Source organism: Aristolochia californica, unplaced genomic scaffold (assembly GCF_029961685.1).
Source record: "Aristolochia californica isolate CCGP_79_NKW_82.1479 unplaced genomic scaffold, dmAriCali1.0.hap1 SCAF_4, whole genome shotgun sequence".
NCBI lineage: Eukaryota > Viridiplantae > Streptophyta > Magnoliopsida > Piperales > Aristolochiaceae > Aristolochia > Aristolochia californica.
In genome coordinates, this window is record NW_027182103.1 from 5,145,074 (window position 1) to 5,216,790 (window position 71,717).

The window sequence follows — 71,717 nt, forward strand, 5'->3', positions numbered from 1 at the left end:
AGGGTTGAGCAAGTTTCGACTCTTGAATGACACCTCTAAACCTTGCAAGATAGATGCACATTATCTCCTTGCTTGGTATTATACATATTTTGGAAAATAATGTATAATTTTTGCAAGTTGTTGGCACTAGAGTATAACTTTGCACAAGTATCCCACACTTGTTTAGTAGTCTCAAAACGCATCACATCATTTGCAACATTCTCTTCAATGCTATTAATCAACCAGCTAAGGACAAGTGTATCCACCTTAAGCCACTTGGTATATACACTATCTTCCTCATCTAGAAGAGGGGGTGGCTTATTCTAGTGACTCAACAAGTCACAAGTGATGAAAATTCTTTTACGGATTGTGACCAACTCAAATAATTTGATAACCCCTTAAGAGGAATTGTGGTAATTTTGAGTAGGTCACTTTTCCCAGCCATATTAATTCCAATATCTTCAACCATAAAATTTTAACCACTAAACAAATAATCCCTCTCAAAGAATTTGTGACCTAAAGTTGAAACTTCAAGAATCAATTACACTTGCTGAAATTTCGACACCCCTTTTTTCCTTTAATCGTTGGACAACAATCTCATAACCATATGTCCTTTTGGTTCTAAAGCCAAAGATGAAGTAAAAACAAGAGAAAATCAACCTAGATTCATGTATAGGATGCTATAATCGAGAATTAAGCTAAGAGACCAACAAGTGAATCAAGGAGAGCACATACCTAGTATTGTTTTTCTTAAATCCAAATCTCAAGTCATGCATGCATTCAAACAAGAATAAACCTTCCATATGCTAGCACATGCAATCTAGAAGGATTCTCATATCATTCTAAATCAAGAAAGAATCTCCAAATCCAAAAGAAGTTAATTTCAAAGATGAAATTTATCCTCTTTAACTGCATTCCCCATATGTAAAGAAATCTCAGCCTTTGGACTTCTTTGGTTCTTGAGTATTTAAATAAATAAATATCATAATATATTCCCAATTAAAAGGACCTACACGTTTATGAATTCAGCAACCTTCTTGCCAAAAAAAACCTCTTTGCCTTGTATCAACCAAGAATTCAATGGTGGAGAAAAACACGCAATAAACAGCCAAATATAGTAGTCTTTTAGGGGTTATTCAATGAATTTTTACTATGGTACTAAGCATACTACACTGATTTCAGTAAAGAATCAACTATGCTTGATTCCAATAATTTTCCAAATATCAAAAAACAGCATTAAGGTATAGAAAACTGTTCAATTGAAACTTGTATGAATGAGAGAAACCGAATAAAAAAACCCTTAAATTGATTCATACAAAGTAGCATCACTTAATCTTCATGAAAATAAGAGGAGAATACTCATTCTCCAACTTTCTTCATGAGGTTAATCATCAATCATCTCAGCAAAAGAGGGAAGAACACTGATCCCCTACGGCAAGACTCTCTTCTCAAGCTCCTAACGTGGCAACCTACATGGGCGATAATGTGTTACTTGATGTGTCGTTCGACTCACCAAGTATTGATGTGGCATGATGACGTTGTGACACGTAATCGATCAAAGCCTACGTATCACCTTTAACTATACAAATGTGTAAGACAGGTCAAAGTTGGGTATTTTTCTAAATAAGTTCAAATGATCGTTATTTATCTAATTATATTTAAAATTTGGGTAAAAACCTAAATTTCCCTTATAACTATGATGTCGACACTAGTGCACGCGGGACTCTCAGGTGGTTTGTTCCAGCTCCGTGCAACTGGGTTGTGCTCGTGTTCAGTGCAACAATGGAATCGTCTTCATCACCTGCAACTGCTACCCTGAAGGCATCCGTCATGGCCAAAGCCCATACTAAAGAACCACAATTTCCAGTAGTCTTTTTTGTTATCTTTTAAGTAAAGGATGATGAATATGGTTGCCGCATTTACAGCTTCAACAAAAAGACTATCTGTTCGTTCCGTCGTCAAGAAAGAAATAGTTCAGAAGCCAAAAAGAACAGTAAAAAAAGACCTCGCTCAAATCGTGGCGAATCAATTATGAAATCAGTTGAACACCATCTTAATAAGATGATTCCAGCGAAAGAAACACATCAAAGCAAATCGTGACAAATAACTTGATGTGTCAACTCTTCTCAAGAAGAAATCTTAGGCTCGTAGTTACAGATCATGAAAGTGTTGCCATCTCCACAGGTGACTCGAGCACAGCCAACACGCTTGGTTTCGCTCGATGCGAGTTGCTTATAGTTGGTGCAAAGCTTTCCGTCGGCGCATTTGTTGGTTTCAGAAACGAGGTGGTTCTTCTCCTTGAGCCACCATCTTATCGCTGCATTTGGACTAGTGAATCCGTCACCGTAGCCCCAGTAAATGTTCTCTCCGTAAGGGCCATTGGAGTGCAGCTGCTGGCAATCCGAAGCTCTCTTGTTGGCATAATCCCTCGCGTAGGCCGCTAGCTTGTCGTCCCATTCAAGGGGTGCGACGCCAGCTTCCTCTCTGAATTTGTTGTGAAGATCCAGAAACTCATCCTTCAGATCTGCTGCAACAAAAATGGGGACAATAGCTAAGCCGAAAAGGCAGACGATGGCTGTGGCGTTTTTCATTTTTCTATCTTGATGCTCTATATTCCCATCAATCTGTGGAGTTATATATTCGTAAAATTAGCCAAAGATAGCTAATCTGTTGGTTTTAACTAACAGAGGAAGTAGCGATGAGATTTAACAGTTGAAAGTTTCTCTTCCAAAAATTTCTATTAAGCAGTTAGAACATAGGAAGTTGGAATTACAAAATTTACCCTCATTGACCTTCTATCTTGTAAAAAAATGGGGGATACACCTTTTCTTAAGGGGGAGTTAGTATACACCAAACAGGAGTACATTAAAACAACGACCTTGCATGCATAATTCTTTGGCAATAACATATCATTTCCATAATTATTAACATGTGCGTTTAATGTATATGATCTTCAAGCTAGGGATTTGTCATCATAAAAAATGGAGGGATTGTTACACCAGTAGTACAATCATATTGATCTCCATTATTTTGATGATAACAAAATGTATAGCTTAAAAGTATATTATTAATAGTGTTATTTGTGTTTTGAGACATAAGCCTTTTAACACAAAAAATTTGTGGTCTATGGGGCAAACTCAAGATAAAAGAATGATCAATCAAATTGCCAAGTAAAAAATCGAAGAAAAAACATAATGAAGATTTTTGTTAAGAAGAAGAACGAAAATTGAAGACTATAGTCAAAGTCAAATAGAACATCTAAAGAACTCTAGCATGGAATTGGATAGCTAACCGAGATTCAATTTTTAAGCACATTTATGTTATGAAGGTTTTGGGTATAAATGTTTTTCAAAATCTTATTTAGTTGATGCATACTAATAGTTAAAAATTGCTGGAATACTTTAGGGCAATTTTTATCGTGCTTAGAAGTTGTTTAAGAGTATTGACAATTGGCATGATCGATCATCCCAAATGCATTCTAGAGAGCAATGTAAAGCATTATCGATCAATTTGTTTAGCTTGATTGATGATACAATATCCCACCAGAATGAACTGTAAAGTATGATCGATCATATTAGGTCCAAGCATAATGAACTATAAAGCATGACTGATCATATCAACTGGCTTGATTGATTGAACATAAGTATGTCATAAAAGGACATAGAGCATGATCGAACATACCCTTTTACATGATGGATCATACTGACTTCTGCACAGGAAAGCTATAAAACATGATTGATCAATCAGGTAGGATTAATTAGTCAATCTTTTTCTCTTAAAGGCATGAAAACCCATTGATCGATGTTGTGATCAATCAACAAGCCTAAGGAGTCATAAAAATTATTTTTGTTACACATTATTGATCAATTATAGCTTTCCATGATCAATCAATGTGTTTGACAATTCTTTGGTATTGGGGGAAATGGCTAATTTGGATGAAAAATTATAAATAAGCTCCCAAACTCATTGAGGATCAAGAGTAAAGCATATATTAGCGTACCTAACCTCTAAAGATTCTTTTGAGCTCAAAATTCCTCTTTTTCCCTTTTTGAGAGAAAAAGGTTGCATTTTCTCAAATCCCTCTTCTTCTTTCAATTTTCTTTCACACATAATTCCATTAAACTCCAAACAATTTGTATCACGTGCTTAAAGATGTGGATGTTTGGATCTCACTTGGAGAATCCCTCCACAAGAAAGGTTATAATTTTTTTTTTTATACTTTCTTTAGAGGTTCTCTAAGTACCTCAAAGCTAGATCAATTTGCATTCTGGTGCCTAAAATCTAGAAAAGGAGTGCCCATTAGAGCTGGAATCTAGTTGTATTGTAACCAAAAGGTTTTGTCATCCGCATAATTGCACTAAATTTGTGAAGTTCGACATTATTAGGAATGTTTAAGTTCTAATGTAATTGTGATATGTGATTCATAGTCCTAGCAAAAGTAATCTCAATGTTATATAGAAGAAGATAGAGTAAATTAAATATTAAAAAAATTACAAATCATAAAATAAAATTTTAATTAGATAACATGAATTTAAATTTGGATATAACTGAGAATTAAATTCATAATTATTTCACTTACATAATATAACTAAATAATACAGCTCAAAAGCTTTTCTTTCTTGTTTTTAACAAGATATTGGAGAAAGGCTCCTTGAAAGCTTGAAAATTATGAAAACAACTGGATTGGGCTAGTGCAACTCTTTCTCTGGCAGATCAAGTTTACAACTTTGAGGGCATTTTTTGGTATTGGACAAACAATGAACAATTTGTTTTAAGTACAAATTCCTATTTTCCATCCTGAGAGATGTTAAAGACCTGTCCTGGACCTAAAACCTGTCAAAACCTCCATTTCGGTATACTCTTTGGCATTGAAGAACCAATGAAAAACTTGTCAAATAAGAATTTTTCATCCTGAAAGATGTTAAAGATCCGTCCTGAAAAGCGTAATGTCTGTATATCCCTTAAGAGAGCTGAGACTAGTTCATGACTCATCCTTTGCAAAACAAGAATCCATTAAAGCAAATTTGATGAATCAAAGTGGTCAATCTACTTGATTCAATGTAGCTCCACTAATGACTAAACATTACATCTATGCTACCTATGAACTCTGATTACAACACTGAAAGGTCATTTCTTTACCTCTTTTTTTCCAAATATGGAGGCAAAAGTTCAGATCCCTCAGAATCATAGATTTTACAAAGTGGGTATACATACTCATTACGATTCAGAACATGTGGCAAATCAGAGAAAGATGAAAAAATGTTAGAAATATTCTCAAGAAATAGAATGTATGGATCTACCACATGAAGATCATCATCATGCTCATCGAAATACTAAAGTAAAGCAGTGTGCCATTACAAAAAACCTGCATTGCAATATTGATTTCCAACGAGAAAAGGAACTCCAGAAGATGCAAAACCTTCACAACAAGAAGAAAGAAACATGGCAGAAACAGCTGAACCCACCAGACAAAAAGGACTTGTCTTCTAATCAGCCTTTGGTTCTCATAATCGTAATGCTTCCCCTTCCACCTTCAGTTCGTATTTTAGTTTTAACCACCACCGGCTTCCCTGAGAAAGCCGAAGTTGGATATGATGTTGAAGGATCTTCTTTCTTTGCTGGTCTTGGGGGTGGAGTACGGATACGCTGATTTATATCCTTCAAAGTAACATCTCCTTGTACCCCACAGGGTTTTATGAGTGCAAAAGGATAAGCAACAGAAGCGGTCAACTTTGTTGGAGTTCGGATGAGAGACTTCTTACCTAGAAGCATAATGTAAAGGCAAGGCCAAAATAAAAGAAAAATCAATTTCACTTCAAAAAAGAGTCTGGAATTTTGTTTTTATCAAATATACATATCAGAAATCTCTGCAGACTGAACTTACTAGAAATAAGCAAAAGAAGCAAGAGAACAACCAAAAACGACTCTGGTTTACCTCTAAAAATACAACGTGATAGTGGTGGATTAGGAGATTCTTGCATTTTATCAGTTTCCACTTCTGGTGGAATATTGCAAAAATCTGGGGGAAAGAGTCAAACATAATTAATACTTAATTAAGTTCCCTTAAAGAAAACCTTATAAGGAGAATATATAAATGGAAAAACACATAGTTCCACAGAGTAGCAACATAGCCTTCTGCTTTGTTTTTTCTTTGAATAATTGCAACATATGTTACAAAACCTGAAACGTCAACTTGGTCCTCAGCTACCCCAGAAACAGCCCTGTGAGCCAATAGTTCATCAGGATAATCCAAAAACAGTCCAATGAAATAAGTAAATATAAGTACTCAGGGAGCGCACATTTCATCAGAACTGATGTGCATCTCATTGTCATTAAAGCAGTCAGCCAGCCACCCCTCAGATGATTGATCAAGGTCCTCATTACCATAAGTGCATCTCTCTGTGGAAGACTTGGGGTTAAAATGTTTCAATAATAACTATATTTCAAGAAAAAGTAAGCCAAAGGGGAAGCTCACCGGAAAAGCTTGGAGCCCACTGAATATCATCGGGTAGTGTGTCCTCCTCCATCAATGAGTTCTCCCCAAACTATATAGCAAACACGATGCAATAGACTACATAAAAAGAAACCTAGTTTTGAAACCTCTTGAAGGAATATCACCAACCTTGGATTTTGTGAAAGCAGATGAGGTTTGTCCATCAGTATTGAACTGCAGCATGCGCCGCCTTTTTGATAGAGATGACTCTCTATATGCTTCTGGTTCCTTGATGGTGCCTTCTCAATTTTTTTCAAGTAAGAGATCAATTGATCATATCTAGTTGTGCTCACAAAGTACATATTAGTGCAAGGAAACCATACCTCCAGAATCAGCAACATGAAAATCCATAGTACTACAAGCTTTAACAGGAGTTGTTTCCTCGAACATATATACAAAGTCATCTTCTTTATTGTTTACTTCATCCCAAATAGAGGAAGAGATGTCTGTTGCAAGGGTTTATATCTCAGGGAAGTAGAAAACATGAATGCAATTCCACAATAGAAAAAAAAAAAAAAAAAAGTTCCATACCAGGCTGAGAATCTCTTTGCAGGTAGTAATCATCTCCTTGCCATTCCCATGGATCACTATTTAACAATTCAAATCAATTAAGCAATGTAGATCTTCAACTCAAATAAAAATTCAGAGTTATGCGTTAGAATGTAGCGTACAATAAGATACAAAGAAGAACCGTGAAACTGGATAGACAGATACTGTGATAGGGTTTTTTTTTCTTTTTATGATGAAAGTTGGAGATAAAACTCCTGTCCACTATCCCGCTATATTTCAATTTATTGATTTGTCTTTTTCTTTTAATGATACCCAACAGCAGAACATCTTACTTTCCTCCGCCAAGTTCACCAATTAAATCTTTCCTGGACTTATCGCTTGGTTCATTACATCCACATCCTCTAGCTATGAACGAGATAGAAATGGTCTCCTTCCCATTTGCATGGATCAAATAAATCAAAACTTCTAGGACTTCAACTCCAGTAACAGTTCAAATTATAGACTAGAATGGATGAAACATACAAGAATTGTGCAATTGAATAGATGGACAATACGAGTGTGTCATTTCTCCATTCACAACCAGGGTTGGAGATAAGATTCGTGTTTCACTATTCCACTATACTTATAGTTCTTTTATTTTATGTGGTACTCAACAACGGTACGTTTTGCTTTCCTAAGCCTACTTCACCAACTTTCTTTAGTCTTATTGCTTGGTTCAAATCAACATCCTCATCCTATAGCTATAGAATAGATAAAAGTAGAATGAAAACAACGAAACAGAATAAGATGCTATGGGACAGTGAAAGCAATTTTTAACCAATTTAACATAGAAGAAAATGATTTTGAGACAGACATATAGTCAAATAGCTCAGAAATTATTAAAAGATGAAAAAGGTTCTTCACCGCTCTTTTAGAAGTCGGAAAACTTACATGATTAGTTTAAAATCTACAATCATATACTCAGTTACAGAGAAAAAAGAACAAGAGCAATATAGTCTAAAACATATTCGTGTGTAGCAAGATGTCAATCCAAAGCACAACATTAATCCTAAACCCTAAGCACTCGGAGTGATACTTGAGTTCAATAGAAACAAAGCGGAAGGGGGAGGTAATGTGACAACAAGCATGGCTGCAACTTGAACAGAAAAAACAAGACGAGCTATGTGCAAGCACCAAAATCAACTTAGCTCAGAACATAATACATCAAATAGAAAAATTCTAAGTAAAGATTATGAACTGCACTTTATGGCAGATTGGAAAGACCAATGAGCAATACCAGAAGGGGAAAAGGATGCTAAGCCTCCCCTTTAAAAAATATATAAAAAAAAAATAAGATCGAGCAGCAGATCCAGGTGGAAGACAAGTGAAATTTTACTGTCAAGGACCTAAAATAAATAGCCCCTAAAAACTAAGAAAACTGGTAGCAACAGGAAGAGCAGGTCTTGCATTTCAACCCAAATAAATAAATAAATGAGAATAGACCATTACTCCGTTCCGAACCATTAACAAGAAAATTCTACTCGAAACAGAAGCAATCCACCACCAAAAGAGATCCCATTAATGTTTCTTCCGGACAAAGTGAATACAAAACAGGCAGAACACCTTCGTCACTCATTTCTGCCCACAATGCAACAACAAGTACCCAAACAGCATGAGAAAGAAACAAAAGATAAAAGTAAATATAGATAATAAGAGAGCAGCATTTGATCCCAAAACCAAAATCTCACATTTCCATGGAGGAGGGATAACCCAGGAAAGCCCAAAAGCGCAATTTATTAACAATGAAGTCGAAACAGTTGAGTCACTTGTTACTCACCTTTCCTTGCTAAAATCCATTGAATCTGTAATAGCAGTGGATGAAAGTGGTAGTCAAAGAGCTCTTTCAACACATAAAATTAGCCGTTGCAGTGGAAGAGAGAATTATTTGCAGTGCCAACTCGAGAAACGAGGCGGGGAGCAATTTATTACATTGTGTATGTGTTGGCTACAAATATCAGTGAGAGAGTACGGCGAAGAAGAGAATGGAGCAGATTCCGTTGCTTGGAGGATTATAAATAATCAAACACACATTAACAATTTATTAGTCAAACTATAATTGTCCATCTAATCACACTAAATTGGTAATGGTCACATTTCTGTGAGTTGCCTTCCATAATTTTTTTGCTTCATTTTCTGCTCGTAAAATCCCTAACACAAAGACATCCTCTGCAATAAATTTACATACATGCCATATAATGCTTTTCGGTCTGCTCGGCCACATCTCCACGGTCATAAACAACTCCACTCCAGCGTGCACATTCATGCACATTGCTCAGTAGTTCTTCCTCTAGAATTAACTATTTCTAGAGAACACGAAGTGGGGATGGGGACAAGGTTGTCTTTGTGTGGAGTCCAAAAATCTCACGTGGGTATGAAGTGGGAAGGGTTTTGGTATCCTTACTCAATGGAGTTTTTGAATGTATATATTTTTAAGTTTGTTTACTTTTAAAAAAATTGTGTGATTTTTTTGTAAATTGCTTTATGAGACGAAATATTGATGAAGTAGGTTCCAATATAAGATAGAATTAAAAGCTACTATTGTTTGGAAGAGGGACATAGACCTTACCAGATGAGGTTGCAAGGTAGAGATAGGACAGAGAGAATTGTTTATGGAGTGTGGTTGCGTAGCGAGGTTGAATTTCTTAAAACTATCACACATTGATCGATCAATATAAAGTGATTGATTGATCAATCGTATGTAACGATTATATTTTTGCCAAAAAATTATTTATTAGTCGATGGTATGATCGATCAATATCTTTTTGTTGGGTTTGATATTTTAAGTTGATCGATCAATGTGTATGGTATAATCTATCCATCAAAATTCCTGTTGGAAGTGCATAACAAATATGATCGATCAATGACTTTGTTATGACAGACTGTGCGTTGTGTCCCTGGTTGGCAAAGTTTGTATGTTTAATCAGTCCACTTAGGTTGGTCTATCATGCTTTATAGCATAGATTGGTCATGTTCTGGATGATCAATCAATCGACATTGGTTGATCGACCATGCTTTATATTTTGGCATGTGTACTTCTAGTTGGTCGATCATTGACAAATATTGATTGATCAAACCAATGCTAGTTCACTATGTGAATTTTCAAATCATAAATGTTTGTCATCCTAAATGATTCTAACATGTATGAAATGTATGTGTGCTTTGGTAAAATCATGAAATCTCAACAAACCTATTTTTGGTGATCTTTCTTTTTCACCACCACCAATTTTTTTCCCAAAACAACCTCCCCCATTTTTTCCCCCACCATAATTTTTCTTCAAAACGCTACCCTACTCACCCTCCTCAAGTTACCTCTCCACCAAGCAAAAATTAACACCCAATACCCCATTGTTCTTTTTGTTCCTCCATTCTAACCACCACATCCATACTTTCACACCCTATCCATCTACCATTTCACCACACCAACTTAACAATACTAAACACCACCCATATACCCCACCTGTATCCACCTTAATGCCACAATAGCCCAAACTTTTTCTACACATCAGAACACTTACTCTTACTTTCACTCTCAATTTGGCCCTCCTATAACAAACCTCACATTGCATCTCAAGAAAAGAACCATCACTATTTTCCTCCTCACCCCAACCCATACGAATCACCAATGTCCTATCTGCATACAACTCACCCAACTCCCTCATATTCTCCATCCATCTCAATCAATCTTTATCCTCCCCAAACAAATCCTCTCCACCAAACTACTCATTCATTGTACTTGAGCGCAAGATTGATCTTCCAAGAGGAGTAGAATGATAAAACCCAAATTTATGTCAAATCACACATGTACCAAGCTAGGGGAGGTGTACAAAATATAATTTGGAGGGTATTTATTTTTAAAAAGTCTAATGGTTACTCCTTAAGGTTAAAAGTGGCAATTTGATTTTGTATTAGACACGCGAAGATGAACTCCTTCTACATTTCCTCGTGTTGAAGAGAAGATATGAAAGACTTCTTACATGACTCTCACAATATGAAGTCTTACAAAGCCAAAATTATTATGGAAGGGGTCTCATATAAGAGTTTTAGTTATGTTAGTCTTCTATTTATGTTGGGTTATTTAAGCTAGGACTTATCATTAAGTGTTAGAGTTTGGGTGTAATTGGGACAAGGGTAGTTTAATTGTAATTGGACTCTACTGCTTTCCTCTATTATAAATAGGGGTTCATGTACTCTTATTATGACAAGTCAATGAAGAATTTCTCTTGTCCATAAATTCAACATGGTATCAGAGCAGGTTCTGTGAGTTGACTTGGTCAACCCATAGAGACAATGTGATCCTTTCCGATCTATTATCTCTAGCAATTTTGGTTCGTATCTATCTTTTTTTTCTTTTTTCAGTCCCTATACCCATTGTTTGCTTTACATTTTCACATCTATACTGAGCTTTTAATATCACATATTATATATTGATGGAGTTTTATTATGAGAATTTTCTTCTTCCCTATATTATTATTCATTCCTATATTCTCCATGTTGCTGTTTCTAAAGAATAATGATTCGGTGATGGCGCAAGAGGAGAAAGGTGCTCCTCCTCTTCCAAGAAATCTTTTGTAGCTATTCTATTTTCGAGAAGACTCTCATTACTGTTGTCGAAGAAGATGACTTTGCTATTTAATCTTGGCAATCTTTGGTATGTCATCACATTCATTGCTTGAATTTGTTTGCTGACTATCTTCGGAAATATTAAAACTATTAATTACAAAAAGTTCCAATTCCAATATGGAATAGCATCAAGTTTATTTCTAGAACCAACATTCCCTAGTTGGCCCATTAATCTCGTATCTTCGCCAAACTAGAAATTTTCCATTATCATCATATCATGATGACAACAAGTTGCAGCAAGAACAACTGATCATTCGCTAGCATTTTTTCCTTATCTGGCTCGTATCTTTGTTGGAAATAGATCAAACAAATTTTCATGGTGTTTCGCTACTACATTGTTGTCTATTCTGAGTTTTGACCAACTGATTTACTGAGTTGGTTCTGATTCGGAAGAAGAAGTCTCTATTTCTGTTTTTCCGTTGAGCCTTCGGGAGTATCTTTCCTTTTTTGTTCTCTAGTTTGCCGGGTTGGCTATCATATCTGTTCAAAAGGTTTCGCGTTGTTGTTTTTAGGAAGTTATTGTTCTTCTGTGGCTCTTCCATACCGAGCTGGGCAGAATTATCTCTCCACCATCTTGTAACCATTTCTGGAAGGCGACTCAGTTCTTCGATGTGCTCAGCAATCACCTGCAACACTGAGTTGTCATTTCTAGACGAAGGTTGTTTTTGCTGAGTCCATTACAGTTTCAGCGTCGGGGAAGAAGATCATTGTAGCTGAATTATATTTTCCTAAGTTAAGAAAATTTTGATCCAGTGTCAATTCAGCCCAACCCGGACCGGGCCGAGTTAACCCAACGAACCTGCTGAACCGAGGTTGCTTCTGTTCTACCGAGTTAACTAGGTCCAGGTCAACCTGACTCGGCCCACTTATTTCCTGCCTCGGCTGTAGGTGTTCGGGTTCCGAGTTCGATACATATTTCTTCTGCGACTCGGTTATATTAGTCTACTATTTGACTCGGTTTGACTTGGTTATCTATCTCCAAATGAATTATTATCTTGGATTATTACTCGGTTCCAACATACTATTTTGTGCAACTTCCTTATTTACTGATGGACTTACTGCGGATTATTTCATGTGTCCTTATTACTCTTAAGGATTTTCATTATTTATCGGTTATCTACTACTATACAACTACAAATTTGGTACATGTTATTTGGACATTGGCTCATTTTCGTTGTTGCTATTGTGTCTCTTTGGTTGAGACATTATTTCTGAAGAATAACTCCTTGATTGCTTGCCTTGCGTTCATTATTTGTTAATTGTTGTTAGCATTGGTTCGTCTGATGCGGAATTTGAATTTTTTAGAAAAATAAAACACATGGTGGCCTCAACATCTTATCTTCCCCTTTACCCATTACCCATTGGTTATTTGGCAGCATTTCTTTACCATCCTTTATTTGACTTTCACATATACCTTTGGGCCAACCTCTTGTGTATTACTTCAGTTAGTTTACCTTTAAATATATATATATATATATATATATATATAGAGAGAGAGAGAGAGAGAGAGAGAGAGAGAGAGAGAGAGAGAGAGAGAGAGAGAGAGAGAGAGAGAGAGAGAGAGAGAGAGAGAGAGAGAGAGAGAGAGAGAGATAAATATATATGGAAAGCACAAAAGATGAAGTTTTTGCATCTATGAAGAATTTTTTGTAAGAAAAGAAAATTGAAGACCAATAATCATTTTCATTGTAAGCTGAAGTTATAAACTCCAGCTAGAGGGGAGTGTTGAAGAGAAGATATGAAAGCATCTTACATGACTCTCAGAATAAAAAGTCTTACAAAACCAAAATTATTATGGAAGGAGGTATCACAAAAGAGTTTCAGTTTAAAGGTGTTTTAGTTATGTTAATCTTCTATTTATGTTAGGTTATTTAATTAAGTTATGATGTATCTTTAAATGTTAGAGTTTAGGTGTAATTGGGACAAGGGTAGTTTAATTATAATTGGACTCTACTATTTTTCTCTATTATAAATAGGGGTTTATGTACTCTAATTACAACAAGTCAATAAAGTATTTATCTTTTCCATAAATTCAACACTCGACTTTCAACCTTGAGGACAAGGTTGACACTCAAGAGGGGTGGAATGATAGAAATCCAAAATTAGCCCCAAAGAAACAAGAGAAGATGAGTATAACAAGAAAAATAGAAAGAGAAGTCACCACAAAATAGAAAGTGCTACCTCCAAGAAACAACGGGTATGGGACATGAGGGCAAAAAGAAAAATACCCAAGTGGCATAGGGCATGAAACCAAAAAAGGGAAAATTCCCCCTCTTCTTGATAAGATAAAATCCTACTAGATTAAATTTATTTTAAATTGATGTAATCTTTCAATTCCTAAAATTTATCCAAGATTGATGTAATCCTTTCAATTCCCTAGAATCTTTCCTTGAGTTATGCAATCCTAGTTGATTAAAGAGTTTTCCAAATAAAGATATAATTAGGGGTGCCAATTGTAGGAAAATATCAAGCAATCCTATTCCAAAATCTGTCTTGCCTCTCTTTCCCCATTCAAATTCATACCCTAGCGCCTCTCCTCCCCTTTGTTCTCTCATCTTCTCTCTTTTCCTTCTTGATCTCTCTCTCTCTCTCTCTCTCTCTCTCTCTCTCTCTCTATCTCCCTCTCTTCTTCTACTTATCTCTTTTTCCCATATCTCTCATCTCAACCCTCTTAAGCTCTCTCTTTCAACTCTTTCTTGCACTTTAAAAAAAGAGAAAAGGACGTTTAACAATTGAGGTTCTCATTATGGTGAAACTAAGTTCTAGTAAAGAAACACATAGTGTAGCTCTTCTCACTCAAAGTGCCTATCTTGGCACCTAAGTCTACTTGGTGATGTCATCTTAGATGGAGATGATGAAGAACCTAACTTTTCATTGTTGAAGTCTTTATTCAAGGTGACCTGATCAATATTAGGCTTGAGGATTGTTTCTTAAGGCATGTAACTTGAAGGCTATATAATTTTTTTAACTGACTGCCGATTTACATTCCCTTAGCTAGAGTGTTTATCATACAATCTTCATGCCTCAAAGCTTATGTTTTGTTATCCTCATGATTTGGAGAATCCAAATACTTGGATTAAAGTCAACATAAGTCCATAAATAAAACTAGAAGTATTCTTGCTATAAAAATAACAATAGCTGAAGTTCAAATGTAGGTAATGGCCAAGTAAACAATGCTTGAACAAAAAATTGATATTCACTTCCAATACTTTCGAGTACATCACTTTGTCCATAGACTATACTAGATGTCCCATTGCTCTAAATCGGCTACATGGTCCTTCAATATGATTATTGAAATTTGATTCTAAGTTTTCACCTTGTTTCACAATTTGTAGATCAGATTTCAATTTTTTGGCTAAGTCAACCTTGCATAAGTTTGAATATCAAATGAATGTTTCAAGGGGTTTTTTTCTACTATGAATAAGCATTGACAAGAATGTCGAAGAATGAGAACCCTTGTGTATATGTTGTGTATTATAAATAGATGATATGACATCTTATTAATTACTCATGTATCACGCCAGTATAGAGGCCACTTCTCTTGTCGGCAGAAGTTGACTGCAGCCAATAAGGGCTCCTGGGCCTACGACATAAAGGGATCCTGTTGCTGAATTGGATCTGAATTCGATTACTGAAGTAAATGGCTCAGAAATAAGAAGTGGCTCGAACTTGAACCGCGGACCACGAACCACTGCTCCTGCCATCGGCATCACCGTTATCAGACACATCGCTGGCCCCTTCCCTTCGCCTCTTCCATCTCCAGGCCCTAAGTTTCGGAGATCTCTCGATTGCTTGACGATCGATAGATCTGAAATTTCCACACAGTTTGGGGATCTCTCTCTTGGCGTTGAGCGAAAATGAATATTTTCCGATTGGCGGGGGACGTGACGCATCTTCTCAGCGTTCTTGTTCTGCTGCTTAAGATCCACACCATCAAATCGTGCGCAGGTATCTTTTGATATCTACATGTTCTATAATTTGACGAATCTCGTTGTTATTTCGCGGATGTAATTACTTGTTTCCTTTTTTCTTTCGAATAATGACTTTCTGTGAGATTTATCGTTCTACGTCATTTTAGTCTTTGAACAAGTTACTGTTTTTTTTTTTTTTTTTGGTTTTTTTCCAATTTGGGGTGGTTATGTTGTAAGGTTTTGTAATGCTATTATTTGAAGTTTCGTGTGTGACCATGGCTATTTCACTCTTTGCATTGAAAATCTGATGTTTTGCGGATTCTCCAGCTAATCTTCTGTATGCGGTTAATTTAATGTGTTTTCCACGTACCCCAACGAAAACACCTAAAGGGATGGTTATCTATTAGACATTATTGTTGCATTATTTGCACATTTGCGTAGATCTGTTCATTTTGGATAGTTGCGTGTTTTCCACGTCCCTCGACGAGAACACCTACAGGATGTTTATCTGTTAGACATTATTGTTGCATTTTTTGCATATATCTGTTCATTTTGAGTAATTACATCTCTCGTTACCCTGTTAGACTATCTTCTTGAGGCCACTAGGCTGCTTTGATGTTTGTTGTTTCTAAATTATCTACTGATCGTAGGTTAATGATTGATAGTTGCTTGTTTTTCTCTTTGGCCTTGTGAACATATATTGAATAGAAGACTATAGTTACATGTCAACCACGGTTGAACCTCTAAACATTTAATCGTACTACCTGTGACTGAGGCAAATAATCAAGTGGTGCAGACAATCTGGTAAAGTTAAAATCCCATCTCTTCTCTCTCTGCTGTCTTGAACTTCTGGGGCTCTTCAGCAGCTTTAAATAGGAAAATTTTCTACATTAATGATGTAAATATCCATATTTTCTTTTTAAAAATAAAATAAATATCCATCTTTTCCATTACAAGTAAGTTGGCGTACAGATGGCATACTCTCCTTTCAGTTATGGATTTCTGTGGAACCTGCCAGCTTATTGTTTATGAGATCAGCGCTCCTTAATACTCTATATGTATTGTTAAATTGGGTCCAAGGCCCTATTCCAAAATGATTAATCAACTTAGAAAACCTCTTTCCCAACTAATAAAGTCAAGATCTTTGTACTCACTAATCCATGTGGGATTATTCTTTAACACTCCCCCTCACGTTTAGACCATCTTTTGTGGTTTTACAAATGGATAATTTAGGAGTAGGCAGTTTAGGTGTAGGCCCTCTACATTGAAGCTCTACAAGTGGATAGTTTTAGGTGTAGGCCCTCTTTTGTGGCTCTACAAGTAGATAGTTTTTAGGTGCAGGCCCACATATGAGTACCTGCTTTGATACCATGTTTAATTTGGTCCAAGGCCCTATCCCAAAATGACTAATCAACTTAGGAAACCTCTTTCCAAACAATAAAGTCAAAATCTTTGTACTCACTAATCCATGTGGGACTATTCCTTAACATGTATAATTTACCTGATGCTCTTTAGACCCCTTCTATGAAATAACAATTGGGAACCTCTGATGTAAATTTCTGGTCCTAGTACTTCTGCAATGCTTCACTTTCTTTGTTGTCCTTTCTCTTGCTCCATTCCATTTGTCTATTTAAGTGCAGCATTGGATATTGGGTAGCATTGAATGAAAAAAATGCATCGCAAAAGCTTGGTGTGGCAGTTTATTATGTAAAAGTTGACTATATGGACAAGTTGTAAAAGGAAATGTGAATGTTTATGCTCTAAACCAAAACAGATTGCTGTAAATGTGCCATTTAAGAGAACATAGTGGCATAGAGGCATGCGTTAGATCGGAAGTCAATTCCATGGTAGTCAGTTGCAGTGTACAGTGAACCATTTGAAAGGGATCATCTGTCTGTGGTGAATTTGGAATCCCACTTTGTAAAGATGTAATAAGAAACCATAAGTGGTCAGGGTGAGCAAGTGTGAAGAAAATGGACATACTTTTTTGGAATGGGCTAAATGACAAGATGAAACCACTTTTGGTTAAATCATGATATGCATGACATGCATACTTATGTACATTTTGAAATGGCGGCAATCTTTGGGTTCCTATTACATTTTTTTAATGTTTGTCTGACAACAATATGAGATTCATCTTCCTTGATTAAGGAATAGGTAGTAATGGAATCTTAATAGCAAGTGGTCTTCAGATCCTGTGATTGCATCGCTATCTCGAAATGTTTTAAGTTTGAGGAAAAAATTTGATTCATTCTTTTTGCCATTGTTTTAAAACTCAATCTGGTCATTGATCTAACTTATAGATAATATTTTTCTTTCCAAAAAAACTTATAGAGAATATTCTAAAAGGAGTAGGTTACACTTAGATCAGCTGCTGAACTTTATTTTTATAAATTCAAGAATTTTATATGTCATACTATCACAACTTGCTAGTGTGAGAGTTATAGTTGACGTGTTTCTTACTATGACAGCAGGTGACATTGTAGCCCTAGTGGTTGCTTTCTCACATTGAACCTAGTAGGGCACTACTTCCAAGTCCCATTCTCTACTTTTTTACTGTTTTCAAACAAGGAATTGGACTCAGCTGGGTCAGGTTATCCGGGGTATTTGTTGAATCGACCTACTCGGTTGAGTTTTCCTTGGGCTCAAGGGTCAAGTTTTTGACCTGGCCTGATCTGTGGGTTCTTGTCAAAGGAGTTTGACCTACTGGACTGGGATTTAGATCATTGTTTTTTTCTAAAACATTTTTGGGTGGATTGATTAACTAAAAGGCCACAAGACAGAAATAGTGACAAGGATAATGGTTAGGTTGTATTTTATTAGTAATCAGCGTTTGTCTTATCTGACCAAAGGGGAGTTGCTTTTATTGTCTGCCATTCTTGTTGTGCTTATGCAATTTCAAATTGTCTTTTTAGGGGTGGGGTGTGGGTTGGGGATGCTTGGATGAACAAAACAGAAACCCACTTAGATTTGGGCTTTGGATGGGTTTCCGCAACCCTGACCCATGAAAACTTGACCTGCTGTTTAAAAATACATTTTATTCATTAAAAAAATAGAAAATTTTCACTTGAACAATGGTAGTGCATATAAAATTGTAATTGTTGTATGTGTTGTTTAATTCTATGATTGTACTTTTTTTTATCTATTTTCTTTAAGTTTTTATGAAATTTATAAGATTATGTTAAAGATTGAATAGGCGATAGGCTGGGGATGCAGGGATGGGTTGGAGTGTAGGAGAACATAGTGGGGGGGGGGGGGGGGGGGGTGGACAGGTGTCTGGGCAGGTTGGGTTTTCAAAAGCTTCACCATGCCCACCCTATAGTTACGAACCATAAAGTGCAACTATAGTAGAATACATTTAGTGAAGAATGACTCCAAGCAAGCATCTGAAACCTTCTCATATCAGTAACGAAGACCTCTGGTGTAAAGAATAGGGATTCTATCAACTTCTCTGAGTTCTACATATGCGGTCTTTGTGATTATCTATTTTGTTATGTAAAAAAATTACTGGAGTTTGTTTACTGCTTTTTTTTGTTCTCTTTTATCATCTTTGTGAGTGTTTCTTGTTAGTCTGAGATAGCTTACTTGTCTTTCGAAGTGTATGCTTAGAACCACCTCTTTTTTTTTTTTTTTTTGGATTTTTTCATAAGTTGCTAGGAGTAGGCTTCAACTAATTGTTCTTGCACTTGTTTGTCACTTTCTTCTGTGACAAAGACTAGATTGATTAGTGTAGCAATGGATACATCCTTGCCACACATGTTACAGTCTTCATGCATGCTTGGTATCTGAGCTTTGTATGGGACAGAAGTATCTTTTCAGCAATTTTTTTTCTTAGAGGAAGTGTAGAGAACACAATGTGATACTCTGATTTGGTCTACAAAATTCCTCTTGATACTTAAATATTTGATAGATTTTAGAGGTTGAGTGCGACATGTTTTTTTTTTTTGAAATAGTGCTAGTGTGCGACATGGTTAAAGAAAAACAAAGACAAAGAAAGAAAGAGTTTATTAGGAACAAGCTGCCCCTTGCTAGTGTGTTCTCCTTTATACTCAACTTCCTCCTTTTACAAGTTGTGAGACCCACTGATGCGGACAACCTTTACATATCCAACTTCAGTTTTTTTAATTAAACTCTGAAGAGGCTGTACCTTCTGTGAGATTGCTTCCCCTATTCTTAAAAACATAAATGCTAGCCTTTACACTTCTACCTAATTGACATTAGAAATGAAACATGAATAGAAGTAATACATAAACACTTCAGATAACTACTATTAAAACTACTAACTACCAGTAGCTAACATTCCGCTTTCCCTACATTGAACATTGTCCTTGAAGTTTAGTGCCTTGTGGCTCATGTCATCCCTTGCTGCCTTGTGTTACATCAAATCCTTCACCATCTTCTTCCTTTGTTGCTAGCTCACCTTGGTCGTCTATGACGAAGAGCTGCGGGTTGGGGGGGGGGGGGGGGGGGGGGGGGGGGGCAGTTAGCGCACTTGGAAAATAAATTATGTAGGGAAGGGAATTCCAGGGCGATCTACTTTTGTTAGATAATATATATTTTTGTATTAGTGTGCCTATAAAAAGTTCAATAAGACTACTTTTTTGTGTTAGGGTAACCTTATGGAAAGTTCATGAGTAATTCATTAATAAAATGGCTTTTGGCTGGAAAGGTTCACTCATGCAATGATTGATGTTTAGTTACATTTTTTACTTAAAACATATTTATTTAGTAAAAAATTAAAGTACTGAATATATAATAGTTGAAGTAAATATTTAATAAATGTTAATAATCTTTGAATTGGATACCATAAATTTTAATATTAACATAAATTAAAAATTAAATTCATAATTATTGAAATGATTAATATAATGAATTTTCCAATTGAGTTAATTCGATAAATTATTAAATAATTTATGTTTGGTTTTTTAAAATAAGCATGAACTAACGATATATTTATTTGCTTAAAGTAAATAAATATATTTTAAAAAATTAAAATAATTAAATAAGTTATTGAAATGGTCAAGTTATTTTATGTGGTACTTATATTATTTAATTAAATAATTAAAAAAAAGTTTCATGATTTAAATAAATTAGGTTTCTTGTTGTAGTTTAAAGAAAATAAGAATGGATAAAATTGTATTTGAAACCAATTATTTAAGGAAAAAGGGGGAAGGTGATGGCCTTCCTGTCATGGCTGGTTCGAGGCCTTCAAGGAGAGACGAGAATGGAGGCCCTCCTCAAAGAAGGGGATAGGAGAGGTCCTTACTCCACACTTGTTTGAAGGGGGGATGGGAGAGGCCTTCCTACTCCTACTGCCCCCTTCCCGTGACGGCAATGACGAGAGTTGGAGGGCCTTCCTATCCCCCCTTGGTGTTATTGTCGTCCGTCCCCTCTTCTCACGATCTTCATCAACATGATTAGAAGATGATGATAGTGAATTGTCACCTAGAGGTGGAATTTCGCATTTGTTGAATTTATGAAAAAGTGAAATACTTCATTGACATCAATAACTTGTTGTAATCAGAGTACATGAGCGTCTATTTATAATAGAGGAAGGTACTAGAGTCCAATTACAATAAAACTACCCTTGTCCCAATTACACCCAAACTCTAACACTTAAAGATAAGTCCTAACATAATTAAATAACTCAATATAGATAAAAGACATACATAACTCAAACTAAAACTCTTCTTTAACGTGACCATAAGATAAAATACTTTTGTGAGTCCTTGATCTTCCAACTGATGTGATAAGGATGCCAACTCATGGTAATCATTGTGGGTCCTACTTCTTATGGGCTTGGGGCCCATCTTGTGGGCCTTTTTTTTTTTTTTATGAAGATGTAATTTTATTTAAAAGAAGTAAGAGAAAACTACAAAACTACAAAAGCGGAGGGTGCAAATCCTTTACAACGAGAGATTGCAGGAAAGCTCCCTCCTTGGCAAGTACATCTGCTGCCGAATTAGCAGATCTCGGAATGTAGACCAAATACAAGAAAAGGAAGATACAATATCCAAAATCTCCCGTGGGTCTTCCTTGGTTGTGTGACCCATCTTATAATAATCTTAGATATGTGGGCCTTCCTTGGTCGTGTGGGCTTGAGTGTATCTTCCAACACTCCCCCTCAAGCTAGGGGTGAGAGAACAACATGAACTCCCAACTTGCTGTAAATGATGTATAAAATATTTTTGTATAAAATGGCACATCTTCCAATATGCCTTCATCTTCCAATACTCCCCCTTACGTTGTTGCGTCCTTCATTGAGGCCCTGTGGCATAATATAAGTGAGAGTAAAAATCACTCCTAGCCGGTAAACTATTGCTCTATACTCCACTCCTAATACTGGATGTAGGGCACACTCCGTCTTCTATCGGAAGTGTGTCTATCGGTATTGCTCCGAAGTGTCCACCACCGTGTCCCTCCATAGGACAACGACTCTCAAGTGGTATGAGTCATAAAAGCCATTACAGGGGGGGATACCATAGATTTAATAATAAGTTCCTCCGTCATGGACTTCCAACCACAAATAATTTTGATTTTTTTGACGGGGATGAAGTTCCTCCGTCATGGACTCCCAACCACAAATTTTTTACGGGGTAAAATAAATGATGACATGAGGCCATCTCTTCTTCAATAATAATGTCCCCAAAGAGACATAATAACTGCAGCTGAATATAACACGACCATCTTCCAATACATATAACATGAACCGAAATAATAAACCTTGTAGAAGGACCCATGAAATAATCATAATCCGATATAAATATTTTTTCTAAGATGCACAAGCTTAATCTTTTGTGCTCCCCCTTTTTTGAATATTTTGGTCACATAAACTTATCCACAACATCAGGAATAAATACCTCTTTTTTGTACTACTTGTACTTTTCCCCCTCAAGCTGGGAAGTAATGGCAGTGATCCCAGCTTGGATCAAATATCATAGATGTAGCAATAGGCCTAAATAAAAGAGATGTATAAATAAGCCCTCAAACCAGGGAGAAGTGAGATATTTTCCTGATATATCAACTCAAAAAGTGACACAAAACAATCGGCTTAAATTCAGATTTTCAATATAACAGAATACCAGCATGACCTTTGATTCTTCCAATGCGAATATATCTTTAAATATAGATCAGATTAACATAAAATATAATTATCAGAAGATAAATAATCTGATAGATTTCGGTCTCTGTCATCTGGCTGAACTAAGTATTGTTTCTCCTTTTTTTCCAAAATGACCATCGACTCTTCCAGGAATAATATCTCCTTATAAAAAAAATCATACCGAGAATTTTTTGAATAGGTAAGAAAATAGACTTAGGTATCTTTCTTTTGATATATAATTCTCCATATAAAATCTCTTTCTTGATAACATAAAATACCTCGAAAGTTGAGGCTTTCTGTTGCCGCTCGAACCTCTTTTTCAATCTGACCTTTGCTGCTTCAAATATCGATTTCTCTTTGTAGATAACTCAGATAAAAAAATTGGTTGAATAGGTAAAAGAATAGACTTACAAATCTTTATTTTGATATATATTTCTCCATATAAAGTCTAGTTCTTGATAGCAAAAAATACCTCGGAATCTGAAGATTGCTGCTGTTGCTCGAACCTTTTTGCAATCTGACCTTCTATCATTCAAATATCGACATCTCTCTGTAGATAACTCCAATTGGAACAAATCTTTTTTTTTTTGGAAAGTAGACTCAAATATCTTTCCGTCCATATATAATTTCCAATATGAAAAACTCCGTATAGATGTAAAAAACGCAAAGAAAACTACGGGTATAGGTACTGAAAAAAATAACTACGAACCTAGACTTAGGGTTTAGGGTTTAGAGAAAAGGATCACATTACCTTCGTGAGTTGACCAAGTCAACTCACAAAACCTGCTCTAATACAATGTTGAATTTATAGAAAAGTGAAATACTTCATTGACATCAAGTTGTAATCAGAGTACATGAACCTCTATTTATAATAGAGGAAGGTAGTAGAGTCGAATTATAATAAAACTACCGTTGTCCCAATTACACTCAAACTCTAACACTTAAAGATAAGTCCTAACATAATTAAATAACTCAATATAGATAAAAGACAAACATAACTAAAACTAAAACTCTTCTTTGACGTGACCATAAGATAAGATACTTTTGTGAGTCCTTATTGATCTTCCAACTGATGTGCTAAGGATGCCAGTTCATGGTAATCATTGTGGGTCCTACTTCTTATGGGATTGGGGCCATCTTGTGGGCCTTCCTTGGTCGTGTGACCTATCTTATAATAATCTTAGATATGTGGGCCTTCCTTGGTCGTGTGGGCTTGAGCTTATCTTCCAACAACATTCTTTCATTTTATGAAGGAACAAGACAATTTACTTTTTCTGGGTGACGTATATACACACCCAACATTTCTTGTTCACTAACACATTTTTGTCACTTCTCAAGGGATTTCACTTTCCATCCCAACTTTCCAAGTACTGTAGCAAGCCTTGAAAATGTTTGCACTTGTGTCGCAGAGTCCTCTAATGACAATGTTTTGAAGACAACATGTTAGCCGAGAGGGTGGTTGTGACCTATAAAAGCTGTTGTTTTAGGATTGTGTTACGAACCTGAATTAGGAAATAAAGAAGCAGGGTTTCATGAGTAACTTGGTTGGAAGAGGAAGAGAGGAAAAGAGAAAAGAGATAAAAGGTAGGAAAAGAGAGGATCAGAGAAGAAAGCAGAAGAAGGAGAGAGAGGGAACTCGTCTAGAGAGGAGAAATATTGGGAGGAAGAGGTGAATCCAAGCATAGCACATGTTCCTTAAGCATTCATTAAGTAGGAGATTATATAACTAACTTAGACATTAACTTCTCCTAATTTTAAGCATTAATTTGAATCCTAGATAATTTAACCCTTCTACGTTGACCCTTAACCCTCCTGCCCCCTTTTTACTAAGTTATATCTACATTTTTTGGGTACATTGCATTCCATCCCTGTTTGAGGAATCTCGACCTTGAGTTTCAAATTTGACCAGTGGTGTGGTTGTCATCCATTGTCCCATGGGCCAACATTGTTGAAGACAGCTTCAAAAGGAGAATGGATTTGTACTTAAGTCATAGGCCACCCGAAAGGCATTTGTTGTGGTGGACACACTGCTGTGGCTGACCAAATTAGATGCAAAGAAGACAGGTGGTCTTATCATAAGAACTCTGTTAGCTCCTTGTGTGCGCTAGGAAAAAGGTTCAACAACCAGTTTTGAATGTTAGTTGGTACTTGGAGCTTAGCTTGCTGACCAACGATAAAAGCAACCTACATTTACTTGTTTGACTGACATGATGGTAGATTAAGATGAAGGCTCTTGGGCTGCACGAAACCATTGGTTTTGCTCCTTGGTGAGCCATGAGGCTGAGGTGAGGTTTCCATCACAAACAGTGTTGGTGCTGCCCCTTCCAACTGAGAAGTTGGGAAATTGTTGAAATTTAGGAAGGGCGAGGTGTAGTTGGGTGCTATCTTTGACATCTGTTGGTGGCTTTGATGGCTGAGACAACTTGTTTGATTGGGAGTTTGCTTTAGTTTTCAACTTTTCGTCAAGAGTGACCTTTGCTCCTTCGGGCTTTGATATTTTTCAGAAGAAAATTTAGGTTTGCAACTGATTGTTGCGTCGGAAACTGGATTGAAAGATTTTTCTTTAGAGATCGATTTTGCTCTATAAAAGTCGGATTTTGAATCTTATCTAGTTGAGAGAACATCTTCACCACACAACATGATCTTTCTTGACTGGAAAGATGATTTCTCCGTGTTGGTTGATCGGTTAAACTCAAAACTGGATTTTCATGACAACTGGACTCTTACATCTTTGTTCAAGTCATATATTACAGCACAAAAATGTCATCTTGATGTTGTAAAAATATCAAATTGTTTTTAACCGAATTTTGGAGTAAAGAAGTTAGGCTTTGTGAGTAACTTGGGTGGAAAAGGAATAGAGCAAAAGAGAAAAAAGAGAAACGATAGAGGAATGGAGAGAGGAATAGAAAAGAAATGAGAAGGAGAGAGAACTTGTCTAGAGAGGAGAAATTTTTGGTGGAAGAAGAGAGAATTTAGGAAGAAAATTTGGTTTTGTGCAAGCATACTACACGTTTCTTTTATTAAATAGGAGATTGCATAGAGTTGGAATAGGAAAAAGAACTTAAGTAATCCTACACTTAAACACCAACTCCTAAATTGACTTTGGTGTCACTTAACTTTTAAAAACAGAAACTCCTAAATTAATTGGGCACCAGCTCTCTCCAAATTTCAGGCATCAATTAATCTGAATATCTAGATTAACTTTCTCTTCTACTTAAAGCTTAACCTTTTTACTAATGGATTATTGACCACTGGTAATTTTTGAGAGATTATCTACAGCTGACTTCCCTTTAGCACTCAAAATGTGATGTCTCTTCTCATGCATGCGAGCCAACTCAATTGCCTCCACCAAGATCTTTGGCTGAAATACCTGAACATCAGCTGCTAACTCTGTCTTCATTTCACTAATGAAACTCTCAATGTGTCCTTTCTGACCACCATTTATTCGGTTGGCTAGGCATTCAAATTCTTTTATTGTTTCCATCTGATTCAGTTTGGGGACTAGGTTGCGTCAAATCCTCATGTTCTATATTTTCAAAAGAAATCATCAAAAAGCACTATATGGGTCCAACCAACACATAAGGTTCTTATGTATCACTTGTACGATGGGATTGCTTCTTCTTCTAAGTGGAATGAAGTGGGCAATTTTTTTTTGGTTTTTGCTGTCTTGTGAAACTCAAAGAATTGCTCTGCTTTATATATCTGGTCTTGACTTAATCTTTGTATCTCTCTCTACTTTCTGATAAAATGTAGGTTTTCTGTTGTCTCCCACCTACCCATCCAAAGAAAAGAAAAAAAAAAAATCATGGTCAAACTTCTCTCACTTTCTTGTCGTACTTTCAATTGGTTGAGTCTTTTCATGGAGTAGTTTTAAGCAATGCTAAATCCAAATCCTTTTATGTTATCATCCTTGTTGTAAGGCTGTCCATTGTAGAGGACATGGCTTCAATTCATATCAGCTTGAGAACATGTCTCTAGAGCTATAGTTCTCTCAGAACTTCCTTCTGGTCTTAAACTATATCTGTCTCCACTAATTTTTTTTGAACAATAGATGTGCATCAACATTGTGGTATTTTTATTACTGTCCTTAGTGGGCAGGGAGAAAAAGCATCAGATATTTTTTTGTTGATTTTGAAATACAAGAACACAGAAACCACACCTATATAACCTAGTTCCCCTTTGCTGGTTCTATGCCCTCCCCACTAAACCTTTGGTTCTACTGCTCCAATGGCCTACAATGTTTATTCTCTTGTGCCAAGATACGATATTCCTATTTGATCTATGAAACTTAGTCTTGATGCTTACTAAGCGAGATATTTTGGAGCACTTAGTGTGGCATGAAATAAAGAGATAACCAAATATAAACAATGAAAAACATGGGACAAGGAGGGAGTTTGTTGCGGATTTCAAGGCTACCCCTTACTTGTGTCTTCTCCTTTTTATTTCACTTCCTCTTACAAGTTGTGGGATCCATATGAAGGGATGCCCGTTATCAAAATCTGCTTCAGTTCTTTAATTAAATTCTTCAGTTCTTCATTAAACTTACAAGCCATATGTCATACCTAGTGTGAGACTGCCTAGCTCCTTTACCTTATTGTTAATAATTTACATACTAGCCTTTACACTTAAGCCCAAATAAAATTAGAAATGAAACATAATAAAAAAATAAACATATCATTTCAGACAATAACTATCAAAACTACTAACTACTGGTAGCTAACAAAACAACTATCAGTTCATCCTTTGCAAAGGGGGAGTGCCAACTAATGACTCTGTCACCTTTACTAGAAATGATTATAAAGTCACCCACTTGAGCCTCAACTCTAGTGTTCTGTTAAACCTAAATATATAGCGGTAGAAATTAGTGTTCCAATTTCTTTTATTTTCAGAATAGAGAATGGTTGATAAAGCAGTCGTGATGCGTGTAGCTTATTCATTTATGACAACTTAATAAGTGGTCAGTTGGGGTAATTGTAATTCTCTCTGATTGGCTAACCTGGCACTTGCTACCAAAATTGACCTCAATGCTGGGAATGTGTACAAGCACATCAACAGTGCTTGTCTATCAGCTCATTTATGCAAAACATGATTTACAAGGTAAGGTTTTGTCTCTGTAGCTTCTGTAGAACCTGATTAGCATTTTTGCTACATAAGTGAGGTTCATGAGTAACAAGCTACGTAATACCTTGGCGTCATTCCTATGATTGACACCTGGTGGAATGCTTTAGAGGCCGGTGGTTCTTCGGCCTACTGTTTCTCTAGAAAATTAAAGCTTCTGAAAGCTTGAATTAAAGAATGAAAGCTTTCTCCCTCGACTCCTTTGCTCAATGTTCCTCCTTCCTCTCATGAATTAAAGAGCTAGACTTGATCTCCTAGACCTGTAACCTCATCCAAAGCGAGTTATCTCTTCATTCTGTCCTCAAAATTGAATTTAATTCTCTTGTCAATCAAGAATGTACCTATTGAAAGTAGAGAGTCTGATTTAAACGCTCAAGGAGGGTGATGGGAATACTATGTTTTTCCACACCATTGCCTCGTCCCCGCTGTTGGCTAATAGGATTTGTTTCCTGAATGTCAATGGAGATCAAATCTTAGATAGAGCTGCGATTACTGATAAGTATGTCAATTTTTTTATTTTTATTTTCAGATCTCTTCGAGGAAAAATGTTGGTCTTTCCCTAGCAGCCTTCCCTTCGAATGGCTCCCCTTGACATGCGAAAAAGCTTGAGGCCCTTTCAGAGAAAAGAATGTTGAGGATATTATTTACACTGTCACTGCTAATAAAGCACCTAGAATGAACTGATTCACTGCCAACTTTTATCTTGCTGGCTGGAATTTTCTGAAGACTGATATATTGGGTGTTTTATCGGAACTCTTGACAAAGGGCTAGCTAGCAAGGCAATAGGGGCATCCTTGTAGCCCTTTTTCGTAAAAAAGATCGGTAGCTCCTCTGATTTGACTTCCGCGTAGTCAACCTCATCTCTAGTGGATGCAAAGTCATCAATAAAGTGCTGGCTGAGTGAATAAGTGCTACTCTTGCCTTGATGATTGGTTCTACTAAAATTAACTTTTTTGGGTGGTAGACAGATCATGGACGCTACCATTTCAGCTCACGAGCTAGTTTATCATTTTAGTGGAGCACAACGTCAAAGAGTAGTAACGTGGCAAATGAGTTTTAGAAGAGGCGGCGTGATTAGATCTACAGTTGCATCACCTATCCCTATTACTCCTTCCTTATCAATAGAGGGGCTGGCACACACTTCCTAAGCTCGAGGGGGATTCGTTAGGTGAGCCCCTCTCCCCCTCTTCAATATTGTTGGTAAAGTTCTTCACTCCGTCTTTCTTGTGGCAATAAGCAACAATTGGCTGCTCCCTGTGGGGTACAATGCTGGCTTGGACATCCCACTACTTCAATTTGTCGATGAAACATTTATTTCTACCAAGCGTCAATTTGGCAAGTGATAAACCTCAAGGCCCTCCTCACCTTGTATGAAATTTTGACTTGTCAGAAGATTAGTTGGGCGAAGACAGAGAGCTATGACATCAATATCCAGTTGGATCTACTATCTAATATGGGAGAAATCTTGGGATGGAATGTTGATCAGCTATCCACGAGATACCTTGGCCTGCCATTAACTATGAAGAAGCCAACTAGCACCCTTTAGGTTCCCATTATAGAAATGTTCAAGTGTTGCATCTCTACTTCCTGTCTAAAGCAGGTCACCTTACTCTAGTAAAATCCACTTTTGTGGGTCTTCTGATATGCTCTCTTTAACTGCCCAACAACTGTAATCAATAAACGGGAAACCCTTCTAAGGTGCTACCTATGGTGGCGTTCCTCAAACACATTTAAGTATCACCTTGTTTGGTGGGATGATGTTTGTGTCCCAAGATGCGAAGGTGGATTGGGTATGAGAAAGCTGAAGGAGATGAATGATGCGTTGTTGGACAAGTGGATTTGGCGTTTTTTGCAACTAGTCTACAGCTTTTTGGAGTTTGATTGCTGCAAAATATGGCTATAATGCTGGCTACTAGCTCCCCACTTCAAATGGGAACTTATCTCCCATCTGGAAGGTTATCCTCTCTCTTCTCCTGGATATACAACATCAAGTTTGTATCCGGTTCTGGTGTGGAGAAAGAGTCAAATTCTGGCTTTGACAGATGGCTTAATGACCCTTTGCTTGCTGAATGTTTCCCTTTTTCTTCAGAATTCTAATGATGTAAACATGGTTGTGTCTGAGGCAAAACCAAGAGAATGACTGGCACCTAAACCTGAGAAGAAACCTGAACAATAACTTTAGAGGCCAGTAGATTCATTTCTAGTCTGCACTTCACTACATTGGAGGACATGGGCATGACACGATTATTTGGAAGGGGACCTTGAATGGGAGCTTCTCTGTTGCATATCTCAAAACTCTTAGAAAGCCTACTGCCAACTTCAGCAATGCAGGAATCTCCATATGGGAGCTCCTTGTCCCCCTGAAATGCCTTCTCTTTGGTTGGTGGTATTTTCAGATATTGAAGTGGCACCACCATTCTTTCCTATGCTGATGGCATCTCTGCCAAACCATCAGCTGTCCTCCATGGTGTTTGTATTGCCACTGCCAGATGCTTTTCCCACCTCATAGTTGATGGGGACTCTTCGTCAGTGATCTCCTGGGGTAGTAAGAAGGTTGAGCTCCCATGGTGTTTTCTTCCTCATTTTGAAAAAGTTTGAGATATTACTCACGACCTGACCTTATCATGGATTTACGTCCCTAGGTCTACCAGCACTAAAGCAGACAAGTTGGCAAGAGCCTGAACTTCTTTACTCAAGCTTAACTTAATTAGTCCTTTGTAAATCATGTTATTGTTGTCTGTCTTCATCTTTTTATTTGGTTCCTCATGTAATTGAGGTGACCTCCCAGCTGCTGGGTGGTTCCTCCCCCCTTTTTCTATCCTTTCTAATATATTGGGATTACTTTTCAAAACAAGAAAAAAACATTGAGCAAGGTCTATAATTGGTCTTGATCGAACAAAATTAACATTAACCTGGTTAATTGTAGTTTTATGGCTACGCTCCTTGCTTTCAGTCTATGAATACGACCAAATTATTCATTATAAACTGCTGCTAGTCATAAATTGGCTTCCAAACTGGCATTTGATCGTTTTACATCATATTTTGCAATTAAAATCAGAAATTATGAAACCTTTATATTTTTATCAGAAAAGTCTCAATCTATTTTGTGATTATTTTAAGAGAAGCTCAAGTTCCATCTTTGACGTACATTTATGGAGGTTTCTGTTTATTTATTTTCTTGAAGTCTTTAAGTCAGTATTTTTACATTAATTTTTACAGTGTTCTTTATGTGCAGGCATTTCTCTGAAGACACAAGAACTCTATGCTCTTGTTTTTGCTTGTAGATACTTGGATATTTTTACTGATTTTATCTCTTTGTATAATACCATCATGAAGTTGATTTTCTTGGGGAGCTCATTTTTAATAGTCTGGTACATGAGGCGCCATAAGATAGTCCGGAGATCCTATGATAAAGATCAAGACACCTTTCGTCACTTTTTCCTTGTGTTGCCCTGTTTATTATTGGCCCTACTAATCAACGAGAAGTTCACTTTTAAGGAGGTAAGCTAATTAGAAATCTGCCTGATTTCATTCATTTTTCATATCGCTAATTAATGTGATTGTTCAATGAGATTGTTTTAAATTCTGTTTGTGGCTAAAACAGGTGATGTGGACGTTTTCATTATATTTGGAAGCTGTTGCTATACTTCCTCAACTGGTTCTGCTCCAGAGGACTAAGAATATTGACAACTTGGCAGGGCAATATGTTTTTCTTCTCGGGTAAGTTGCCATCCCCTACACTTCTTGGCAGTGCTTGTGCATTTGCTGTCATATTATGTGATTGTTTTCATGGTCCCCCTAGTTTTCTCCCTACATCTTACAATTGGATGATAGTGTTGTCAGAACTGGACCAGACTAGCCGGTTCAACTCGATTGAACCGGAACTGGATCCTTTTCTATTTCTCACATAAGAAAAACAACTTTGGCTTAAAATATAAATACCTGGCTGGTTAGTCTGGTCTGAACCTGAATCAGACTGGTTAGTTCGGTCCGGTTCAATCATTATCTTATGCAGAAATGGTGAAAAAAGTATTACTAGAGAGAGGATTCAGACTCACAACCAAGGACGTATATAGAAAAGGTAGTATCAACCAAATGAAGACTGGTTCATGTCTAACTTCAACAAATAATATAATTGGACTGCTCTAACCCAATTGGACCAAAACCAATCATCCCACCGATTTAATTACCGATTCGGTTTTAATAATATTGGGATGATACTTATGATTTTTAAGTGGCTCTGTATGTATTATCACATTTTTAAGTGGCTCTCTGTAGACAAGCAAGACATACTTGTGCACTAATGATCAAGAAATGGCAAGATTTGCAGTGTCTAATCTCTGAAGTCATCATTATCATCATTATCAGAGCCTTATTCATAAATATTCAGTGTCTTGTGTCTTGTGTCTTAGCCAAAACCAATCATCCCACCGATTTAATTACCGATTCGGTTTTAATAATATTGGGATGATACTTATGATTTTTAAGTGGCTCTCTGTAGACAAGCAAGACATACTTGTGCACTAATGATCAAGAAATGGCAAGATTTGCAGTGTCTAATCTCTGAAGTCATCATTATCATCATTATCAGAGCCTTATTCATAAATATTCAGTGTCTTGTGCCTTATGTCTTAGCCAAAACTTGAAACAGAACATTGATTTAGTCTTTCACTAATATTATAATATTGTGGTGGTGCTTTTTTGTTTGTAATTTTGCTTCTGTTAGATGATAATTCTTCCTAATTTCAGTTCACTGTGAGCTCAATAATGTAGGAATTTGGGGCATATATTTTGATTGTCTATCTAATAGATATTTTTCAATATCAATTCAGAGCATATCGGGCACTGTACATCCTGAATTGGATATACCGCCACTTCACCGAACCACATTACGTGCACTGGATAAGTATGTCAAATTCCGGAGTTTCTATTACTACTACAACATTGATCAATTTTCTAATTTACATGTTTGTATCTGTTGCTTACATGTCTTTTGCAATGTTATTACAGCTTGGATTTCTGGTCTTGTCCAGACACTACTGTATGCCGATTTCTTTTATTACTACTTCCATAGGTAAATTACCGTCTGCATTAGTGATGACAAATCTTTTATATTCTTTTTATTTGCATATTATCAGCTCATCCTCTGTTCAATTGCTCTCAGCTGGAAGAACAATGTTAAACTCCAGTTACCTGCTTGACCTCATCTGCGGCTGTTTTTGGGACCGGCAAGGTGATGGATGTATCCTGATAAGCATGAAAAAAGCAGATGTGTGTTCCAGGTGTATTTTAGATTTGATATATTTTTTTTTCTCTTTCGACTCCTTCACTTTTTAAAATGTTGTATGGGGCTGTACATCATTGTTCAGTAGAAGGCCATTTTCCTGTTATCTGTAATATGTGAAATACTTCCTCCATTGGTCCAGCCACCAGGTCAATATTTCAAATTCTTTTATTGAAATCATATGGACTCTATATATAGTGGCTGTTTCCGTTAGAAAGAGAAGATCTTGCCCGGAGGGGGTGGGGGATGGCTGTTTACTCCGGTATGTGATTCTACCGTGTCAATTGTGTATATGTGTCACAATTGCGTAACGCTGAGGTCCAGATTATAGTAGTCATAAAAATCAACTTATATCATACCTAATCTACCAATAAAGTCGTACTAGTTATAAGCATATTCTCATATGTTGACCCAGGTGGTCAATTGAGGACAGAATTAAACTTTTAAATTAATGCATAATTAAGTATAAATAAACATTTAAGTTAATGTAAGCAAGCACAAATGAGGCAATAGATTTTTACTCTGGTGTTGAACTGATTTTCTACTATAACACAAAATGAGGTAAAAATAAAAAGTACTTCAACCCCAGTAAATCCAAATCATGTAACTCTCATGTTCATCTATTAATATAAAAAAAAATACTTGGATTGTGAAATATTTGGAACATTAACAGGCTCTAAATATCTGAATGAACTAAAGCAAATGTAATAAATTAAAGCCACCAAAGGTTTGGGTTTCTCTTGATCTTTTGCTTTAGCATAATCAGTCTTCTAGTTCGGATTTTCTTTTATCAAACTCAATAAGTGGAAGCAACCAAAAGTTTGGGTTTCTCTTGATCTTTTGGGTTAATCGTATAATTATATTCTTTAATCCTATAATTATATATATAATTATATATATATAATTCAATACGAAAAACTATTTGGTAGGGAATATACGAAACTGCTATCTCAGCTAACCATTACAAATAAAGAATCGAGAGACCTCGTTGGACTAATACATAAACATTTTGTGCTGGGATCCTCTCTGTTTTACACCCCAACCGTACCCAGTAGAATAAATATTATACCTTCTTCACGTTGCCACTAAAATTAAGCTGAGGATCCCAAGCTCCCAGGCAGGTTGAAATGAGAAAGCAAACTCGGGGATAATCCAGTATATAATTCATGGCTGTTTGGCGTTTCTCTTTCGTTTTTTCAGTTCAAAGAAGGTATAAAGAAGGCAAATGTAAAGCATGAAGGTTTTTGACCCTTCCCGATTGAAGGTGATGGATGGCTCTCCATCCAACTATGTTTGTCGTTGTCCTAGCACTTGACGACAACTTCAAAAGTCTGCAACTTGTTAGTAGTTTGTGCTCTATTTAAATTTTATATTATTATTATTGAATCGTTACGGATTCGGTTTGTGGTTCTTCTCTGTTCTTCTCTTCTCGCTAACCAAGTTCTGGAATAGAAAATTCTATTTTAAAAAGAAACATTAACTATTTAAATGTTTATCTAGCTCGGTTTCCCATGTCCGCTGCAGGGGTCGTAGACTATAGGGTTTTGAATAGAAGTTTTGGAACCGTCTTCTGTAGATCCACGGTTGCTGCTTTCGGGTTTACGATATCTGTAGAATAGCAGGTGTTAGTGCTTGAAACGCTGTATCGATTCTAGTTTCTAGAGTATCTGTCGGTTCTGCACCTAGTTTTTGAAGATTTACTGGACTTCACAATTGGGTTTTCAATATCTTTTTAAACTGTTCTCGATAATAGCAAGAAATGCTCGACTTCAAATTCAAAAAGTCGAAAATAAAGAGACTTACCCATTGATCTCAATCCCAAGTCGCTTATTTCTGCGTGATGGAAGAGAAAGGAGTGATAAGTCAACTGATAGGAAAAGAAGAAGAATCAGAGCTGCGACGCCGTAGGTTGACGTTCTTGCCAGACCCGTCAAACCGCTCTCCATGTTTTGATCGTAGCCTGAGATTCTTCTGCTCTGGGTCTTAAACATTTAACACATGGCTTCTTTTTCTGGGGATTTTGGACTTAATTGTGGAAGCCGTGTTCCAAGAGTCTTCAGTGGATATTCTCAGACTGTAGGATTCAAAGCAACAGAACGAAGTGGGTCTTCGTGTTCTTCGTCGTTGGTTTTGGATAGTGAAAAAAGGGAGCTAGTGACAACTCCCGTACGTTTGGGGCCTAAGGGGGTTGCCGAGGCAAAGGCAAAAACAGCTTTGAAAAGCCACAGCGAGGCGGAGCGCAGAAGAAGAGAAAGAATCAATGCTCATCTCACTACGCTGCGGAGTATTGTGCCCAGCACTGGCAAGGTGTTTGTTTTCTTTTCTCGTTCTCATCTACACTTCCCTAACCTGTTTATTTGCAGTCAATTGGACTTGGTGATTTTTTTAAAATCTTCATTAATGGTTTGTAGTCGACATTCTGTTAAAGTGATCTACTGATCCTACTTTCAAAAGATAGCGTTTAAGAGGAAATTCTTGCCAATGGAGAGATGTTTCAAATCATCTTTTAAAGTGGTCCATCAACTGTCATCTATTCATTGACCGTCTGTCATTTAGTTTCATGTTTTATGATCTGGAAGGATTGTCTCTGCTTGACGTTTACTTTTCTAATATGTTATCAATTTTTAAGCATTTCTCACTGGCTTTCCTGGAGCTGAAATGATCTTCACAAACAATCATTAGCTATCTGATGTATCAAAAATTCGAAAATAATCAAAATGCTCACCTTGCCCTTAGCCAGGGGGGCAACTAGATTTTGTGTTCATATTTGCACATTTTAACTAATTTTCAAAGATTCTGCTCATCTCTCTAGTTAGATATCGTTTCAAACTCACAAAAGTAGGATTCATTATGGTGCAAAAATGACTAAATAAAAAGCTTTAAAAGGCTTTGGCTCAGATTAAATTTGTCTCTTGGGCCAAGAGATTCCTGTCAACTTTTGTGGCCTTTATTTTTAGTGTCCGTCGTTTACTATGGATTTCCGTCTGCGTTTTTTGGTTCTTTCTTTTCTTGCTTTAGTATGTGGATTGTTTAATTATTAATGGAATGTGCATACAGATTATTCATTGTCTTAGACAGTCTTCTGATATAATATTTTCGTAGGAGATGCAAAATCAATTTTAGAAAGAGACTCTGTTGGAAGACTAAAATCCTTTGTTGAAAAGGGATCAGTAATGATCCTTTGTTACTGCTCATAATGCTAAAAGATTATAACGAATATCCTAGAGTCCATTTAGTTTTTGCAGAATAAACACTACATTTATAGTTCACTAGCTTCTGTTGGTTGCTTAATATTGTAGTTTTTATGCATTTAGAACTAATGGTGGAGGCCTCTTTGGTTGTAGAATCAATATTTTGTAGACAAGTTGCATGAACTTATTTTACATTTTTTAAAAGGGACTTGTTTTACTCTTCTTTTTGAAAAGGGACATTTTTTACTCTTTGGACATTACTTTTTTTTTGTTTTTCTCATTCTATTACAACAGATTGTACCTGCAACCCCAGGCCGAGTGAGGCGCAAGCCTGAGACCTCGTGCTAGAGAGAACCTTTGTTTGATTGGCTAAGCTTTGTTGTATTAGCATTTGCTTCCCATTGTAGATCACCTTCCTCTATGTAGTTTGTGATGTTTTCTTCGAGTGCACATGAGCATAAGAAACGAAGAGTTTGTATTGTGTTTTTGGGAAGTAAATCATAAAAATCTAGAACATTCACGATTGTGATATATATTGATCCAATGCAGATGGATAAAGCTGCACTGCTTGAGGAAGTGATCAGTCATGTAAAGGAACTGAAGAGACATGCAGCTGAAATCAGCAAGCGATATGTAATTCCAACAGAAGTTGATGAGGTCAAAGTAGAACCTGATGTAGATGAAGTCAACACAGGAACATTTCTAATAAAGGCATCGTTATGCTGTGAGGATCGGCCAGAGCTTCTGACCGATCTAAAACAAACACTTCAATCTCTAAGTCTAAAAACTGTTAGAGCAGAGATCTCAACTCTGGGTGGCAGATTAAAGAACGTGTTCGTGATGGCTTGCGAAGGAAATACTGATGAAATTGAAAGACGGGTTTTTGTAAGCACTATTCACCAGGCCTTGAAGGCTGTCCTTGATAGAGTCTCTTCTTCAGAGTTTTCAGCAGTAGGGGAGCTGAGTAACAAAAGGACAAGGCTATCTCTGTTGGAGTCTTTCAGCTCCTCGTCCTAAATCCGATTCATGGAAGGTGAGTCAAAACTGTGTATTTGCTGTGTCTATGTTGTTGGGTAATGAAGGACTCGAGTGATCGATCTCGGTGCATAGGGATGTTTGACTGAAGTCCCAAAACCCTGTATGTGGCTTTCCAATTCAGAGAATAGTCATCAGAAGAGGTTTTATTGTTATTTGGAGTGTGTGCTATAGAGAATATAATGTATTCTTATGAGAATCTTCAGGCTTTGGCAAAGTTGTGTATGTGCGAACTCGTGTCTTTCAGGTCTACTTTAAATACTGCGTGAGAGAAGCAGGTTAAAAGTGAAATCATCACAGGGATTTAGAATTTAGACCTCTTTGTAAGATTCTTTTAGCGAACCAACCAGTTACAAGGTTTCTAGTGTGGAACATTTCATCTAAAAGGAAGTCGATTTGTAAAGGATAGTGATCTGCGTGGTAGAGAATGCAGAGTGTGTAAGCGACTGGCGAGCTCTAGTTGGAAGAATCTGATACTCAGTGTTGGCTGAATTTGCCAAATCCTTTTTCCCCTTCAACCGATATGGACAAATTCTACAACGATTTATGTCCTTCGGCTTTCCAGGTAAATGTGAAAATAATGTGTGAAAATCCTGAAACCTAAAGCTGGCGTCCAACCTTAGAGGAGAGGAGAACAATCTGTCCTGTGATTAGGGCAAAGCTGATTCCTCTTTTTACTTACAGAATACATCAGATAAATAATGGGGCCTGTTTGGAGACTAAAAAAAGAAAAGAAATGAAAATGGGAGAGAGTATTTTCCATTGTTTGGTAGTAGATAATCGTGGTTTCTCTCTTAGTTATAATGTTTTTATTTTTAAATGATGGAATTCCAAGAGAAAAAAAACACGAAATAGAAACGGTAGAGAAAATTTTATCGGGTTGAAAGAGGTTGCCCTAGTTTGTTCATAAAGACACACATTCTCTTCTCCAGTTCTCTTTCCTCCCTCAACGAGCTTCTTTTGTCGGAAATTCTCTTCTCCAGTTCTCTTTCCTCCCTCAACGAGCTTCTTTTGTCGGAAATTTCTTCGTATGTCTCCCTTAGCTAGCTTCTTCACCTGGATTTATGAGGGGGAGTCGGTATACAAATTGTGGAAATCTTGATACTATCTAAAACAATCTCCTCGGGCTTGGTTTGACAAATTTAGCCAAACAATGTTACGGTTTGGATTCAATAGACGATTTGTAGATTATTCCGTGTTTGTCAAGAATACTGTAAAGGGGATTATATTAATGGCAATTTATGTAGATGATATTGTCTTAACTACTAGTGATGCAAAAAAAATAAAAATAAAGATATATAAGGAATTCAAACGAAAGATCTTGGACTTCTAAATTTTTTTTTTGGGTATTAAGGTCCTCCACTCAAAACAAGGAAGTATGTCTTTGATCAACTAGACAACACAAGGATGATGGGATGCCAATCGACAAATACTCCTATGGAAGCTAATACAAATATGTGTGCAAGCTCTAGTGAAGATGTGGATGTAGGCAAATATCATAGACTTACAGGAAAACTCATTTATCTTACAATGACCAAACTAGATATATCATATGTCATAAGTGTGGTTAATCGTTATATACATAAAGCACAAGTTATTCACTGGCAAGCTATAGAGAGGATCCTCTGATATTTAAAAGGAGCTCTAGGCTTGGGACTTCTATATAAATGTCATGGTCACTCTCAACATTGAAGGATTTGCGAACGTAGATTGGGTTGGATCACCTGATGACAGGAAGTCTACCTCTGGGTATTACACTTTAGTTGGAGAAAACTTGGTTATATAGAGGAGTAAAAAGAAAAATATGGTTGCATGATCCAGTGCTGAAGTAGAATACAAGGTTATGACCTATGCAGTCAGTGAACTTCTATGGATCAAATCCCTTCTTACTGAATTGGGGTTCCACAAAAAAACTCATATGGAACTATATTGTGACAACCATGCAACCATCTACATTACTTCATATCCATTCTTCCACGAAAGAATAAAACATATTGACGTAAATTGCCATTTCATACGAGAAAAAATTCAAACTGACATTTTTTCTCTGAAACATGTTTAATCTCAAGGACAAACGATAGATATACTCACAAAGTAGGTCACATCGAATATACATACTACTATATGCAACAAGCTGGGTATTTACGATGTTTTTCCTCCCCTAGCTTGAGGGAGAGTGTTGAAAGATGTAATCCTAGTATAGTGGTAATGATGTAAATTATATTTATTTCTTGTCCCTTTCCAACCCTCTTAGGGTAAAGGGCATTGAATTAATTTGTAAGATGTTCAATATTATAAATACATGTTAACGGGAGGATTAGGCATGTCACCTAACCCTAATCCTCCTTCCCTCTTCTCTCACTCTCTCTCTCTCTCAGTCAATCTCTCTCATTCTCCTTCCTCTCTCACTTGATCATCTTCTCCTCTTTTCCTCTTTCACTCTTCTTCTTGTAACTCTTTTCTCTCTAAATTAGTTAGGTTATTACTCGTTACATGGGATCCTAAATCTAACATTCACCTTGAGAAAAACTCAATTAAAATCCACACAAACAAAGTCAATTAAGAAACACATACTACATAAATGGATGAGATGACATCACTAGTTAAGGAAGATATTGGAAGAATTAGAACCCTACTTGTTGGCATGAAAATATACTATTCAGGCAAATCCCACCTAGTATGGCTTCTAGTAGTGCTAACCATTTCCTTCCAAAATATCTTTAATTTCATGAATTTTTCAATTGAGGAAATTGAAGCCTTTAGTACTAGTCACCAAGTTTTTTGTCATAAGACTCACACCTTTTTTTCTCATGGTTTAGTGTTCATTTATTTATCATCTCACCCTGAACATGCATGTTCTTGTAGCAAAACAATGCACAATGTTGTAACACAAATTCAAGGTGTCAAATGGTATAGAATATGTTTTTCCGACTCTGTACATTTTTCTTGTGCAATATTGACTGAAAAACATAAGCCACTATTCATATATTTTCTTTTTCATTAGACTATTCATATATGTTCTTTTTCTATTAGCCTGGAGTTAGGGATAGTGGGGTATGTATTTCATGTGTAAAGAGCACCTTTTTTTATCTTATGCGTCTTCTACTAATATTGTTGGACCTGACTTAGGAGATCATAGTCATCTTGACAAAAGAAAGAAAGAAAGGAATGTATAGTTAGATATTTTATTTTAACTTATAGCTTCCAAAGTACTTTTTTCTAATGCATGATTGTATTTTGTTATTTCATTCGCTAAAGGATGATTATTAAAGATAACAAGAATATAAAAAGAAAGGCTATCGTAGTTTATGGAACCGTGAGTGTGGCATATGCTAGATGTCGTGCAACAATATGGTATTATAAAGTTTTTGTTGGCAAACCGATCTTTGAGGGAACTAATAGTGATAGAAGAGAGCTAGAGCAGCTTACCTGTTCAAATGACATTGATTGTCGAAAGCAACTACGCATGGGGGTTGATGCCTTTGAAAGATTTATTAAAATCTTGAGGGATCATGCCGTCTTAAAGATACTATGTATAGTACCACAGAGGAGCAACTGACAAAGTTTCTCCATATAGTTGGCCATAATTGGAAGAACTATCTAGTGAAATTTCATTTGTTTCATTTTGGAGAACAGTTAATCGTCACTTCAAGTCCTCTAAGCAATCATATCCTTGGAAGATATTTTTTTCAAACAACCTAATGGATTATAAGTTCCTCCAAAAATAAAAAAACAACAATAAGCTTTGGTTACACTTTAATGATTGTGTAGGAGCTATTGATGGAACACATATTCGTATGAAAGTACTAGTAGGTGAGGTATCAAGATATCAAGGATGAAAGGAGCATTCAACACAAAATGTGTTGGTTGCATGCACATTCGATATGAGATTTACATATGTTTTGGCTGGTTGGGAAGGGTCTGCATCTATTCAAGGATTTTGAATTAATGCATTGACAAAAGAAGTAGACAAGTTGATTGTACCTAAAGGTAATCTCTAAGCTAAAAAAATAATTATTTTTAGTAATTTAATTGTAAAAACTTAATTATTTTACCTTCAAGTAAGTATTATGTAGTGGATGCGGGGTTTATGTTGAGAGCTAGCTTTCTTACACCATATTGAGGCAAACATTATCATATTAAGGAGTATTTAGTTCGTGGTGCTGAAAATTTTGAAGAGACGTTTAATCATAGACATGCCCAGTTGCCGAATGTAATTAAAAGGATATTTGGTGTATTAAAGAAAATATTTTCCATTTTGAAGACAAAGCTTAATTATCCAATTCAAATTTAGGCGAATATTGTATTAACAATGTTTATTATTCGCAATTATTTTATGGGGTCAATCCAATCCTAGAGCTTATTAAAGAGGTTGATCAAGAGCTTTTGGAGCAAGAGAATTGACGAGGAAGTATACTTAATTAAAAATTTGTTTGAAGAGTGTCAACAAATAGAAAGATTAAGGGAAAAAATGTTGCAGGACGAGATGAATTAAAAAAAAAAAATATTTGAATGGTATGTCATTGTACAAGCATGAGATATTTTTTTGAAAATTGTTTATGTCTAAGGTATGTATGTATTAAGTTAGATTTGTAATTTTCATAGTTTCAAGTGTTTGCGATTTGGTGTCTAATCATTGAAAAAATGATATTAACAATTTTCAGGAAAAATAGATAGTAGTGGAAATGATAAAAAGAAAATTTTATGGAGTCAAGACATGGATACTTGTCTTATACATACTTTAATAGATCAAATGAATAAGGGTAAAAAAATTGATAAGATGTTTACGGGAGTTGCTTATTCAGTAGCTTTTAGAGTTATGTTCGAAAACTTTGAATTTTTGTGTGTCTTGCAATGTATATCTATCCAATATATTAAAATCTGATTGAAGACGTTGGTAGTGGATTTGGTTTTAATCGACCATGAATGATGTTTGAAGTAGTTCCACAAGTGTGGAATATTTACATAAAGGTATGTTCAAACACATTTAGTTTTTTTATGTTTTAACTAATCTTTGTACACTAATTTTGTTTATGATTTGATAAATATGTAGGCTCATCCAGATGCAAAACAATATTGATACAAGCCTATTTTGAACTATGATTACTTATATTTTCTCTTTGGAAAATATTGTGGGTCTAGTTGGACTACTGCCAAAGAGAGGCGAAAAAATTTGGATAAAGGGAAGATGGTACCAATGAAGTGGAAGACATTGCAAACTCTGCTACTCAAGACGCAACAATTCCTTGAACACAAACGTGCCAAGATGAAAACATATGATTTTCTTGTTGAGAGTTCTACTAGAGCAACAACTTTTATGGGGGGGTGTCCTCTTGAAGATCGAGCTATGTGGTTGATGATGAAAATGGATAATTAATTAACTTACTTTAGAAATTGAGTACTTTAACCAATTTTCGCCAATCTGGTCCAGACAATTTTTAGTACTTTAGAAATTATCTTACTTTGTGATGAAGTGACTTGATTAAACAATTGATGTTTAAAATAAATTTTATTAAATAGATCTCTTCTTATTACAAATGTTATTCCTATGAATGTGTTGATGAGTTTATTGAATAAATCTCTTCTTATTACAAATGTAATTCGTATGAATGTGCTGCTATTCATTTGTAGATATCTTTTAAGATATATGTTATTCCTATGAATGTGTTGAAGGGTTTATTGAATAAATCTCTTCTTATTATAAATGTTATTCCTATGAATGTATCGATGCTATTCTTTTGTAGATTATCTTCTTCAAGATAGATTTTATTGAATATATCTCTTAGATTATCTTCTTCAAGATAGATTTTATTGAATATATCTCTTCTTATTATAGATGTTATTCCTATAAATGTGTTGATAGGTCAGGTTTATTAGGGACTAGCGGAAGATGGGTTATATTTAAGTTGGCTTTACAAGAACATGGAGGACAGGAGAGAGTGATCGGGTTTTTTGGGTTTGGGTTTCAGGGTCAATAATTGATGTCGTGTTTGGGTTTTGAGAAACCCGATCCGTGCTAAGCAAACTCGAGGTTTCATAGTAGACTTGAGCATTTAACTTGCAACTTTTTTATATTGAGTATTTAATTTTTTAGGTTAAATTGAGGTATTTTATAACTAGAGTCATTAAATATTATTTTTAAAATAAAAATGATTAATATTATAGTAAAATTATAAATAAAAATCTCATAATAATATTGATATTAATTAATAAATTAAGCTTATCGATAACATTAATAATTATAGATATTTTATTTCTTAGGCTCCTATTTAATTTTAATTTTTATAAAATTTTAAAAATTATTATTATTTTTTATTTTCTATTTTACTTGTACATTTCTCTCTTATTTTCCTCTTATTTTCCATGAGTATCTAAACAAGAGATTTTTTTTCTCTCTCCACTTTTTGTCTACTAAATACAGGCCATAAAACGTGAGAAAAAAAATAAAAACGATCCCCTTGGGGAAACGTGTCCGGTTCTTAGCATGGGGGCCCCATATAGAAAACGTAATTAAATATCCCCGACTGTTTCTCCTTGTAAGAGCTGAAGTAGAAACGCCTCCTGTTTCTTCCTCGGTTAGGGTTGGAGTCAGTGAGTTAGGGTTTTCGACAAGGATACTCTGCGGAGCTTCGCAACCCTCTGATTTCGTCCTTAAAATCCATGGATCCCGCAGCTAAGAAGCGAAAGGCCGACGAGAACGGCACCGTCGTCGACGCCTCTTCCGGTTCTAAGCTCACAACGGAAGACGCGCGCAAAATCATCGAGCCTTTAACACCGGAGCAACTCCTCGACATCTTGCAAGATGCGGCAGTCCGCCACGTTGACGTCCTTGATGCAGTCCGCTCCATCGCCGATCGTGACCCAACGCAGCGCAAGCTCTTTATTCGTGGTCTTGGGTGGGATACTACCACCGAGGGGCTTCGTACTCTCTTCTCCTCCTATGGAGACCTCGAGGAAGCTGTCGTCATTCTCGATAAAGTCACCGGTAAAAGCAAGGGTTACGGTTTCGTCACGTTTAGGCACATTGACGGAGCCCTCCTTGCCCTTAAGGAACCTAGCAAAAAGATCGATGGTCGAATGACTGTCACGCAGCTCGCTGCTTCTGGGACTACAGGCCCTACTGCGAACCCTCCCCCCGTGGATGTCTCCATGCGAAAGATTTACGTGGGGAATGTGCCCTTCGATATGCCTGCTGATCGCTTATTGGCGCACTTTTCTTCTTATGGAGAGATAGAAGAGGGTCCGCTGGGGTTTGATAAACAGACTGGGAAGTCGCGTGGGTTTGCTTTGTTTGTTTACAAGACAGCTGAAGCTGCCAAGGCATCGCTCGTAGATCCAATGAAAACCATAGACGGCCATCAGATGGTGTGCAAGCTTGCAATTGAGGGAAAGAAGGGGAAACCTGGTGCGCCAGTTCCTGGTCCTGGCCCAATTCAAGGGCAAACACCAGGTGGTCCAGAAATCGCCGGAACTGAAGGAGTTGGAATGCCGCCTCCTTCTTCAATACCAGGAGCCCTCTCGTCTCAATATGGCGCGTCAGGCGGGCTATCCTCGTTTGGGGGTTTGGGTGGCTTCCCTGGTGGGCACCAGGGTCCAGGCCTGGCGCATCATCATACACATAATTCATCATTGCAGTCTTCGATCGGTGGACCAGGACTAACATCAGCAGGAAGTCAGGTTCCTTCCTCCTTGGGTGGAGGGGCTGGCGGATATGGTGGTGGATTGGGTGGTCCCTACGTCTCTTCGCAGTATGGAGGACCTGGGACTGGTGGTTACGCTGGGTTAGCTGGCGGCTCTTCTTTGTATCGTGTGCCTCCGACGTCAGTAGGAATGCCAACTGGTGGATATCCGGAGGGGGGGCCTGGTCACTATGGATTGTCATCTTCGACATATCCAGGTCCTCATCATCAGCAGTCAGGTTCATCGCCGGTGCCTAGAGGGGTTCCTTCCGGAGGGATGTACCAGAATATGCCTCCTTACTATTGAGGTAATTAATCTTGCTTCCTGGGATATTTTCCACCTTCCATTGTGCTATTAAACTTCTTTTGGAGAATGCTGTGTCTTGTGACATAGAGACATGCATTTCCCTGGTATACTCTTAGTAGTATTTGATCGTTGTCTATCAAGTAGGTCAATTTGTGTTTTATTTTTGTAAACTCATGGTCATGCATAATATTTATATGCTTTTGAGTTTTGCTTTTTCTTTTGTAACTCGTTTCTTTCTTCTTTGATGTTGATTTGGCATTGGAATATTAGTTTTTTTCTAACTTCTTTTATTTTTAAGTCGGTGTTTCAAATAAATAGTTGCTCTGACCAAGTAAAGGTTTTTGGATTATACTGCTGTCTCTTTTCTTTATTTGCCAACAGTTTCTGTTAGTCCTTCTGCTTTCTTTCAGTGACATAATTGCTACACGTGCGTAAGATCCTACTGCTGTCTCCTTCCTTTTTTTTGTTGATGATTTGCCTACAATTTTTCTTGGGAAGGAAGCTTTTACACTGAATTCATTTTTTGCAAGTTTCTTTTGCTATCCTTATGTGACATAGTAGTTTTGATTCTGAAAGGAGACTTTTCTGCTTCTTTATCTACTCATTGTGTGTAGTTTAATAGTGGCAGGAAAATCTTCCACCTCTTGTTGGTTATTTGTGGTTCTCGCTTTTATGAAGCTGTTAGAGTCACTTTAATTGTCTATTACACGATTCTTTTTGCATATTAATTACATCTATGAACGGAGTCTTAAGACATTTTTTTTGCGTGACATCTATGAATGGAGTCTTATGTTGTACTTGCTCTTCACATTTCTGTTTGGTTTCCCTTTTGAAATGTGTTGAATATTTTCTGCTGTTTGTTTTAGTGTTTTCTGTAGCATAATATAGTGTTTTTCTGCTGTCACTCATTGCCCTCTTTCTTCCATTATGAAATTTAAGTGGTCGTTTTTTCTCAGCTTCTTTATTTGTTTCAAGTTGGAGGTTGATACTGATTATTATGTGATCATATGTATTGGAGTTGGATGTATTTAAATGTGAAAAAATTCAGGCCATTAGTATATCTATGTTTGATGCAATTTTTAGCAGTCCATTGAGATTGTATTTACTGTTCTTGATGAAAACAGTTGCAGAATAATTTGAGATGATTATGATACCTAATCTATTTCATGAGGTTCAAGCAAATTTGGGTCATAAAAGTGCATGTTTGATATTCTTTATCATTCTGCTTCACATGCTTTTCTTTATAACTGCGTTATAAAAGTCATGCACTGGCTTTTATATTATGTGATTCCAAGTTTTTTTCAATACTTATCTGCAGAGTTCTCCTTTGTTCTGTTTCTTGTGTCTTTATTCACCATGTAATAGGCTTGCATCCCTGAGTCAATGAATGGGTTTTGATTTGATTTTGTGGTGGTAGTTTGTCTCATATTTTTACATCTGTTATATGAGAAGCATGCAGGTAATGGAGGTCTCAGGTGACATATATATATGTGTGTGTGTGTGTGTGCCATTGTGATAATTTTGAGTGGGAGTAATGTTGATTCTCTTTCCAGATGATCTACTTGATGTTTTTGTCATTTTGTCTTCTGTGTCTATGGCCAGATATGCTAAGCTTGGGCTTCAATTCTCCACTTTCTATCTTTCATTTGCTCTTCCTCATCCTATTGTGTTCCATAGAACTTGGCCTTCCTCGTCTGTCCTATGTCAGATTTTTTTTCTGCTATTTACCACTTCTGCCTGCTTTATTTCAGAAATAACTGGGTAATAGCTTTAATTTCGTTCTTATACTCCTGATTTGTAGTTCTTTATAGAAGTGGTCCTAAAATAAGTGTGTTTCTAGCCATTCCTGGAAAGAAAGTGTCACTGCATTGTATTGCCTGTAAGCAGTGTTGCTACCATTGCAATCATGAATGATCCATGTGGATTGATTTAAATTTACTGACGAATAAACTGTGAGGGGGACAATTGCTTGGTGGTGTTTGTTGTGATTACTTTGTCAGTTATGTAATTCAAGTATTAATCAGCATTAGTTTTGGGATTGACAGAGGACAATTTTCTCTCTCAGGAGTATTGGAGTTGTGAATTGAGTCTTAGGAATAAGTGAGCCTTTTCCAGAAGATCCCAACTTTATAGACCCAATACTTGATTACATAAGGAGTAAGAGAACTGGTTATTTGTAGCAAAAATGAGTTAGGCTTTTCTTCTGGGTGGAAATGTAGAGTGAACATGGGGTAGTAAGTATACCTTGATTCAAGTTGGTACATTTTAGAATGTTTTAGTGGGTTGTTTTTAATCAGGAGTGAGGCTGGAGTTTGAATTGATTTGTCCTATTGTAAAAAAATCCTCAGAGACCTGTTTGAGGTGTTGATTTGTTGGATCAGTTATTGAGAATCTAATCATTAAGATGAACATGGTAACTGGTTTGGCCTTATAACCGTAGGTTTTTTATATGATACTGCCAGAGGTTGCATCATATACACTGTCAATGAAACTGATGACTTTTACAGATAACTTGGGTATGATACTTTCTGTAGAGGGGTTTTGTTATGACTTCAGCTCTGTCTGTAATATACTAAGCTGAACTTTAGTGTTCAATAGATGATCCTTGTATTTTTACTCTTGCTTTTTTACTATTGCATTTGATGCACATTTTCTTGATTTATTTCTTCTATTTTGGTGTAAATTATATATTTGTCTGGTTTGGTTCTTTTAGCCAGATTAATTGCTGTTCTACTTTGTTGCAGTAACTTTCTTTTGACTGATATGGAAAGTAGATTGAGTTGTGATGAATGTGGCTATGTTGATTCAGGTGTATGACAGCTCTTGGGCGCAATTAAATGGTTGTGGTGAATGCAAGACATGTAATCTCTTCTTTGATGATGAATGGTTTGCCATGCTTTTGTGGCCTGCTGCTCTCTGCCTTTTGAGAATGGAGTTTGTTTGTGTTTACTGTTAGTTGATATTTAAGTGAGATGGTCTTTAGCATATTGTCTACTAACTTCCTCAGTGATGAAGAATATGTACTTATCTCTGGAGAATATATTTATATAGACCTTTTAACATAATGTTTTCTGGTTTAATTTTCTGCAACATTTGGATGTTGTGGCTCGTTTGTCTGATTGGCTCTGCTTTTGATTTTCTGGAATTTCAGACTTCACTAATTTTTGTCGTTTACATTAATTTGGTAGCTTTGGAGGAATTCATTAGATCTGGTGCTATCCAAGATACCATTTCTTGTATTGTGGTATATATATGTAAGATAGGGTTGGTTGTTTTTCTTCATTTCTGTCGTGTATGGCATGTCAACTTTGTTACTGCGGCAGTGCAGAAGTTGTGATACCAATGTGATATGTGGTGTGAGTTATCAGCTTGACTGGGCGCTTAAAAGTCAAAATGTCTTGGACATGTACGAATAGGATAAATCTGTTTGGTTTGTCATTTTACCTTCTAATATTACTCTCAATGGTCATAGACATACTTGTAGCTTGAACATGATTCCTGAATAGGGTTAGCAGCTTCGTAAATATTTTTACTTTTCATTGGTTCCGATAATAGTTATTTCTAGCATTACAATTTGTGGGTGCATACTTTAGATACATATGTAGTTTAATTTATTTTAAGTTGAAGAATTGGTTTTAGGTGTTGGCACTAGATATTCGGATCTGTTTATGTTGCCTGCTAATTATTACAGTTGTGTAGATTGTGATTTGGGTCAACGTGTATGGGTTTTTTACTGTGAGGTCTTGGGTTCAAGTCTCTCTAGGGTACAGGGTTCAACATTAAAAAAAAAAAAAAAGGATTGTATGAGCTCTTGTGCTGGTGTGTTGTGCTTGTCAGGTTACTATTATCTTCTCTTGATGTTTTGGTGGGTGTAAGTTTTGATTGTACCATTCTATGCCCTTCATAGTCTTGGTTAATTTTTGTGTTTTTTTCTGTTGTATGGCTGTTGTACAATCTTGATTCGCTCCAAGTCCTGAATTAATACTGGCTTCAACCTATCATTTTCTAGTGTGTAATATTGCTCGTCTCTTACCTTTTTCAGTGTTGGTGTTGTGGCGCTACTGTTCCGGTTTTGTTGACCATGTGATTGTTTCTCTGATCAAAGAAAATTTGGAATCTATAAACCTATCATATGATCAACAGCAGTCTACTCTTAGAGCGTTGTGTATAAGCCACTAGTAAAGCTTTTATGTGCTTGATTTCCTGGTTTTCATCCAGGAAGGTGGTGTGATCTTATCAACGAAAGAAGTATGATGGCAAAGTAGGTGCTGTCATGAAGAATGGGGTCAAGGTTTAGAATTCCATTAGGGCAATTAAAAGGGAAAAAATTGTCCAATTTAAAAAGAAATGCTCATTACGTTCAAATCGAAAGCCTTCAGGATTTGTGCACCCTTGTGCCTGGCGGAGTAGTAGGTTTGATTTTCTTACTAGTACTAGGCCGAATGTAGTTAGTAACTTTAAAATGTAAACTATTATTTAGATCTTAAAAGGATATTTGCTGGCACCATAGATCTGCCTCTTATGGCTTTTACTAATTTTTTTTTTTATCACAGTTGCTTCTGAAATTCATTTAGAACAATTTTCTCTGTCTAATGTATCTCTATAAATTTGCTGTACTGACGGTGAAATTTGCTGTAATTTTTACATAGCTTGAAATTTTTTGTTTGTTTTTGCTATGTTTGTAATGAAGTGATATAGGGCTTCTTGGTAAGTTGTTTAGGACTCGTAATGGTACTGGTGCCGAGAAAATCGTGGGGAAGTCTTTGCTTATATAGGATGGATGCCTAAAGGGGGCATTATCTGTGCACTAGAAATCTCTATTGGATTGATTTTCTGTCGCATGTCTGGATTCCCAATCGTTTGTCAGCCTCCGGAAATGTAGCCTAAGGTTACATAATTTTTTTTTATTATTATGTGTTATTGATGTAAATTATTTTATGAATTGTGTCTCTTATTTATTCTTTTTGGGTGAAAGGTGTATTTGTAATATTTGTATTTGGATAAGTCCATAATTTTATTATTTTTCCTCTTGCTACCGTATTGTCCTCTCCCCTTGGGTTGTTTCTCTTGTTCTCTTGTTCACTCTCTCTTCCTTTGTTTGCGTTTCTTCATTACTAAATATTTTAATGTTATTGAATCTTGGAAATTAACATTTGGGTGAAAAAAATTGATGAGTCTTGGTTACGACATAAGTGATTAGGACATATAAGAAAAGATTTTTTGAACAAATTAGTGATAATGAACTTGGTGAGAGAATTATCGGATTAAAGATTCGTGAGAGAGATTTTTTGATGTTTGCCCACTTGGAAAACAACACAAAATTTTGTTAAAATTTAAGAATGTAGTTTCAATCTCATATCCACTTTAATTAATCCACAACTCGAATCTTAAGCTTACCTTGGTACTTGTAGATGATTATTCTAAGGGTTACATATTTCTTAGTTAATAAGGATAATGTTTTTCTAGCCTTTACGTAACCATGTGGAAAAAAGTTAAAAAAGAGTTAGGTATAGACAATATGGAAGAGAATTTGAGAATCCACATTTATTATACAAAGCATGGTATAGACCCTATTTTTTTCAACTCAGAATATGTTGTTGAGAGAAGAAATTGAACTTTAATTGAAATGGTTAGAGTTATGTTTCATGCATACAAAATGTCACATAGGTTTTGGGCCAAAGTTGTAAACATTGCATCTTATATCGTTAACCAAGTCCTCAACAAAACTCAAACACCCTTCTCAACATTACTTATTTATTAACCTTTGGATGCAAAATGTCTATATTGAAATAATCAAAGGAAAAATTAGGAAAATTTGAATCTAGAGCTAATATGGGATTATTTTTGGGTTATTTTACTTGTAGTAAAATATATTGAGTTTATAGCAAAACATCTATGAGAATAGAGGACTCGGTTCATGTTAAGTTTGATCTGATTTGCTAATACAACCCCAATTCCAATTTTTGTTGAAAAAGAGGGAAACCTTTTGGATTCATCCTCGAGATTTAACCTCAAGACCAAAATCTTGAACATAACCTAAGTGACCCAAATGACCAAGAAGAACCACTTATGGAACGTAGGAACTATAAGTTTTATGGTTAATCATCTTCTAGAACAAATTATTAGTGACCCTCACGGCAAAATTGCAACTTGTAGAGAAGTAACCCCTTCAATAGAGAAGTCACTTCATGTTGAGTTTGATGAATCCGATTTGTCAATCCAATCCCATTCCAATTGCTATTGTTAAAGAGGGTAACGCATTCAATTTATCCCTGAGATCTCAACTTTAAGACCAAAATCTTAAAGAAAACCCAAAGACCCGAATAACCAAGAAGAACCTCCTATGAAGCAAATGAACTACAAGTTTATGGCTAATCATCTTCCAGAACAAATCATTGGTGACCAACAAGGAAAAATTGTACCTAAAAGAGCAACTCATGAGATTGGCAAATAGTGCATTCATTTATCAAATAGAGCCCAACAAAATCTTTGTCGAAGCCGAAAAAGATAATTTCTGGATTATGACAATGCAAGAAGAATTGAATCAATTTGAAAGAAACATACTTTGGACTCTTGTACCTAGACCTGAAAATCAAAAATCATAGGAATAAAATGAGTCTTTAGAAACAAAGCTAATGAAAAAAATCAGGTAAAAGGAAACAAAATTAGGTTTGTTGCTAAAGGATACAACAAAAAAGAAGGAATTGATTTCGAAGAAACCTATGCACATGTGGCAAGACTAGAGGCAATTCAAATCCTCGTAACCTATACTTGTCGCATAAAATTCAAATTATACCAAATGTATGTAAATAGTGTATTTTTAAATTGGTACATTCACGAAGAATTATTGAATAACTCGAACTTTTTGAAGATTTTGAGCAAACTTGACCATGTTATACAAATTACATAAACAACAAGCACGAGCGTGGTATGAAAGATTAAGCAAATTCTTAGAAAGAAAGGCTATTAGAGGAGCGTAGATAAGATATTATTCATTATGAACAATGATCTAAACTTGTTATTGTTCAAACCTATGTAGACCATATCATATTTGCTTCTACAAACCTTTCTCAATGTCAAGAATTTGTTAGTGTAGTGAAAATTGAATTTGAAATAATTTTAATAGTTGAACTCACATTCTTCCTTGGACTTTAAGTAATGAAAACCAAAAATGATATATTTATAAATCAGTCCAAATATACTAAGGGATTGCTTAAGAGATTTAATATTGAAAATCTCAAGTCAATTTGCACACTCATGAGCTCGTCCTTGAATCTTGACTTGGACAACGCCTATAGGGCTATAGATTAAAAACTTTATTAAAAGTATAATAGGTTCCCTATTTTACCTTTCAGCCAGTAGACCGAACTTAAGGTTCTCGTTATGTCTGTGTTAGATTTCAATCCGATCATAAAGAATCTTACTTAGTGGCAATGAAAAGACTTTTTCGTTTTTTACTTGGGATACCAAACTTAAGTCTTTGGTATGCAAAGTCTTCAGCTATTGATCTAGTAGGCTACGTGGATGCTGATTTTACCAGTTGCAAAATTGATAGAAAGAGTACAAGTGGTAGTTGCCAGTTACATGGAAATTTGTTTTTCTTTTGTTTTTTTAAAAAACAACATTCGGTTGCTCTATCCACTACCGAAGTTGAGTACATAGCAAGTGGAAGTTGTATTGCTCAACTTCTTTGGATGAAACTACAACTAAATGACTACGACTTAGAGAGCAAAATGAATTTTTAATTAATTGTGACAACATGAGCGCCATAGGTCTAAGTAAGAACCTAGTTCACCAATCTCGATCAAAACACAGAGAAATTAGAGATCACTTTATCGAGAGTTCAAACCAAAGTTATTAAGATTGAATTTGTCCCCACCAAAAATCAATTAGTGGATATTTTTACAAAGCCATAAGGATTTGACCGTTTCTCTAATCTTCGAGAAGAATTAGGCTTGAACAACCCATCTTGATTCACTTGAGCTGAAAAATTTAAGGTTAATGAACACATCCCACCTTTATAGTGCCAAATGAATGAAAAATAAATAAATAAAAGATTACACGTACACACATACACACACGCCCGCCCACGCCAACGCCCACGCTCGCGCTAGCACCCGCCCATGTTCACGCACACGCACACCCACAAGTATTTCAAATAACAAAACTTAATTGATTTGATTTTTTGAAAAATCAAGTATTCTAGATACTTTACTTACTTTCAAGGGTCAATACATTTCAAGGTTTAAAGCTTCAAAATGATAAAGTTTACTCAAAATTTTAAACATCATTGGAGGACATCTCTTGAAGAAGCCCCCATAAGGAAGAAAGCAACGAGAAGACTAGAGTTTGAATGTAAAAGTCATGTGTCTAAACTCGGTCATAAATGTAAGTATTCTTAATCTCCATTCTTTGAGTACAATTGTGAATACATAGACACACACACACACACATAGAGGCACACACACACACAGAGGCACACACACACATAGACACACAAGCGCACACACACACACACACAGAGAGAGGCACACACACACACACACAGAGGCACACACATGCGCGCACACACGCACACGCACACACACACACATGCACGCACACACGCACACCCACACGCATGCACACCCACACACCACACCCGCACACGCACACGCACACACACCCTCATGCGTGCGCCCGCGCCCACACACACACACACACACAGATTTGAATTTTTTGTAAAACCAAATATTTCAAATATTTCACCATTAAGAGTAAATGCATTCCAAGATCTACACACACACACACACACTGATTTGATTTTTTGTAAAACCAAGTATTTCAGATATTTCATCATCAAGAGTCAATGCATCTCAATTCTTTGAGTACAATTGTGAATACACATACACACACACACACACACATACACACACAGAGATTTGATTTTTTGTAAAACCAAGTATTTCAAATATTTCACCATCAAGAGTCAATGCATCTCAAGATCTACACACACACACAAGAGTTTGAATGTAAAAGTCATGTGTCTACTCAGTCAAATGTAAGAGAGTATTCCTAAACTCTATTATCTGAGTACAAATGTGAATATAGAGTTTTAGATCATAAGTTTCATGTAAACATCTTTAGGAGCATTATAAACGTCCATACTCTCTAACAACAACCAATACACCTCTCTAACATGGCGCAATTTTTTTATATGCAACAACCAATACTCATCTATCGTTCCCTTTAGTTTCTTTCCCAATTCTTGTTTTATTGGTTTTCTCACCTCTCTTACCATATGTTTTATATAGAAAATTATATACCGTAGGAAAGATATTTGAGTCTAGTTTTCAAATCAAGAAGAAGTTTTGGAATCAGATTTTTCTAGAAAGAGAAATCCATATTTAAAGCAGCAAAGGTCAAGCAGATAAAATGTTTCGTGTAGCAGTAGATAACCTTGACTTTTTGAACAGTTCATACTAACATGACTTAGAATTTATATTGAGAATTATATTTTGAAAGAAATCTATGTGAGTTTGTTTTCTATCCCAATAAACCGTTTCTCAGTATGATTTTTCTAGAGAGAGATATTTACATTGGCAGAATCAAAGATCATACTGGTATCCTGTTACATGAGAAAATCCAAATTTGCCGAATTTTTTACTTCACTTTTGAGTTACTAATGTTGGTTAAGTTTCTTATTTGTTTTCAAACTCTAGTCAAGATTTTACAAACTCTAGCAGTAGATAACCTCTAGTCAAGTTTCTTTTTTTGATCTAACATCACATTAGTTTCCTTAAGAGAAGGCTTTCCATATATGAGTTTAGTTTCCTTTTTAACAAAGTCTGGATTTTTTGACAGATTTCGGATCAAGTTTACTATGCTTTAGTGAGGTAACATGAACAAAACATGTACACCCGAAGACTTTCAAGGGAAGCGAAAAAGGATCACCATGTGAAAATGATAATGAATGTGAGATTTTATGACCGAGAACGGAAGAAGGTACACACAATAAGGATCGCATGTGGCTAGTAGAAGTATGATACTTTTATGGTATATAATAAGCCGCGAACTACCTCTAGAAGATGACAGTTCTTCCGTTTTGTTACACCATTCTATTGAGGTGTGTAGACACAAGAAGTCTGATGGATAGTGTCATTTTCTTGACAAAAGGAGTCAAAGTCACTAAAGAGATATTATTTGGAGTAATAAGACCAAAGTACTTTTATTTTCTGATCAAATTGAGTGACCACCATAGTATGAAAAGATTTAAAGATTAATGAAATTTCAGTTTGCTCTTTAAAAAAAATATCCATATGGTACGAGTAAAATAATCAAAGAAGGTAATAAAGTACTTGACTCAGGAAATGTTTGAGACGCTCAAGGGTACCCATACATCTGTGTGAATCAACGAAAAATGATCAACTCCTTTAAGTTCAGGCCAAGGAGAGTATGTGGAACTCTGGTGTTTGTTCAGTTGACACTCTTCATAATTTAAATTTGACATATTTTCAATGTAGGATAAAGAAGATGAAAAGATTGTGCTGATGGATGTCCCAACCGATTGGGCCATAGATTCGCTTTGGTGTGTTTGGTTGAGATAACAATTATTTGAGGCACGTTTAAGTAGTAGAGCGCCCCTTGTTCACGGCCTCCACCAATCACCTATTTCGTTCTAAGATCTTGAAACACACAGGAAGTAGGTAAGAAGGTGATGGAGCAATTGAAATGCTTAGTAATCTTACTAACAAATAAAATGTTCAAAGGGAAAGGTAGGAAGAAAAGAAGATATCTGTGAGTGGAAGCGATAGCGTAACAAAGGTGGATCCTTTCCCGAGAACTTTGGTATGGGATCCATCAACTTTTTTAACAAATTTATCCGAGAGACAAGGAGAGACAGAGTAGAGTAGACCTTTGTTACCTATGAGATGCTCGGAGGCCCCTAAATTAATTATCCAGAATGAAGAGGAGGAAGTCGCAGAGAGCATACCTGAAGCAGTGGTGGCAGCAACAATGGAGGAAGAACTTGGAGGAGAGACCATTAGAGTTTTCATTTTATGGAATAAAACATACTCATAATCGGTAAGAGCCTTTTCTTGTCAATTTGGCAGACTTGTCCTCCTTTGTTCCACTAGCTGAGGCTTGATTAGCGTGGCCTATTCTCGCTTGCCATGGATTTTCCAACACTAATAGATGGTGTGACCATATCTCCCATAGTGGGTGCATTCTTTGCTGTCTGTTTTGGAGGAACCAGTCCTTTCGCCTCTTCCTCAGCCTCCTCTATAATTAATTCCATGGCCTCGGCCACGATTGGTGGATGTGCCCCTATTACTGGAGTACATAGCTGATGATACTTCCATAGGAGAAGGGGAATAAGAGTCTGGAATGCGGAGTAATGTGGCACATACATCATCAAAGGTGGGAATAGCAGAGGAGCTAAGGAGTTCAGTTTTAGCAACCATGAGATACAACTTAATATTTGCTAGACAAATAGCAGTTGATAAGGCTTCCTTCTACTTGTATTTGATAAAGACATTAGTGGAGTTAGGTTGAGCTAACTTCCATTCTTAAAGAAAACCTCTAAATTTAGCGAAGTACTCATGTATAGTTTTTCCTTGTTTGGTATTAAACATACTTTGGAGACTATCATATGACCTTTGTAAGTTGTCGGAACTAGAGTACAACTTAGCACATGTTTCCCAAATTTGTTTAGCAATATTTAGATGGAAAACATTGTTGGAGACAAACTCTTCCATGCCGTTGATGAGCCAACTAATCACCAAAGTATCATTTTTCAACTATTTAGTGTAAGCAATATCTTCTTCATCAATGAGTGGTCCAAGCTTGGCTAGGTGACCTAGTAGGTCCTTTGTAATAAGAAACCATCGAATCGATTTGGATCAACTCAAGTAATTGGATCTCCCTTGTATGGGTATGGTGGTAATTTGTAGAATATCATTCTTACTACCTATGTATTTGTTAGCCATGAGAGACAGTTCAAGGGTAATAGTTTACTCAAAAGGAGAGGTAACCTAAGTGAGAAACTTGAAGAACCAAGTGAAGCCAAAGACTAGCTCGGGTATATGGAAGGAGAACCCAAGCTTAACCAGCCCTTTAGGTAAGGAAGGGGCCCACTTAGGCAAGAAAACTTGCTGGCCAAACAATACTTTAATCAATTTTCTACTCTTCCTTTTAGAGAATAGTAAAAATCAATCAACAATCATTTAATCAATAAAGGGAATATTGCATGTCCAATAAGATCTTTCCAAAAATATTTTTTGATGCCAACTTGTATACAGTTGGTCTAGATTCTAATCTTCATGAGTTAGGTAAGATAAGATTGATTGAAATTAAATAAATCATGCCCAATCAAGGAGATATTGAGGGGTTTTAAGATCTCAAAAAAAAAAAAAAAAACTTTCTTCAAATAGATTGGCACCACCTGGGCTTTCCAAATGAACACTTCCTTAATTATTTTGTTCTTGCTTCCTTTAATGTAAAAACAATCTTCCAATCCTTGATTTCTCATGAAGACTGAGGAAAGAACAAGAAACCAACTCGTGGCTTTGAATCAAACAAAGAGGTTTGGCGTCTCTTTTAAAAAAAAATCTTTGCACGAAGTGTTGTCAAAACAACCTTCTTCTTTCACTTTCTCCTTTCTTTTTTAATAAAAAAAGATGATGAACCTTGGCATGATAGATGAGCATATATCTGTAATGCTCATAGGAAGTTTGAGACCTAAAAAAAAACCCATAAAAAAAGGCAAAAGGCCGAGTAGAGTTCCAACTTTCAAACAACTTGGTTAATGAAAAAGCTTATCATAATAGCCAAGTGATAAGATTTTCAAAATCCAATGGATAAACAACACTCATAATAGGCTCAAGAACATTGCTCATCATAAAATCTTGTACCCTCAAAATAGTAACTTTTCATGAAAAAAATCTCAACATAAATCGATTTTCAGCCAAGTACTTGCAAAATCGACTGAAAAAACCAGCTTTTGGCAAACTTCTTCCAATCCGAGGTACACACATCTCAATTCTTTCATATAATAACGAGAATTATCTCTGAATCATCTTCTAGAGGTAAACAAATGAGAGCATGAATCCATGAAAAAATGATAATAACAAGAATGAAACACTTATCTTATCAAGCTTCAATCTTGCTTCACAAAGAGCCTTATAACATCTTCTTGACGTGGGGATCTTAAAGTCAAAGCTCTGATACCATGTTGAATTTAGAACCCCATGGTTTGAACCTTGAGCACAATAAGAGGGAGAGAAGAGAAGGAAGAGAGAATAGCTAAGAGGGAACTTAGGTGGAGAAAAGAGAAGGGAAAAAGAGAAACAAAGCCTTTAGGCTAAGGGACAGAGTCTTCCACGCATTGTGAGAAGAGGAGAGGGTTTGATGCTCTACCTCTAGCCAAGGACCTCTATTTATAGTTTTGAGAGCAATTTATAATGCCTGCAATGCTCTTAAGGCTACAAGTTTTACATAAAAAAGACATTAGTAGACATTTTTACCTTGAATAGTTACACCTTTGTGCCATCCTTATGAGATGACACCTTATTTACAATCATGCTACCTCTCTTGGATGTGTGGGCTTTTTCCACAGTCATGCGGGCTTGAGCCCATCTTCTAACACCATCTTACCAATATCATATATGAGAGAAGAAACATCACTCCTAGCTACCCGACAAAACTCCAAATACCAATACCCCTAGGTCAAAGAAGAGTTAAGAGAAACCAACCTACCCACTTTTAAGAGTAGCACGACATTCACCCGCTTTTAAGGATGCAAAACAACTTAACTTGACTAAAATGAAGTTGGATTTGCACACATTCCTACTCCGCTAGGTATTGGTCTATAACATAGCTTCAAAGTGATTAAAAAATAACCAAGTGAAGAAGTATACGCTAGAGGTTTCACAACCTACCCTTGAATGTAACTTGGATGTTGCCTCTTTCGTGGACAAGGAGAGAACTAAAGTTGTTGAATTTATGGAAAAGAGAAATACTTAATTGACTTATTATAATCAGAGTACATGAACCTCTATTTATAATAGAGGAAGGTAGTAGAATCCAATTACAATAAAACCACCTTTGTCCCAATTACACCCAAACTCTAACACTTAAAGATAAGTCCTAGCATAATTAAATAACCCAAAATAAATAGAAGATTAACATGACTAAAATACTTTTAAACTAAAACTCTTCTATGAGACCTGCTTCTATAATAACTGTGGCTTTGTTAAACTTCTTATTGTGTAAGACTTCTTATGCCACCTCACGTGATCATGGTGGGTCCTATATCTTATGGGCTTGGGCCCATCTTCCAACATTCTTAGGTATGTGAGCCTTCCTTAGTCGTGTGGGTTTGGGCCCATCTTCCAACACTCTTAGATATGTGGGTCTTCCTTGGTCATGTGGGTTTGTGCCCATTTTCCAACACTCTCCCTCAAGCTGGGTGTGAGAGAACATCATGAACTCCCAACTTACTGCAAATATTATACATAATATTTTTGTATAAAATGACAGTCCTCCATATCTTCCAACACTCTCCCTCACGCTAGTGCTTTCGCTCATGAGGCCCAACTGACATAAGATAAGTGAGAGTAAAATCACTTCAAACCGTATGATATTGTTCCATAATCCAATTAAATAACTCATGCTGGATGTTCGGCACATTCCTATCTTCTATAGGTAGTAGTACTCCTATTAATGCAGGTGGTGGGTCTATACGCTGTTCGGAAGTGTAAGAAAAGAAAAAACTTCTTCCATCACCGTGTCCCTCCACAGGATAACGACTCTCAAGTGGTAAGAGTAATAAATGTCAATTCATGGGGGTATAACATAGAGTTAGTAATAAACTCTTCCATCATCGTGAAATAACATAGATGTCCTTACAGGTAGTGGATGTAGTAATAAGCTCCTCTGTCACGGTGATGTAACATATACCGAGGCCACCTCTTCTTCAATAATAATGTCTCATACAAAGAGACATAATAGCTGTAGCTGAATATAACACGACCATTTTCCAACATATAACAACCAAAATAATAAACATTGTAAAAAGACCCATGAAATAACCCGATATAAAAATTTCTTCTTAGATGCACAAGCTTCATTTGTACTCCCCCTTTCTTGAATATTTTGGGCACATAAAACTTATCCACAACATATGGAATACAATACCTCTTCTTCTACTTCTTCTACGTCTCCCCCTCAAGTTGGGAGGTAATGGCAGTGATCCCAACTTGAACCAAATATCATAGATGTAGCAATAAGCCCAAATAACAAAGATGTATAAATAAGCCCTCAAACCAGGGAGCAGTGAGATATTTTCTTGACATAACAACTAAAAAAGTGATGCAAAACAATGGGCTTAAATTCGGATTTTCCAATGCAATAGAATACGAGTTTGACCTTTGATTCTTCCAATGCGAATATATCTTTAAATATAGATCAGAATGACATGAAATTTTTTCCTTCTTAAACTCGACTTAAATACATTTCATCCAAGTATAACTTCTCTTCATAAAATATAATTATCAAAAAATAAATAATCTGATAGATTTCGGTCTCTGTCATCTGGCCGAACTAAGTATTGTTTCTCCTTTTGCCAGCATGACCATTGACTCTTCCAAGATCAATATCTCCTTATAAAAAACTCAGATCGAGAATTGGTTGAATAGGTAAGAAAAGATACTTATAGATCTTTCTTTTGATATATAATTATCCATATAAATTCTCGTTCTTGGTAGCATAAAATACCTCGGAAGTTGAAGCTTTCTGCTGCTACTCGAAACTCTGTTGCAATCTGACCTTTGCTGCTTCAAATATCGTTTTCTCTTTGTAGATAACTCTGATTGGAAAAAATTCTTTTCTCTTGGAAAGTAGACTCGAATATTTTTTCTTCAATATATAATTTGAAATTAGAGGTAAAAACACAAAGAAAACTAACGGGTGTACGGGCTAAAAAGGAAAAAAATACGAACCTAGACGTTGGGTTTAGGGTTTAGATAAACGAATGTCATTATCTCTGTGGGTTGACCAAGTCAACTCACAGAATCTGCTCTGATACCATGTTGAATTTATAGAAAAGATAAATACTTCTTTGATTTATTAATATCAGGATACATGAAGCTCTATTTATAATAGAAGAAGGTAGTAGAGTCCAATTACAATAAAATTATCTTTGTTCCAATTACACCCAAACTCTAACACTTAAAGATAAGTCATAACATAATTAAATAACCCAAAATAAATAGAAGATTAACATGACTAAAACACCTTTAAACTGAAACTCTTATGTAAGACTTGCTTCCATAATAATTCTGGCTCTAATAGACTTCTTATTGTGTAAGACTTTTTATGCCACCTCACGTGATCATGGTGGGTCCCATATCTTATAGGATTAGACTCATCTTCCAACATTCTTAGGTATGTGATTTTTCTTGGTCGTGTGGGCTTGAACCCATTTTTGTGGATCCATATCATATGGGCTTGGGCCCATCTTCCAACACTCTTAGATATGTGGGTCTTCCTTGGTCGTGTGGGCTTGGACCCATCTTCCAACAAAAGTGACCAGTTTTTTATACCAAGAAGAGCTAGAGACTTAGACATAACATTCATTGAAATATTGAATAGGATACAAGAACCAAAATATAGAAAGTTATCATAAACTAACTTTTGAATTCCATGCACCATATGCAATACTCTATTTAAAAGAAGAGTCCTAAAAGGTGAAAGCACAAGTCTAAGAGGAAACTCAATATTAAGATTCTTTCACTAGATTTTGAAAGCAAATAAGAGACTTGAGCAAAGCAAGAATAACAAGTCAAAAAGAGAAAAAAATGACTTAAAATTCAAATTCATATGCAACATGCTATTAATATGATTTTTTTATTCTTCCAATGTAGATATTGTATGCCTAGCAACTTCCCAAAGGTCACCCATCCTAAGATTACTCTCGCTCAGGCTCGCTTAACTTCAGAATTCTTAGTCAGATACCTAGCCTATACAACCCGAAAAGACTAACCATTTAAGGTACAGAAAGCTAAAAACCTAACCCATCAGTAGACCATGGGCAGACAAAACCTAACCCAGGTGGACCGGAACCACCTAGCTCTGACACCCACCCCGCCTATTCTGGAGCCGTCTCTCATGGGATTCGAACGGCGGACCTGGCATGCCCAGCTTTGATACTATGTCAAATGCCTAACAACTTCCCAGGAGGTCACCCATCCTAAGATTACTCTCGCTCAGGATCGCTTAACTTCAGAGTTCTTAGGCAAATACTTAACCAATACAACCCGAAAAACACTAGCCGTTTAAGGTGTGAAAAGCCAAGTACCTAACCCATCAGTGGACCAGGGGTGAACGAAACCTAACCCAGGTGGACCGGAACCACCTAGCTCTGACACCCACCCCGCCTATTCTAGAGCCGTCTCTCACGGGATTCGAACGACAGACCTGGCGTGCCCAACTCTGATACCATGTCAAACGCCTAGCAACTTCCTAGGAGGTCACCCATCCTAAGACTACTCTTGCTCAAACTCGTTTAACTTCAGAGTTCTTAGGCATGTTTAAGGTGCGAAAAGCCAAGTACCTAACCCATCAGTGGACTAGGGGCGGACGAAACCTAACCCAGGTGGACCGGAACCACATAGCTCTGACCCCCACCCTGCCTATTCTGGAGCCGTCTCTCATGGGATTCGAACAACATATCAAACGCTAGCAACTTCCCAAGAGGCCACCCATCCTGGGACTACTCTCGCCCAAGCTCGCTTAACTTCAGAGTTTTTAGTCAAATACCTAACCAATACAACCCGAAAAGACTAGCCGTTTAAGGTGCGGAAAGCCAAGTACCTAACCCATCAGTGGACCAGGGGCGGACGTAACCTAACCCAGGTGGACTGGAACCATCTGGAAACATCAGATTGAAAATTGGTTTATTTGGTTAGAAAATAGACACACAAAACTTTCTTTTGAAATCTGGTTTTCTATATAAATTCTCATTCTTCATGGTACAAAATGTCTTTAAAATGAAATTTTTTACTATCATTCTAATCATTCCTACTATTTGACCTTGGCTACTTTAGATGTTGATTTATCTTTCTAGAAAACTGATTTCAAGAATTCTTTTTTTCTTTGGAAATTAGGGACTCAAGGCCTGTTGAATTTATGGAAAGTAGAAAAGTTTCACCAACTTGTTGTAATTTGAGTACAATGACCTTCGATATATAATAGAGGAAATAATTAGAATCCAATTACAATTAACTACCCTTATCCCAGTTACATCCAAAGTTAAACACTAAAAGATGAGTCTTAGAACAATTAAACAACTCAACATAAATAGAAGACTAACATAACTAAAACTCTTTTGTGAGACCTCCTTCCCTGAAACTCTTTGTAGACTCCACTATATTAATTCTGGTTTTGTGAGACCTCTTCCTATGAGAGTCATGTAAGACTTCCATATCTTCTCTTCAACACCCCCTCCAAGTTGGAGTTTATAACTTCAACTTGTAATGAAAATGATTTTTGGTCTTCAACCTTCATTGGCTAATTTTTTTTCATAGATGTTAAATCTTCATCATTTGTTCTCCCTCTTTCTTAAATATTTTGGTCACATAAGAATTACTACAACTTGTGGAACAAAATACCAAAGTACTCCTACTTCTCCCCCTCAAGTTGGGGATAAAAATGACAACGAGACCAAGCTTGGACAAGACACAATGTGGGAGAAGAAAATAACTTATAGCCTTACAATAAAACTTCATACACCAGTCAAAATAGTTATAGTTTGAAACACACTCCACTCAATTTTAAAATAAAAAAAAAAGGGTCCAACTTTAGGGCATAATAAAGAAACTACTCACTTTTTAAAGGTGGTTCAAATACAAATCACCTCTTGGGTGAAGAATAAAAAACTTGACTAAGCTAAATGTTGCGCACACTCCTATACTTTTTATGTAGTTGGTTTAGGTATTGCTCTGAATGATAAAAACACAAGATGATAAATTGAAGAAATATTAGAGGAAAACAACTTTAATTGGAAGGAGATGACTATGCAACACTCATACTTCCAAAGTGATTTTCTTAAAAAAAACTAGGGGAGATTAACGGTAGAACTTAATAAATTTGGCCAACTATAACTTTTTGTGGTGACCAATTTTTCGGGAAGAGCAACGATTGGGAAGAACAGTGACACTAGAGGTGTTTGGGGTGGATGGAATCGCATCATCCAGAGGAAGAGTAGAGGCACTGGAGGTGGCTGGGGCAAATAGAATCGCATCGTCCAATGGAAGGGCAACGACTAAGGTGGATGGAATCGCATTATCCAATGAAAGATCGATGGCTGGGGTGGACGGAATCGCATCATCTGATGGAAGATCGGTGACTGGGGTGGACGAAATCACATCATTCGGAGGAAGGGCAGAGGTTGGGGCAGACGGAATCGCATCGTCCGGTGGAAGGGCAGCGGCTGGGGCGAATGGAATCGCATTGTCCGGAGGAAGAGCAACGACAATGGAGGCTACTAGAGCGGATGGAATTGCAACATCCGATGGTAGAACAGTGGCTGGGGCGGACGAAATCGCATCGTCCAGTGAAGAGAGGTGGAAGAGTAGTAGCACTAGTAGTGGTTGGGGTGGATGAAATTGCATCGTCTGGTGGGAATAAGAGGTTCTATAGATTTTATTTTTTAAGAAAAAAATATTTTTGCACGTGCAAGTTCTTACGTTGTGCGGGACAGGGCATCGAGGGGGGGAAATAATTTTCACCCTCAACTTAGGGAAGGTTAATCAACTTGAATCAGAAGATGAACTTCAGTCGCATTATTCAATTTATCTCCTGACGTCGTTAGTGGAGCAACAACGCCCGATTCGTATTGATGAATCAGATGAATCTGCATATAACACCCACATTTTAACTTTTGGATTTCGGATTCCATAGTATTTTGCAAATCATCCAGATGAAGCGAGCGGATGCGTTGAACCATACCATCGAAGAAAAAGAAATTTCTCTCTCTTCGCGCTCTTCCCTCTCTCGCTCTCTTCTTCCTCTGAAATTTTCTTGCCCCTCTTGGCCTCCTTCTCCCTCTCGGCCTCCCTTTCCCTTCTCCCTCTCCCTACGAACATCCTCTCTCTCTCTCTCTCTCTCTCTCTCTCTCTCTCTCTCTCTCTCTCTCTACCTCTCAGCTTCCCGCTCGTTTCTCCCTCTCGGTCTCTGTTGCAGCATCACCATCGCAAAGCCTCCACTGTAGTTGCCTGCCGTCGCTCCATTGCATAACCTACGTAGCAGAGCATCCAATTAGAGCTTCTCTAGTGCAACGCCTCCGACATACCATCTGAGCGCCGCCACTATCGTCGATGCTTGCTGGCCCACCATTCTCCCTGTAATTATCAGGGTCATGAGGAAGACGATGCTATTGATTTAATTTTTCCTAAGTTAGAAAAAAATTAAACCAACATTATTTATTTTTTAATTACTGTATTATATTAGTGATTTAATAGTAGTAATTAAAATATTGTTAAATCAAGCATTTGATCAATTATTTTGGTTTAATTAACCATTTTTATAATTAATAAAACCAATGATTTAATGGAAAAATATTATTAACCCCCCGTCTCGATGAACTATAGGTAGCAGGGCGATCGGAGGGGCAAACAGCAAGGAGAACAATGACGACAAGGATGTCGGGAGAGATGAGTCAAAGAGACGAGGGGCTCGGCTCAGTCGGATGACTGGTGAAGAGCGAGGGGGGGGTGATTTAGGTTCGACGGGTAACAACGATAGCGGGAGTTTTGATTAATCGATTGAGAGCTTTGATACCATCTAGAATATAAGAATGGAGAATAATGTTACCGTAATTATTATTAATCAGGTGTACACTATTTAAAGAGTCACAACAGAGACAATAGATGATTACCATTCTACAATTTGAGTTTATCTCTAATTCAATCACTAGTTATCTTTATCTTTATGTTTCATTGTGTCTATTTTTTTATATTTTTTGTTGCATGTTCCCTAGTTTAATTAAAATAGATATTATATGTTATAACAACAACTTTCAATTGTAATCACGTTTTCTTTCCCAACCAACATCATTTGTTGTTCGTGTCTTCTATCATCCCAACTAAGATAGTAGGTAATGACTTTACCCAGTAAAATTTATAATCATAATCAAAGTAAATAATTACTTAAAGATAAATTTTAAAACAATTAAACAACTCATAACAAAGTAAAAATCTGAAAATTAGTAACTTCCTCCTTGGTTAAAGCTCTTTCTCATAGAGATACTTTTCCATAAAAATCATGTAAGACTCTTTCATATTTATTCTTCAATACTTTCCCTCAAGTTAGACTTTATAATTAAATATTATGGTCTTTATTTTTCATTGACTAATTTTTTTTTTCAAAAGTGTCAATTCTACATCTATGCATGCCATCTCCAGACTGCCTTTTGTTTCCAAGAATGTGAGAAACTTTTAAGTAGGCCTTCCAAAATTAAGCTAAATTTTTTAAATTTCATTTATTAATTTTTAAAGACGATCTTAGCCTATCTAGAATTTGATCTGATTCATAAATGCCACATCTACATGGCCATACTCGAAATTACTACATTTAATACTACTATTCAGATATTTAATCCGGGTCAACAAGGGATAACCCGGGTCAGGTTTTATAATATGGAAACAGAACACATGCAAAATGAAATCCTCAGCACACACCAGGTTTTAACAAGACAACGTTCTATTGTACACAAACACTATGAGCTCTTGTTAATTTATAGGGCAAAAAAAAAAAAAACCACAATTTTTTTTTACAAGGCATACGAAAACATTCAGAGCAATTGAAACAAATCCGGTCATCAATGGTTGTTCATGAAAACAAGAAACAACATCAAAGATGAGAAACAGAGGAAGAGCTGGGGCCCTTCAAAGAAATCATTTTAGCCACACCAGTCTCAAACCTAAGCTCTGAGGATGAAGAGCTCGATAAAATTGATGGTTTTACAAACCCTACAACGCCTCTGTCTAAACATCAACTAAAAAATCTCACTGTAATAGCATGCAAGAATAATAACATCACAGAGAACTGAGATTTTCTTTCACTAAAAACGATACCAGACGTGGCGGTGGCGGCCTCCAAGCTCTAAAATGCTTACTGAAAAAAGACAACAGGAGTAAGGTGGATGAGAGCTCTTCCAGTTTCAAAACTAACCCTATATTTTATATAAATGCTTTTAATGTGTTAAAAGCAAACCTCTGCATCATCTGCTCCACCAGCTTTTCTGCTGTCCATTTTCTGAGCGTCTTCTGAGGTCATAACAGGGCAACATGATCAGACAGCTTCAAGGAGAATCCATAGTCTTAACTCATTAGCTGATAGCAGGGCAACATTATTCTCTTTGGATGTTGTTTACGATTTCACATGAGAAAACCCCCCACGTGCCCATTGAGCAAAGGCGCAAGTAGGAGTCTATGATAGATTATAAATACAAAAGCATTCTCTTTTGTCATAGTTTCCCGCATATCCATAGTCTAAATCATTAGTTGATATTCAATGCATAAAACATGCTAACCATACTTAGGCTAGAGCAAACCAAAACAAAATCACACATTTTAGCAAATGCGTGTGTAATACAGAGAGTTGGAACAAAAATAAAAAGACATCAAATATTCGAATTATTTCCTTACTAAAATATGTACTGAAGCAAGATCTTGAAACAGGCGAGACTAATACTTAATTTATCTCAAGGACAGTCCTCAGACTCGTGTTTTTCTCGCTTTTTTAGCACAAATATGTGAAAGGAGTGAAACAGTTATTACATAAATATGCCAGGGACCCAGGTAGAGGTTTACATTATGATGTGTTTTCCATTGGAGAATGGTAAATCACCTCACATCTGAATCAGATGGTATGGGATAGGAGCCGTTGATGGCCTTGTAGGCAAAATATTTATCCAAAATCCACAAAGAGAGGCTATTGGTTTTCTTAGCTAAAAAGCTACTTAGATACTGTCGCTTGAACTAGAAAAGTAATGCAATCGGCTATAACAGAAGTAATGGAGTTTTATGCACTAAAAGTATCCTCATTCAGACCCAACTCTTTCTTCCAGAACTAGAAAACATACATTTGCTTTCACAACTGATTGGTTAAATGAACAATATAGCAAATTTATAATGTCTCTCACACATTGATAGTGATATATGGCATGTAGAACCAGAAGGCTTGAGACTGATCAAGGTATCACATGAAGGTAGCAACCTTGATACATCTAAGACAATGATGGAAAGAACACTAGACTTGATTCATAACTATCTGTTGTGAAAAGAAATAAACATATGGGAAGTATGACTTGTCACACACAGGAGAACAAACTAGAATTGTATGTGGAGAGTACTGATTTGAGCTAATAAGGTTAAGAAATACTTGGAATACCAATGACTACCATTTGTTAAAAATGTTATATTATTTGATAGATAAGCTTCATAAAAGACATAAATGAAATAGCATGAAATCTATCACTATAGACAGAATGCTGATGAGATGAGGAAAATAGAGAAGACCTTAAAATTTTAGAAGAAATGGCCATGAAAGCCAATAGTCACTTTGACAGTGTTTCAAAAGTTACCTCCATCCTCTGGGATGTCTGAAGTCCACAAAGTAAGATTATCCCTCAAAAGTTGCATGATCAAGGTACTGTCTTTGTAAGATTCTTCACTAAGGGTGTCAAGCTCTGAAATAGCTTCATCAAAAGCTTGCTTAGCAAGGTGACAGGCCCTGACAACAACAATAAAGTAGTTTTAATTTTTTTTTAAGTGATTAGGCCGTATGGTTTAATATTTAGATATCAAAAACTCTCTTTTTTCTTTGTTAATTCATTGACTCATTGCTCTACACTCACCTTTCAGGGGAGTTCATAATTTCATAATAGAAGACAGAAAAATTCAACGCTAAGCCCAGACGAATTGGATGAGTAGGGGACAGATCTGCCCCTGCTGTACTTGAAGCAGTCTGCCATTTGTTAAAAAGGAGAACTGAGATATAGAAAATGGTCATGAAAAGGCAAAGAGTACATCAAAGTAAAAATAGTTAATAAATAAAAGATCTAGAGTCATGCTATTTTTTATATGCAATGAATGTGACAAGATGAGAAGATAGAAAAATAAGTAAATAAAAAAGAAAGTGATATCTGCGAAAATCCAATTTGATACAGGTCCCACAGCTAGGTACAAGCCTCTACACAAGTCACACCTTAAAAAAGATGACAAGGAGCAAACTACTATATCTTTTGCTTCAACTTAAGTTAAAAAAGTTGCATACACCTTTCAATTTGCATGTTGTAAGTAAAAACATGGAAAGCATGGAACACAGGTGGATTGCATCATATGCTGGTTAATGACCACACCTAGATTTCCTTTTTTTCTATGATGGTAGTCCTCAATTGTCAGATTGATATGTACCATGCATCATCAGACGTAACATCACAATAATAAACAAACACTAAATAGATCATACAATATACATAGAGATAAATGGTAAATACTGCATGGTCTGAAGAGATAAAATAGAAGCAATTAGACAAAAGAAACTATTCACATGCCAGGAGAGGATCAGAGTCAATCATGAAGTAAACAAATAACAAAAATAAGCACCAAGATTGCGTTCAAATGAGAACAACACATCATTAGAACTCTTCTACACAATATACATATCCCTTCAAGCATGCAAATGAGAACAACCCAAAGAGTATTGCAACTCTTCTACACAATATGCATATCCCCTGGACACGAAAATGACAGTAGAATTAGGCAAACAACAAGGCTAGAGTGACTAACCATAGGCAAAATGCATTACAATGAACAATGATTAATGAACATCATCTATCATGCATATTCTTTAAGAAAACCCCATTAAGTCATGATGAAATCTGCTTTTTCAAAAAAAAAAAAAAAAAAAAAAAGTCAATGTCAAATCAAGACATGATCTGAGGGCACAGAAGATAAGAAAATGGAGAAGGCAGATTTAAAACGCTGTACTCCTCACAAAATATAACAGAGTCAAGAGAATCACAACAAAAAAACCTACAATTTGTTCGGATGCGGAAGATTCTTTTCGAAAATAACCATAGACTGAAAAACTTCAATACGTAACATTTCAAATCACATCAAAATAACTTTTCAGAATGAGAAGAAGTAAAAAGACTGAAACTCTGAAACCTCTTCCCCTTTTTTAGCATGCAGGACTGACTGCATAGGCATACCTCATAGGCTTTCAGCGACTGATCCGCAGCCTCCTTCTTCTCATTACCAGACTTAAATTCGGCCAAGTAACGGAAGTAATCCCCTTTCCTGCAATCATCGAAACCCTCAAAACCCTAAACACCCGACTTCCACCCAAAAAGCACAACCATCAACAGAGATCACTCACATTTTATAATAAAACACAGTAGATTCTCCCGCAGAGGAAGACGGAATGAGGTGTTCGTCAATTACGGTCATGATATCCATACAAATGTTTGACAATTCCGTTTCCACCTTCTGCCTGTATTCCTTAATTCGCTTAACGTTCTGTTCATTTCCCTTAGTTTCCTCTTTCTGCTCAATGGAACACAAGATCCGCCAAGACGCTCTCCGTGCCCCAATGACGTTCTTGTAGCCAACAGAAAGGAGATTCCGCTCCTCTACAGTCAATTCTACATCAAGCCTTGCCACCTTCTTCATAGAATCCACCATTTCTGCGAGAACAAGACATACATGAAGGGAAACCCTAGGCGACCGGCATAAAAACACCCAGATAGAAAAGCAAAGATGTACGAATTTGGGAGAAAAAAAACAGTACCATCATATCTTTCAGCTTGCTCAGCGAGCTTTGCAATGTAAACGAAGTTCTCACGTTCCTTAGGGGAAGCCATGAAAGATCTGCAAGTAGGGTTTCAGAAGCTCTCTCTCACCCTCAAGATTTATCTATTTTACTGCAATTCGTCGATTCGATGAGAGAAAGAGAGCAGTCGAGAAAAATTACAAGAACAAGGACGTTGGGGCAGGCAAAAGCCTCTTATAGGAGTTTCAAGGTATACAGCCAGCAAGGCATATCGTGGGCCCGATGTCTGGTCCACCGTGGCGTGTAAGGGGGGAGGCAGAAATGAGGAGTCACTGCATGCTTAGGGGTAATTTAATTTTAGATGTCGGGGTGTCCGATTCAGAAAATTCTTGCTGAGATTACACAATTGGGGGGAGTTTGTAATCTTGATCTTCCATTTTACGGAAGGTCGATCGTCGTCCTCAACAGCCTGTTCCCAGACTGATCGTCTTCTATTTTGAAGGTAACTTGCTGTCGTCCCTCACCTCGTCATGCTGCTTCCGTCAAAATTTCAGAACAAAAAGGAAAAATCTCATCATGATCTTGGGACAGAGATGAAAACGGAAATCACTGAGGAGGCCTCCCATTGGAA

The 71,717-nt window shown here is 36.5% G+C and overlaps 6 protein-coding genes across 8 annotated transcripts; 3 read left to right on the top strand and 3 right to left on the bottom strand.

Annotated features, from left to right (window-relative positions):
* Positions 1-2,105: 2,105 nt before the first annotated feature.
* Positions 2,106-2,570, bottom strand: LOC137962211 (pathogenesis-related protein 1C-like). The gene has a single exon (XM_068808949.1). It carries the CDS (start codon positions 2,568-2,570, stop codon positions 2,106-2,108), a length of 465 nt encoding a protein of 154 aa, XP_068665050.1.
* A 2,467-nt stretch (positions 2,571-5,037) lies between these two features.
* LOC137963767 (protein XRI1-like) lies at positions 5,038-8,992 on the bottom strand. Its single transcript, XM_068810961.1, has 9 exons — positions 8,799-8,992; positions 7,004-7,059; positions 6,796-6,918; positions 6,602-6,711; positions 6,455-6,524; positions 6,279-6,378; positions 6,160-6,200; positions 5,915-5,998; positions 5,038-5,741 (listed from the first exon to the last, which is right to left on the bottom strand). Exons 1-9 carry the CDS (start codon positions 8,816-8,818, stop codon positions 5,470-5,472), a joined length of 876 nt encoding a protein of 291 aa, XP_068667062.1. The 5' UTR covers positions 8,819-8,992; the 3' UTR covers positions 5,038-5,469.
* A 6,302-nt stretch (positions 8,993-15,294) lies between these two features.
* LOC137962515 (ER lumen protein-retaining receptor-like) lies at positions 15,295-33,244 on the top strand. Its single transcript, XM_068809419.1, has 6 exons — positions 15,295-15,589; positions 31,008-31,273; positions 31,377-31,492; positions 32,605-32,678; positions 32,783-32,846; positions 32,937-33,244. The coding sequence occupies exons 1-6, from the start codon at positions 15,499-15,501 to the stop codon at positions 32,971-32,973; spliced, it is 648 nt and encodes a 215-aa protein (XP_068665520.1). The 5' UTR covers positions 15,295-15,498; the 3' UTR covers positions 32,974-33,244.
* Positions 33,245-34,354: 1,110 nt separating this feature from the next.
* On the top strand, positions 34,355-37,562 carry LOC137963781 (transcription factor bHLH30-like). Its single transcript, XM_068810984.1, has 2 exons — positions 34,355-35,363; positions 36,797-37,562. The coding sequence occupies exons 1-2, from the start codon at positions 35,055-35,057 to the stop codon at positions 37,262-37,264; spliced, it is 777 nt and encodes a 258-aa protein (XP_068667085.1). The 5' UTR covers positions 34,355-35,054; the 3' UTR covers positions 37,265-37,562.
* A 6,274-nt stretch (positions 37,563-43,836) lies between these two features.
* On the top strand, positions 43,837-50,306 carry LOC137962043 (UBP1-associated protein 2C-like). Of its 3 annotated transcripts, none has more exons than XM_068808755.1 (2): positions 43,837-45,269; positions 49,989-50,306. In XM_068808755.1, the coding sequence occupies exon 1, from the start codon at positions 43,943-43,945 to the stop codon at positions 45,266-45,268; it is 1,326 nt and encodes a 441-aa protein (XP_068664856.1). In that variant the 5' UTR covers positions 43,837-43,942; the 3' UTR covers position 45,269; positions 49,989-50,306. The 3 variants fall into 3 exon arrangements, with proteins under 3 accessions (XP_068664856.1, XP_068664855.1, XP_068664854.1); XM_068808754.1 differs by lacking the exon at positions 49,989-50,306 and adding an exon at positions 49,311-49,977; XM_068808753.1 differs by lacking the exon at positions 49,989-50,306 and adding an exon at positions 48,078-48,358.
* Positions 50,307-67,058: 16,752 nt separating this feature from the next.
* Positions 67,059-71,298, bottom strand: LOC137962041 (14-3-3-like protein D). Its single transcript, XM_068808752.1, has 7 exons — positions 71,105-71,298; positions 70,694-71,000; positions 70,527-70,614; positions 69,168-69,277; positions 68,895-69,043; positions 67,523-67,575; positions 67,059-67,423 (listed from the first exon to the last, which is right to left on the bottom strand). The coding sequence occupies exons 1-7, from the start codon at positions 71,175-71,177 to the stop codon at positions 67,421-67,423; spliced, it is 783 nt and encodes a 260-aa protein (XP_068664853.1). The 5' UTR covers positions 71,178-71,298; the 3' UTR covers positions 67,059-67,420.
* Positions 71,299-71,717: the final 419 nt, after the last annotated feature.

Coding starts and splice junctions, on each gene's coding strand:
- LOC137962211 (XM_068808949.1), bottom strand. CDS start 2,570: ATGAAAAACGCCACAGCCATCGTCTGCCTTTTCGGCTTAGCTATTGTC.
- LOC137963767 (XM_068810961.1), bottom strand. CDS start 8,818: ATGGATTTTAGCAAGGAAAG. Junction 6,712..6,795: donor TCATGTTGCTGATTCTGGAG/GTATGGTTTCCT, acceptor AAAATTGAGAAG/GCACCATCAAGGAACCAGAA. Junction 5,999..6,159: donor GGACCAAGTTGACGTTTCAG/GTTTTGTAACAT, acceptor TCTTTCCCCCAG/ATTTTTGCAATATTCCACCA.
- LOC137962515 (XM_068809419.1), top strand. CDS start 15,499: ATGAATATTTTCCGATTGGCGGGGGACGTGACGCATCTTCTCAGCGTT. Junction 31,274..31,376: donor AGAAGTTCACTTTTAAGGAG/GTAAGCTAATTA, acceptor TGGCTAAAACAG/GTGATGTGGACGTTTTCATT. Junction 32,679..32,782: donor ACATTACGTGCACTGGATAA/GTATGTCAAATT, acceptor ATGTTATTACAG/CTTGGATTTCTGGTCTTGTC.
- LOC137963781 (XM_068810984.1), top strand. CDS start 35,055: ATGGCTTCTTTTTCTGGGGATTTTGGACTTAATTGTGGAAGCCGTGTT. Junction 35,364..36,796: donor TTGTGCCCAGCACTGGCAAG/GTGTTTGTTTTC, acceptor GATCCAATGCAG/ATGGATAAAGCTGCACTGCT.
- LOC137962043 (XM_068808755.1), top strand. CDS start 43,943: ATGGATCCCGCAGCTAAGAAGCGAAAGGCCGACGAGAACGGCACCGTC.
- LOC137962041 (XM_068808752.1), bottom strand. CDS start 71,177: ATGGCTTCCCCTAAGGAACGTGAGAACTTCGTTTACATTGCAAAGCTC. Junction 69,278..70,526: donor AGTCGCTGAAAGCCTATGAG/GTATGCCTATGC, acceptor AACAAATGGCAG/ACTGCTTCAAGTACAGCAGG. Junction 69,044..69,167: donor ATTATGAACTCCCCTGAAAG/GTGAGTGTAGAG, acceptor TGTTGTTGTCAG/GGCCTGTCACCTTGCTAAGC.